General features: G+C 40.9%; 2 protein-coding genes across 3 annotated transcripts; one reads left to right on the forward strand and one right to left on the reverse strand.

Annotated features, from left to right (window-relative positions):
- Positions 1–4,325: 4,325 nt before the first annotated feature.
- Positions 4,326–12,467, reverse strand: LOC115041343 (adhesion G-protein coupled receptor G1-like). The gene is made up of 14 exons (XM_029498735.1): positions 12,421–12,467; positions 11,666–11,805; positions 11,505–11,580; positions 11,272–11,413; positions 10,023–10,142; positions 8,567–8,692; positions 8,400–8,445; positions 8,132–8,226; positions 6,778–6,893; positions 6,370–6,638; positions 6,196–6,292; positions 5,840–5,969; positions 5,383–5,530; positions 4,326–4,791 (listed from the first exon to the last, which is right to left on the reverse strand). The coding sequence occupies exons 2-14, from the start codon at positions 11,802–11,804 to the stop codon at positions 4,697–4,699; spliced, it is 1,599 nt and encodes a 532-aa protein (XP_029354595.1). The 5' UTR covers position 11,805; positions 12,421–12,467; the 3' UTR covers positions 4,326–4,696.
- Positions 12,468–15,771: 3,304 nt separating this feature from the next.
- mmp15b (matrix metallopeptidase 15b) lies at positions 15,772–45,600 on the forward strand. 2 transcript variants are annotated; one of them, XM_029498733.1, is made up of 10 exons: positions 15,772–15,913; positions 26,650–26,798; positions 27,275–27,397; positions 27,546–27,853; positions 31,631–31,792; positions 32,247–32,443; positions 35,425–35,563; positions 38,152–38,302; positions 38,990–39,108; positions 39,719–45,600. In XM_029498733.1, the coding sequence occupies exons 2-10, from the start codon at positions 26,662–26,664 to the stop codon at positions 40,219–40,221; spliced, it is 1,839 nt and encodes a 612-aa protein (XP_029354593.1). In that variant the 5' UTR covers positions 15,772–15,913; positions 26,650–26,661; the 3' UTR covers positions 40,222–45,600. The 2 variants fall into 2 exon arrangements, with proteins under 2 accessions (XP_029354593.1, XP_029354592.1); XM_029498732.1 differs by lacking the exon at positions 15,772–15,913 and adding an exon at positions 16,595–16,714.
- Positions 45,601–72,089: the final 26,489 nt, after the last annotated feature.

Consider the following 72,089-nt stretch of genomic DNA (forward strand, 5'->3'; position numbering starts at 1 on the left):
CATTGAAACATGATGGCATTCAGCAGCATACATGGAGTTTCCTTCAGACTGGATTTCATTGTGATATATGATTTATAAAAAAGAATCTTATGGAGAGATGTATTTAAAATGGGTGATTGATGGACTGAAACACCAGGGTATCATAACGGAGTTGTTGGGACAGAAAATGTACCTGGAACAGGTCGCCCTCCATGTAGCTTACTATGCCGATGATCCTTTCATTCTGCGGGATGGTCTGCAAGCCAGACACAGGCAGCCACATCTCAGGGACATATGATTTATTGTCAGGCAGAAGCTAACATAAGAAAGAAATAAGGAGACGATAATTAGTGCCATCATCATGCTTCCTTCTAAACCCATCAGCACCATCTTCATTGCAGCTGATGTACCTGTGGAGCTTCTATCGGGATCCTGGTCTGTGTTGAGTTGAGCTCAGCATCACTGATGTTAACCACATTCAACGCTAACATCTGCAGGCTGTATAGTACAGAGTTGCCACTCCCAAAGTGGGATTTTCTCATGATGCTGCAGATGATCTTTCTTTCCACTCTGTAGAAAGAACCAAGAACGACTCATCCAGTTGTGTGAACATACTGTCAGTCAAATCAAGTTTATATCAGAACTATGGGTGACATATAAAGCCATTATGACTTGGACTCAAGTGATGACTAGAGAGTTGACTTGGATGTAGGAAAATAACTTGAGATATGAGTTGAGATATGATGACTTGAAAGGAGCCATGGTTCATATTGACTGCTGATGTGAGCCAATCACAAGAACGATTTTTGTGATTTTCATCTGAAATCTGACCACAGAACAGCTAGTGAGCAATTAACTAATAATAACAATAACTGTCATCCGCCGGTCATCTCTCAAAGAAATCGCCTGTACGTGATCAAGTGCATGTGTGTCAGCCACAGAGGGACGTCGATTATTTTAGCATTTTCTTGAGGGAAATATGAATCGCTCATAGCTATAATAGAGCAGAAGAATTTAATTCATTTATTTATTTGTGACTTGGCTCAGCATCGTGACTGATTTGTGTCACCTCTGAGTGAAGCCGATGTTGAAGAACTGTAAACCTGCATTCTATCTGCTGACCATCAGGGAATGACTCCACTAGTTGTAAAAAGGAAATCCAATTATGTTCGAGTTTATATGAAAATGCGAACAATAAACCTCCCCTTGACTTTAACATGTTTATCATGCTGTTAACAGTTGCTCATTAGCATTAAATGCAAAGTATAGCAGAGGATGATGGGCATTAGCCTAGAAACACTGTGTACTGTAATTCTGACCTGATGATCATCTTGAGTACATCTGTGGTTATGTGGATATTGCATGATTCTGGGTATATTTTTTAATGACAGTCAATGCAGTTATTCTTGAGATGTTTCAAAAGCACAAATCTTCCCTCTTGGTATGACCATATAAAAAAAATAAAATAAAAAAAGTCCAGCCGATAAACTTTTTAGAATTCATCTTCTGGGAATCATGAATGTGGTGAGCCGAATTTTGTGTTTTGGGTTGTGGCCGAAACACAAAATTTTTGCAGACAACAATAGAATAACTAAATGCCTATACACAGCACACATACACTTACTTGCTAAACAATTTTTTGACTTGATGATTGTACTGAAAGAGCTGTGAGCATCCCCTTTTATGTAAACGAGTTGCATAATTTCCTCCCTGCCAGCAGTGTCAGTATCCAGAGAGGTAATCAGTGACATGATGGTTTTCTCCACGCAAAGGTATATGATGCAGGTGCTGTCTATGAAGTGTCAGAGGAGTCAGACGTGAGATGACAGTCACCCTGTAGGGGCCAGTGCCTGCCCAGTTCCAGAGGCCTGCATGTAAGCCAGTTACTCACATGTGGCATGTCGTGTGTGATCATGCCATCCATTGTTGTCCACATTTCCCTCTATGCAACCAGAGGATCCGTTGAACATGTGTAAATTGGCCTGAACGTGCTATTTTATGATGCAGGGCTGTCCATACACCTTACATTCCACATTTTTATACACATGATCGTGGACAGCAATGTTTCCTAGGTGACATTAATTTCACCATCTGAATGTTGAAACAAACTGAGAGACAGCAGAAATGTAAGAGAAAAAAAAATGTATTGTGATATCTTACTAAATCTCCGCCACCTTTTTTTTCTCTGTGTTAAATGGTTATAGGTAGCCTTTTTTAGGCAGTCCCAAATTTTTAGACTTACACGTTCTTCACTTGATTCACATGACTTTGAGTTAAAATTAGAACAATGTTCAAGATACTACCTGTAACATATTGTAAACTAATTACTCTCAGTGATCTGAAACAAAAGAAACCAGGTCATGACACAACACACCACTAGTTAAGTTTTAAAAGCCCTTAAGCAGAGACTTTGTTGCTGGCCACTTTCGTGTTGTGGTATGGAAAGGCAGAAATGAGGACCTTTAGAAAAAGCCATCATCACACACTGATTGGATCTTTCCAGTGAAAACATATTAGTGGATAAGGGCATTTAGCTGAGAGAGAACTCCACGGCACCAAGTCTCAGCCAGCTCTGTGTCCTGCCATACTAGATGCCCTCTTTGTATGCTCTGGTTTTGAATAACATTTTCAGGTGAAGTTGTCTTTTACAGCTCCTTTAATTTTTGATTGTCACTGCCAGTTGATATTGTACGGGACGAGAACATCTGATGCAAATGTTTCGTTGGGTACACCTTTCGGGAAGCCTTCGGCCACAGCTGAGGCAAAACTGAACACAACGCTTTCTGTGCACGACAAACTAATTCTGACAAAACAAATAAAACAAAATATCGGTCACCGAAAGTTAGCTAACAATATCTCTCTCCTGTAGCCAGTCACTCATGAACGGGCATGTATAATCGTGGAGCATCAACATGGAGACAAGGAGTCAAGCTAAAGCCATTTAGCAGCTTGAAGGGTTGTCCATCCGGTAAAGACATGCTTAACACTGGTTCCACTCTCAGAAGATGGCAAAGGCACCAGTAGAGTCAGTTGACATTAAATTCTTTCTGGATGTGTTGAAAGTTCATGTGGGTCCAAGTGGGATTTAAAATGTTGGTCCACTATTCCCGTCTGCATCGCTCTCCTCTATTCTGTTTCATTGTTTATCATCTTTTTTGATGAAAAATTGGGGTCTGCGTAAGTGCACATGCTCTAACGTGCACAAGTAACCAGATCGGCGACCACAATTACCAACCAAGTAACTTTACATTACTCTTATAACTCCCTAATTTCACAACCTGGAAAGTAGTTAAAATAATAATAATAATATATTAATAGTTTAGAATAGTGAATTAAACCAAAACTAAAAAACATTATCATACCTTGCTCAGCAAATATCCATGCGGCAGCAGCAGCAGCAATAAGGGAATCATTGCGCATCCTCTGAGTGTGTAACTGTTGTATAAAATAACAGTCACATTTTACCACAGACAGCTTCCGTTTATTTCAGAGGTGAGTCCCTTACACCCAAAAGAAATTCCACTAAGATTCAAAGAAGAATCGACATCAGTAACTCCTAATTAAAACATGAGCAACTGTTTGGAGAGTGATATGAAAGTAAAAATTCACAAAGATTAACAGAATCTGCAAGTGTACAGGAGGTCAAAGAAACAGCCTTCATCATTATTCTTTCTTCTGCACCCCAAAAATCTCTGTGTATATTAGTTTATCTAAAATTCGAAACACAAAAACATAATTTAAGTCTTGTTCTATCGTTGGCAAAATAAAGTAAACTCTTCTGTCCACCATTGAAAACCAGCATTTATTTTTTTCAATCTATGCCTATTAAACTGATTAAAATGATCATCATTTAGTTCGATCAAATCACAGTATAGTTTTGGAATTTGAATGACAATTTCATATCAAATAATCCCAATCAAAGAAATATATCATCACAAAGGTGAAAAATAAAATCACATTTCTCCTGTAGACATAGAGTAGTTCTATTCTTACCTCTGAAGTAAACGGGTTGAGGGATGAACACTCAATCAGCTGTACTAATGACTCCATGAATACCATGTGTTCAGCTCTTTATTTGTCTAATGCAAATCTTTTTAGGGGAGGGCAACACTGTTATAGCAGGTATAACAAACACTGTCAGTGTGACAAAATGATAAAAAGGCTTCATATCAATAGTGGAAAATAAAAGAAAACTGATCTACACAACACATTTTCTGTTGCGCCCTAGTCAGCCATCCTGGGATTTCACCAAAACTGCACCATCTCAAAATCCCACCAATGTTAAAGGTAACCAACCCGTTTAAGCTTCACTGTGTGTGCAGAGGAGTTATGGCACACGTACCTTCAAATGCAGATTCCACTGAGGAGGATGAATGGCGCAGTACTTAAAGGGCTCCTTCTTACGTTTACAATGCATAACCATGCATACTACGAAATTATAGAACAAGAGGAGATCCTTCTTTTTCTGTTGATTTCATTTCCAGACACAGTTTTGCTTTCAAGGTGGCTGCTAAATTTGTAACTATGGCAGCTCCTTTTTCGACAAGGAGCTTGGCCCGGGTTCAAACGTTGGAAATAAAATGGGCCATCACAACTTTTTCATAATCACATCCCAGTGTATTCACAACAGCAGTGTATACTGTACTTTAGTGAAACCTTCACCCAACACACACACACACACACACACACACACACACTGTAATGAGTTGACTCATGCTCAGCTGCTGGTGGTATTCATTTCTTTGCTTGACGTAGAAGCTGAATCGCGCTTCTTTATTGCAGACATCACAAACCACAGGAAGATGAAGAAACCTGTGTGAATAAGAAACGTTACGAAGTTTGAGACAGGGCAGGATAAAAACAGGATCCTAAAAATTATGCAAAAAGTCAAACCTGTGTTCTCTGCAATTTCAACAATGTGTTTTAAACCGTTCTTGACATTACACGTGTCTTATAAAAACAGGTTTTTTGTCCTGTTGTCATATGAGCCCTCAACCTGTCCTGAATAAAAATCCAGACACATTGACCTCTAATTTGTGACAAAGACAGCTGTCATTGCTTTGCTCTCAAAATTTGCATCCTCTCCATTACACATTTACAGACCAAAAGTCCCAGCTCCGCTGATCGAAAGTTGGACAAAAATTTGTATTCATACAAGACTTGCTGTGTTTAGCTTTTAATGGTTGTGGGAGTGATGGTAATTTCTTATTCAAATATTCAAATCTGATGATAAATTTATCAGTTTTGAGTGGAGATCGTTAGATAGACAGTTGTTGCAATGGCGTGAGTGTTTTAACCAGTAGGTGGCCAGAGTAAATAATATCTTATATATATATTTGGTTAATGTAAATTCTTCATATGACCTTTCCAACATTAACATCACAACACGAAGGTTGTTCAGACCTTGCAGTGAGTTCAGGATGCAGAAGGCATAGATGCCCGGAGTGGTCAGTTGGCCAAATGAGAAGAAGATCAGGCCCCATGGGAGGCCGAGCAGAGTGGTGATTCCCAGCAGGGTGCAGATGTCCTGCATGACTTGGGCGCTGTCTCTCTGGCAACGTTAGTATTTCAAAGGCAATCAGAGAGCAGCGGTTAGAGACCATGAAGTTAATGTAGTCAGGGAGAGAGAGCACTCAAATCTAGCCAGCAAAACACCTGAGAGGAAGTATATTTGTCCTCTTCAGTTATTTTAAACATCTGCTCTCCTGAACCCTACACACAGTATTATACTGCCACCTCTCTCAGTGTTTTCTTTGAGACAAAGTAGCTCAGTAATTTAAACATTGTGTGTGTCAGGGCAAATTTAAATGTATTAGTAGAGATGAAAGGCTATAGCAGAAGGCAAACAGGGCCTCTTCACCTTGCTGCTGTTGCGGAAAGTCAAAACACGTCGGACTGTCACCACAAGCATGATTACATTAAAGACGAACACCAGGCAGAATCCTCCAAGTGTAGTCACCATCTTTACTGTGTCATCCGTTATGTAGCATCTGTAAAAACAGTAGGAATAACTATGCTGAAAGCTCAAACAGAAAAAATCTAGCCCTTTTGTCATAACAATTGACATGATGACCAAAGTAACCAAAGGTTTTGCTATATGCAGTAAATGCCTAGCTGTAGCTTGTAGGATTTTAGTCTTCAGGATATTAGATGTTTTGTAATTTGGTAATTTATTAATCTAGCATATTTGCATATTTGCTAAATTTTCCTCCTCACATTTCAGTGCTGTTGGGGTTAGATAAGTCCAGAGGGACGCCACCATAAGCGTCTCTGTCTATAATGGCCACCAGGGACACAATGACTGCAGGTAATCCTGAAGGAAGCAAGCATTAAGTGTAAACACCCACATTTTGGCCAAAAGATACTGACTGATACTGGCCCTCTACTCACCCCATCCCACCACAGTCAGTTTGAGCAGGTATCTCTTCACATAGATATTGAAGACTCTGACTAAGAGAAGGTAGATGTGGAACCCCTCCAAAGCCATCCAGCTGAAGGTGGCCAGCAGGTAATAGTGAATGGAAAGAGCAAAGTAGTAGCAAAGGCTGCTGCAGGACACTACTGCCACTGTCCCACTAGGGAGGAAGTGTATGTTGAGTAGGATTAGAGCAACGACAAGGTTGATGTGGATCTTCATGCCGATGTCCGTTCTCATATTTCTGCCAAACAAAAAATTCATCTCCGTTGTGGGTTAAGTCAAATTGCGCAAAACACATAATGATGTCCTTTTTAACAAATTGATGAGGAGGAGATAAATGACAATGTCAGGTGTGGGAGTAGTCCAACAGAGAAGGGCACCTTTTGCAGATGAAGATAAAAACAGTGATGATGAGGGAAATGAGAGAGAGCGAACAGCCGGCCAGAGAGATGTATGTCAGAATTTCCACGTTGCTCGCTGAGGTATTGGCCGACACCTGTGGAGACACACACATTAATTTTACCTTGCAGCTGTATACTTGTTAAATTCCTGTTATTATATTTAGTCTGTTGCGAGGTATGAGATCAGAGATTTTGAAGTAATTTTTACAAAGTGGCTGAATAAGCCCACAATAAGTCCACTCTATGAAACTTTATATTAATATACTATACACTACCTTTTTACATTTTACCTATAGTTTGAAGTTGCATAGACGTTTGGGATTTAGATCAATAAATTGAAAGAGCTTTGTAGGTATGCCAGTTGTCTTTTCCTGAATTACATTGTACATAACATTTTTAAAAGCATCTCTACTGACATCTGGTCAGTACACCAGTATTGGTAATCACGTTAGAATAAATAGAATATCCAGTCAACACAGTTTAAAGAATCTATAAATGAATGTACATATTGGCTTATTCTACCTTCAGTGGCACAATAATTTCACATTTTGATCCTAAGGATACAATGTAAAATGCAAGAATGCACGACTGCTCTTAACTGATCTTCACCATGTGGTATTGATGCTTGCATGGAGATGCAAAGTTGCAAAGTAGAATTCGATTCTTTTTAATCTCTTGCACCATCTAGTGTTCGCATCAAGAATAGCACTGCAATGTCTGCCACCAAAAAGCATTGACGTTACAACGCACAGATGTTCTACATCATTATGTAGAGTGACCAGTGATAATAAGTAGATAATATACCGTTGTAGTCATGAATGTCCAAGTATACGCACATTATTTCACATATATTTGTTCTTACAAAGTAGTGGAGACTGCTAACCCTCGAGGCACTCCAACCCCAGGGAACTGGTGTTCACGGCTTTCTTAGGGTAAACACTTAGTTTAAGGTTTTGCATTTAAAATGTTTTCAGTTTGGTTGACAGGATTTAGGTTCTTCGTTGATCTGCATTTGGATAATATTAGGCCATGTCAGTGCATTGGGTCATTACATGTGCTGCATTAAATCATTATTTGTTATGTCTATACTGTATTTTTTAATGCACCACTGTAGTTAGTGTGGGTTACACTCAGTGTTGTGTCACATGTGCCACACAACACTGAAGGTAATTTTGTGATACTTTGTCATCTCCCAATCTCATCCTGTGCAATTGTTGCTCACGCTAATTCAATTGATGTTTTGGCAGTACATGTACATATTCATATATTTATATAAGATCTAAAATGTGGAAGACAGGTGCTTTTGTCTCATGGTGAAAAAGGTCATTCCTACCAAGAGCACACTGAAGTACGTGAGGTGGTCACAGGAGCAGGTGACGTCACTCTGACCACGTTTCCATATTGTAAGGCAGCCATATTCACTGTAGCCTGTGAAGTCAGATAAAGACACACCTATTATCCATGATGCTATCACAACTGACCAAGTTTGCTGCTCTTGAGGGAAACCTCAAAAACACAAAGAATCCAACTTGTTATTACGTTAATGCTCAAAAGAATGGTCTCATTTTTATGCAGGAGAGGTCTGCTGCTTTGTAACTCACTTTCTGTTGAAAAATCAAAGAACACACACCTAAGGTCTTGGGTGTCCTGCGTCAATGTAAACAAAAATACAAATGTATGCATTATTCAACAATAATACAAGGTTACACAATGTGAAATACCACGTGCAAATGATTGTAAATGATGTGTGGCATGAGCATGTAGTTACATTTACTCTTGTAGTGAGATTTATGGTGATGTTGACACGCTCCTTCAGTCCTGAAATATTCCTGTTGCTCACACTCAGGCCAATCAGTCTGTTCTCATACACTGTATCCGGGACTTCAAAGATGCTCTGCACATAGTACCATATTCATTCAATTAGTTTGAAGCTTGATACAAAATAACTATTGTATTTCATCAACCTCACTGTTTCAAACGTTATCTGGACTGCTTAATGTCATCTGTCATCTCCATTTTGATGAAGGTTTTTAGGTTTCACTGCAGTTCTTAAATTCCTGATTTTCTAATTTTATATTGAGTTACAATTAGTGTGTTACTGCACAAAGCAAAGGTAAAAACAAAAACAGCAGAAATAAAAACAAACAAGCAGACAAAAAAACTAACAAAAAAAACAGCTGTTGTTTAATTTGCTTGATGAATCCATGAGCCTTTAGCCAAAAGCCTTCCAAAATAAACTGAGGACTCAGGACCTCACTCATGAGCCACCTGAGCTGCAGTGAACACAGCAAGACAGACATATAATCAGCATTTTTAAATGAACTTACAATCGTCTGATCTGACCTTAATGATTGTCTGTCACGGTTTGTGATTTAAATGAGTATTGATCAGTTGTTGAATGTGATAATTCCAAGATCTATACACCTTAAAATATTGGGCCTTGTGCAGTTACGTTCTCTTAATTTTCTGATAAGAGAAAAAATAAGAGAAATCAAGGCCAGGCGTAACTAATGCTCCTAACCAATTCCAACGTGTGCCAACCCAGGAGTGCTGAATGAGGGATCCCACTTAATTCCAGTTTCTCTAGACGCTATAAGGGCAGCTGTGTTGTGTGCAGATTTTGATAACGAAAAAAGAAGAACTACACCAGCAGCGAGATTGAAGTGCTTTTCAATCAACTTATACAAAGTAAAGAGCGTGAGTACTGGTGCTACAGTTACATCACAAATGCAGCGGTCATGTCAGCTAACCATAACCCCTAACCCCTAACCCTAAATTGAGATCAATTGGCCAACCTCTTTAGCCCACAATTTCAACAATCAAATCATTGTACTTCCTAAAAAAAAACACATCTTTTTTTTTTATGTTTATGGTTTAAAACTTAAAGTACAGTACAGGCTAAAAGTTTGGACACACCTTCTCATTCAAAAGAATAGGAAAGTGTGTCCAAACATTTGGCCTGTACTGTATGTTTCCATGGATTGGACAAATATTTTGAATGTCCTGATGACAATAATGGAATACTGTCTCTGTCCCTGTACTGTAGTCAAACTAGTGAATGAAATTGTTTCAGTCATAAACAATGGTAAAAACAAATAATTGAATAAAAAACTGAAATTGGGGTGCAAGAGTGATTGCTTTGCTGCACAATATTAACGTACAGTTCTTCAAAATTCTAAGCTACTAGTTTCACATGAATTAGTTTACAAAAATGTATTCCTGACCGTATTTGTTTCCGAAGCGGTAATCATACAAAATACAATGGTCTTGTCTGATCCAACTTCCAGCTCTCTCGGTAGTTGAACACTCACTTTGCGGTTTTTGACAAACTGGTTTGACATTACCTAGAACAAATATACAAAGCACAATGAATGCTTTTATCATAATTATGCATATTACATAGAAACATTTACATAATTCAACAGTATCAAGTGGAAATTTGCATATACAGTACAGGACAAAAGTTTGGACAGACCTTCTCATATTCAAATGAATAGGAAAGTGCGCCCAAACTTTTGGCCTGTACCGTAAGACTGCCACAGTATAAATTTGAAAGAAACCTCAGCGCTTGAGGCTTATCTGATACAAGGTCATACTCTTTCAGATGGATAGTTAGGTACATTTGAAAAGGTCTTCATTATGGGTTTTTTTCTGACAACTAGCCACGGAAATTGTATTATCTATTTCTGGGTCATGGGGGATGCTGGAGCAAATCCCAGCTCACGTTGGGTGAGGGCGGGGTGCATCCTGGACAGGTCCCCAGTCCATCACAGACCAACAACCACTCACACTTACACTCAGACCTATGGACAATTTAGAGTCACCAGTTAACCCGAACACACACGCATGTCTTTGGATAGTGGGAGAAAACCAGAGTACCTGGAAGAAGCCCACGCAGGCACGGGGAGAACATGCAAACTCAGCAAAGAAAGGCCCAGCAACCGAAACCTTTTTAAACAGGTATAAAGCTCTCCTCATTTACCATGGCATATTAATATGCTAAAATAGCATGGCTTATGTGCAAGGATTTTGGTGGTGAGCAAAAGCACTTTGATGGAAATGAGTTGTGATGAGAAAGGACAATTCAGTCAAAATAACGTGCCAACCTTCTGGTGGTATAAAAGAAAAAGTCTGGAGAACTGCAGCATTAATGGGATGCATTGGTTAACAATAGAAATTTATATCAAATATCATGGATATCCACTCAGTGGCTATGAAGTAACTTAACTGAAAGCCACACATGCCAGTAATAGGCTAGGGATAGAATAAAGCAACAGGCTCAGAGGAGAATGAATCAACACTGAACCATGACTGTTTGTGCAGCTGAACTGCAGTTGCCAAGATATTTCCATCAGGGTGCAAACTAGTGGCATGGTCATCCCCTGATGGCTAAAAATCTACCATCAATTTTGAAAACATCATCATGATTCTGTGTTTGACTGTGTCACTTCTTCAAATAAAGCATATCCTTACCTCATTCTCACTGGCAGAAATTTCAAGGCCTTGGAAGGGGTATTTGGGTTTGTGCAGGAAAGCCACCAAATTATTAAAAGTCAGGCAAAAAGTGTCATTCACCTCTGTGTCCTCTAGAATTTGTTCTAGCTTCGCAACGGCTCTGGTGGAGAAAAACAAAAAAATATTATAAACATCCCTCACAATAAATGTTAATTCACTGTTTATTCTTTATATATAGACAAAATCTTTACTTGATAGAGTCACGATTCCGTCCATTTTTGAAAAGGGAGTTTACATGTTCCATTTGAAATTTGGCTTTAAAACCCCCTGCAAAAAAAGCAATTAAATTAATACAGGGATGTGAAAATGTGTGTGTGTGGGTGTGTCAAAACAATGTATCAAACCATCTTACGTTGTCTGGCTTCACTGGGACCATTCACCATACATTTATTCTTATGAGATGATTGATGATTGCATTTTTTCTTTTCTTGTTTACTCAAAGATAAGTCCAAAATCAGGAACAACCACCAGAGGCACCCCCACCACTTCATCCTACAAAGGGAAGATAGTTAAATGAGAATGAAAATGTTTTTTTCTGCTAATGTCATGTCATGAAATGACTGCACTGTACGCCCCTGGACCTTTCCACTATATCAAAATATCACTGTTGGTGCATTTCAGTATTAGACCTCTCTGTGACCATTTGAATGTTATGAAATAACAAAATGTATACACATGGCAATTGAGACAATAACCACATTCACAACAACATACTGGAAACCACACCGAAAAAGGGGAAAAACACTGTTATAGGGAGAAAGGCACATGCACGCACAGAACCGGTCATATGGATCCAATACAAGAATAGACTGGAGCAATATAAGAATATAGCTGTGTCTGGAATCAGAATTAAGGCATCACAAAATTTTGGATTTGTTGTCAAATGTATAGCACACAAAGTAGCATTAAATTTGATGGGCACAGAGGAGTACAAACTCAGCTCACCACCACATTCATTGACTTCAGTTTAAAATACAGCCGTAAATATGTTAACACAAATCATTGCCATACAGTTTGTTAAATGATCAGCAGATGTTCCTCAGGAATAATATTAATTACTTAAAATAAATGGCGCTGTGCCGACAATGAAATATGCCACTTTCCTACCTTTTTATGTTGCTGAGTTTGTGTGATTCTGGAGCGAACACAGAACAATGCTGACAACTGAAAAAAAAAAAAAAAAGTGAGGTAACGTGTTGAAACTGAAGATTTTAATAGGAGGAAGTGCACGAAAAAAAAGGTAAATGGTTTGCTAGAATGAAAAAGAGGAAGCAGCCACAGGCACAACACCAAAAAACAAAAGGTTTACCTTTCCCTTTACTTTTGTTGCTGCCACTGATTAAAGGGTATGTATCACATGTATTAAACTGCTAACATGTTTTTTAATAACTAAGACATATTTTTCATTAAAAGACCAGGAAGAAGTGCATTGCAGTAAGTAGTTTGACGTGTAATAAAAGCGTGTATCACTGTCTCTGTGTTGGCCCGAGAGAGAAACAGTTGTAACAGTTGTTGTTAAAATGGTAAAATCCAGTTTTAGTAACATGTCAGATGTTTTGTTCAAAGTTAAGATTCGCATCTAAAGCCATAGCTGCAAGGTTCTTTGCTATTGCTGACCAGGGATTTAATGCCACTGCCTGCATATTACACGGACACAATCACCAACAGGTAGGAAAAAGTCGATATCTGTTGAGAATGAGTTTACCTGTATAGATAAAGGTTGAATAAGAAAATAAAAAAAAAAAAAAAAAACAAGTTCAAAAGTTATTTTAACCTTAACTTTTAGCCTACTGCTTGGCCTCCTGCATTCTATCGGTCTATGGCTGCACGTCTCTACTCACACCAACAGAGGGGAGTAATGTATTAAGAAAATCAAGGTGTTATGAGTTGAACTAAATTCTCCAACCTTAGTATGTTCAGATTTTTTTTCTCTGTAGTACCAAGAAACAAACGAAAATTGTGTGGAGACTGCAGTTTAAAAGAAATAAAAAATCTAAATAAATAACTATCTATTGCTGGTATAGGCAAACATTTGAATTGTGTCACTCCTGGCTTCTCAACACATTTGCATTCCACATGAAAGCTGGTTGTGCAATGCTTCTTTCTTAATACAGCTGGGTTTTCTATTTGTCACTCATAACTTTCACAAACAAGACAAAACCAAAAAAGGCATTCATTGTTTTCATGTTTTCATCATTATTAAAAGGAGAAAAACAATGCCGGAGTCCTCCATCAGGCCCTTTTGACGGGATGTTCAACATTAGAACATGCCTTTTCAAACCACCTGTTTAATTACGACACAGATAAATATGTGTTTATGGGCACACCTGTAGTTTGTGAAACTAAATGCATTCCATTGCTGTGTGTGGGGCAGGGTGTCGGTGTGTTGCACATAATGCTTTGTCAGTCAGCAGGTTTAATGGCTGGACATGCAGGTGGGCCTTCTGCCAGGTGCCCATGAGGGCATGAAGACAAAAACCACAAATGAGACTTGTGAAAATAATGTTCAAATCTTACAAATGTATGCTTACTGAATATACATATAATATTTTTTTATTTTGTCGTACAGAAGACGTTCACTACAGCACTCTCATTATCTCTGGATCATTTCTGTATGTATCTGTTAGAATTAGATGGCAAAACATGATTTATATTATACTGGATTGTTTTTATAAAGAAAATGTACCAAATGAATAAAAACTGTTAAATATATAGAGCAATAGTGTCCCTTGTTGGAACTGCATGTCAATGTTACTCATTGGTTCGCCCAGTTCACCTCCTAAGAAAAACAATTAAAATCTCATTTTACAAAGTCCATCAGCAAGAGGTCTGTTAGAGGATTTTTGTGTGTTTGGTTGATTGAAGTCTAGATGGCTGAGCTCTTGATAAATATAGGGATTGGATTTTGCCTCCTTCACAAGACGAATTTCACCATAATGACTAGCCACATCATTCATAAAAAGGTAAATCTAAAACATTAAATTGTAGCCAGTAGGGTTTTAAACTTTCAGGTTTTGAAGGTTCTTCCAATACAACTTTTCAGTTTCAATACAGTGGACGCAAGAGACCATTGTTGTTTTTTTCTGACATCATTTTCATATTGATATTGATCAATTTGAAGCTGCTATGCTTCCAATTTCCCATCTTGAACCAGTAGGCAGTAACAACTGTTCTGTAAGTAGCTACTTCCTTTTGCCCAAGAGTGGATCCACTGAATGGGATCTAATTATATAGACGTGTCTGTCCACAGTCTCCAGAGTGGGAGCAAATGACAGGGACTGCCTGAGGAACTAGGATAAATCCCCTCTGTCCTGCCAATCCATCTGCAGACATGACAGGTGCTTCCTTTTAACTTAGGCAAAACCAGGCTATCTTCTTTCTTACAGGGAATTTAAAGTGACAAATTTATATTCTGACAGGCTATTAATCATTAAGAACTCCTGGTTTGCATGTCTGTGTGGGGTGAAGTTCCAGTTTAGCCTATTCTTTTCTATACAAACGGCCATAATAATCAAATTGCTCTTGAGTGTAATTTAGCGCAGTTCACCAGCACCACAAATGACATGAATAACCCTCGGCTTGCTGAATGAGACTACGTTAGTTATAACAAAGTTTTTGTCAAAGAATGGAAACACGTGAAAAAGGCATAGAAGAGATGTGCACTCCAAGTGTAAAAACATACAATTATATACTGTGTTTGTACACAAGTGAATGTCTGTCTGCCTCAACAAACGCTACTGTAGCAACATTGCCATGTTGCTCAGTGGACAACTGTTTTATATGCATATCTTATCAGTTGTTATCTGTTATATGCAGGGTGTGTGTTTGTGTTTGTGCGTGTGTGAGTCTACTGAGGTCCATTAGTCGTTGTCAGGGAGCAATAAAACAGGGGGGAGGGTCACGGCCGCCTCGGCTCTTCCCCGGCTCCTTCTCCACTTCCACCTCCGTCCTTCTGCTCGATAAGACCATTGTGGTGGTTGACTTCATCAAGTTGGCCAGAGAAGCACGAGGACATAGCGGAGATGGGCTCGACCTTCAAAATTAAAGGCAAATACAATAAACATTTATGCATCACGTTTTGAAATGCTGCCCTTTCAGCTAATGCGATGGCGCGCCATCTTTCCGTCACGTTATGTAAATTTGCATCTATGTAACGTGGCCAACATATTTATAAAATAAGCTCTCAAATAGGATGTGTGCAGTCTCATGAAAAAGCTCTTAAAATAAACTTCAGCGGAAAATATATGATCGGGGGAAAGGCCAAAGGTTTTGATATGACAAAATCATCTTCCCATTTTTGGGAGTCAATATATATCAAAGGAAAACTTTGTCGTTTTCACGAGACAGACAAGCCTGTCAAGAACCTACCGTTTTATTTTGAAAGTCTTAATCTAAAGGGGGTGGGGGCGGTGTGTGTGTGTGTGTTTGGGGGTCTCCGCCTTCGGGTCTGGACACACCAGGAGCGGCGGACCGCTAACGTCCTGCTGCAGCCGGGAAACAGCCAGCCGGAGCCGCCGAGCGAGGACTCACCAAGCACCGGGGAAGAGGGGCAGCTGGATATCAAGGGCGAAAACAACAAAAAACAACCTTTACACAAGAGGTCTCGATATATACAAAACTTAAAAAAAAAAAAAAAAAAAAAAAACAAGCAAAACAAAAACAAAAAACAACCAACTCGCTGTCGCGGTCGGTCATGTGCGGTGAACTTTGAGTTTATTATTCGGGTTGTTGTGTCGTTGTTTGCAACTTTCTCCCTCCATCAGACCTCGTCAGGTCGAGATGTGGTTGATCCGCTGCATTTTGAAATATGCCAGAAGTGGCTGATTTGTTCGAGCTTCGGTGCCGTAAAGCCATTTCACCGACGTTGAGCCTCTCCGGTGAGCCGCACGTTCAGGGCAACTGATCGGGCGGCGACTTCTGCGTTCGTTAAATGAGGCTCGTGCCCCGGAGCCACAGATAAGGGAGCGCGCGGCGCGTCGGGAAAGGTGAGGCGGCCTGTCATTGGCTGAAAACTTGAGCGTGGACTCCCAGGGTCATATCAGAGCAGGTAACACACTCATGGAGGGTCACTGAGGGATGCGGCTCCGACTCTGTAAGTGTGTAATGGAGACCTCCTCCGGGATACGAGTGCGCTGGTGAAGACAGTCGTAGCATTCCTGCTCGGGAACATTTTTGGCTTTTTTATTGTTATCTTATTTTTTTTTACAATAATAATAATAAAGTAGCGACACTCGAGTCGAAACCTCGACAAACGAAGGCTGACTTCCCCCGCGCCGGGACCATGGCCGCCACCTCACGAGACCGCTGCCTTTGGTCGCTGTGGAGACGGACCCTCCTCGCGCTGTGGCTGTGTGCGCTCGGGGCGCGTGGAGCAGAGGATGACAGCACCTTTAACGCAGAGGTAAAAAAAAAAAAAAAAAAACTAAACAAAACACTGCACATTTTTAAGTGTTTGGACTAAACGGGCTAGGGCAGAAGTTAGCAATGAAAATGACAGCATTGTATCAGAATCGACACATATTTATATATTCTTTGAAATGTTATTCTTCCGATGACAGTGTTCTGCAATTCTCTGTACATATGATTCACAGATGCTTCTCCAACAACCAGCTGAAGGAAAAAGACAATGTTAACTATGTGTAAAGTGCAATAGCTTAAGATCTGCCATTCAGTCGGAGTACAAACTACCCACTGCAAAACATCTGGTTTATATTTTATGGATAACCTTATTAAAATCTTCTAAAACTCCCCTATTTCACATGCGGTTCATTTGGTTTGCAGGGTTCAGGGCAGGTATACCACCTAACAAAACAATTACCTCATCAGTCACAACAGGACTTCATGTGAACTTAAGTGCTTTTTCATTGCATTTGTTTACAGTTAGAAAAGTCTCTCTCTCATGAACCACCTCCTGATCAACCCAAACTTTTAACACTCACATTTTCATGTGTACAGCTTCAATCTATTTACCCTGTCACATTGTTGTTTCTTGGCGCATTATCATTTTGGGGTTGAGTCCCCATCTTCCCAGGTGATTGTGCAAAAATACAGAGAAACAAAGAGTTAAGCTTATGGAGATCGACTCAGATACTGTTGTACACTTTTCGGGTCCCTGATTGGAATCTAACGACATTAGCTCATCATCACTGATTAGCAGAGCAGAATCATTTTGACATACAAAATGTATCTATTCAGATCTCTATTCACATATGAAGTGGTTGCAAGTCATTGCTCATTTTGCCTTTTACTCTTATCTCTCTACTCTTGTGCATGTACTTCATATTTATTAGGCGTGTCTCTGGACCCCAGTTTGACACAATTAAGTATCAGGTCAGAATCTGAACCTTCTTATGCCAAACCATCTGTGTTTCGGGAGACCATTTGCAATAAGAGCTGACTTTTAAGAGGTTGGATTAGTATTGGAGCTCTTGTTTCTGCATGTTTTTTGATTGACAGAGAAAGAGAGAGAAAGGAAGGGAGACAGACAGACTAAAAGAGATTTTCAGGTCATTAGAGGTGAGGTTGCATTCATAAAAACCCATTGACTGAGGATCTGGTTGTCAAGTCAGGTTACAACAAATTCTGATTGGGTATTAACATAGATAAAAGATTTAATGATTACACAACTAGTGAGGAATTCTAAGTAACTTGGGGAACTTGAAGTTTAAAGATGGCTGCTCTTTCAACTAAAGTAAATTTAAAATGCACAACTGAATAGTGAAAGACAGATTTCACAGCTTTCCAAATACGACTTGGCTGAGAGGGATTCAATGTCCATGCAAAAACCAGTGACATTATTGTTAAGCTTTCAGGTTTTAATTTGATCTATATTGATGTATTCAACATCACACATGTATCAGAAAGAATTTTCTCAGGAATGATAAAGAGGACACAACAGACTACTGTGTGATGTTACTTGTTATTATAATAAGTAGATACTCCAAATATTCTTGTGTTGAATAAAACATTCAGACCAGCTGTTTTAGCAAATTTACCTAAGGTTCATATGACATAACTCGGACAGATGTGTCCAAGGACTGTGATGTGTCAAGTTTTACAAATGTTGTGTTGTCACCCATGGAAAAGTTCACACCTTTTTTTTTTTTTTTTTTTTTTTTTTTAAGTGCTTTCCTTGATATCCTCGCTCAAAATAAATCAGCAGTGGCCCAGGAAATATGGTCAAAAGTGTAAGCTTATAGTTCTTGGATTTAACTAAAACTGGTAAAGTGTAAGTAGAGGATTTGTAAAGAACTTAAAAGTCATGCAGCCCGCTTTGGTGGTGGACCTGCTAATCTCAATGACCTGATTTTTATGGAAGGGGAGACCCAAGTTTTATGAAATCGCAGATAGCCAATCTTTCTAGCAGATGAATATTTCTCTGGAGAGAACAATTGTTTTCACTCACCCACCCATAACACGGATTATTGAGATTTTTTATACATGAACAGAAGTAGGCTTAAAATTTGGTGTTGATAAGGTGGTAAAGCACATCCTGTGTAGTCTATTTAATAAGATGAAAGGCAGGTTGAAAGGAAACTAAATGTATTCAACAATATGACCAACAAGAATGACGCAGTGTTTAGATTGTTTCAACATAGCCAGTATCTTTACAGCAAATCCAGTACTTTGATGTGTTGAAACTTTATAGGTAATTCATATATTGAAACACCAATCCAATCCTCAATGTTGAAATGCGGTTCAATCAAGTCTTTAGGATTTGGTCTGAGCACTCAACTCCTACTCAGTCTGGACTAAAAGGATGATGTGGGAGGTAAGAGGAATCAAGGAAATTCAGGGGGCTGTATCAAAATTCTGCATGACAAGAATCTGTAAAAAATTTTGATTTAACAAAAAGGGTATCACAAAAATCTTATGATTGGGCTATTTATGACAATGATTGAGAGAAAGTTGACAGACAAGGTAGTGGTCAGTCTCAGCTGTGCAGCATGTGATGTCTGAATGTGACAGCTGTTCTCTAACTGGGACACACAGAGACACACACACACACACACACACACACACACACACACACACACACACACACACACACACACACACACACACACACACACACTATGCACTGGCATGCTGGGCCTGGGACTCGAGGCATCTTAGGAAGTACAATGGACTCTGTTGTTTGAAGAGAGAAAGCTGTGAGAGGGAACTTGTGAATAGGAAAGAGGGAGAGAGGGGACGAGAGAGCACATAGGGAAACATGGACATGACACGACAGGCTGTGAGAGACTACAAAAAGTTTGCAACAGCAATATGTAGCTAAAGCTGAGTAATAGTATCAAAGGGAGGAGTAATTGGTGGCTTATTGGGGCACATAAGTATGACAACTATCCTATTCTACATCCCTTTTATATCCATGTAATCTGCAACATGCTGTCTCCCCCGTGCGATTGGCTCTGTCCAAAAAGACTTGCTTTTTCACAGTGTTAGAGCAGGGCAGGGGAATGCCATGAGATGGGAAGTCTCTGCGTGTAATAAGGAGTGTTTATTTTGATTTTCTCAGTTTGACTCATAATGTGTGCTTCAAGAAATCCTCTACATGAACAAATCAAGTTCTCTTTTTCCTCTCCGTCTGTCTCAATTTCTCTCTCACTGCTCAATTTACATATCCATCCTCTTGGTCCTACCAAGGGGGTAAGAAATGGCAGTAGACCAAGCCTCCAAATAAAAGCTCTGTTAGTATCTTGGCTGACATTGTCGTGGACACACACTCACTCACACACACACACACACACACACACACACACGCACACACACACACACACACACACCCCTGGCAGGTTTTACAACTCCTTGTATATAGCTGGGTCTGGTTTTGGCAGGTAAGCTCAAGGACTCTTTGAAAGCCCATTTAATAGAAAAGACCTAAAGTACACGAGCACACACGCACGCACACGCAGCACAAAACCCTATTCCTCCTGTTGTCTTATACTTCTTTTGCATTCAGCTCAGCTGATGACGGAAGGTGAGCAGCCAGATTGGAGTACTCTACCATTTTAGAAGATTGTGGGGGATAGTGTTTTCCATTGGAAAGGGGTTGCAACAGCAGAGCAGAATGAGGGCTAAAACATTTATCCAAATGCATGCATGCATTTTTTTAAGCATTGAAATGCTATCAATATCAGGTAAGCAGAAATTGAGATTTATATGCTTAATTCACTGCTGTTTGAGTTGACCTGGACATGAAGGGTAAAACAATATGAAGTTAGTTTCTTAAGAGATTAAACAAAAAAACTGCATTTTCCTTGCCTCTCCTCCCCTTCAAGCAGTAGTCATATTTCAGCTGCAGTGTAATGCTGCTGTTAGATGCATATGTGGGAAACACTGGTTGAGAGGTGACAGGGGGTTCATATTCATCCATACGTCTTCCCAACAGCTCTACAGCTCTGCCCTTGTAACCAATTAGAGCCTAGGAGGGACAGAGAAAGAGGGACAAGAGAAAACATCAAGATGCCAATGTATACACAAAAACACACAACACAAGAACACAAACGTGAGCAGATGTGAAGGTATTTCCCTTCTCCATCAAGTGCTATCACTGCAACAATGTCAACCAAGTGCTGATCACAGAGGAGCAGGGAGGAAATGGCTGGAATGTTAAAAGACACAGGACAAGAGATAAGTTAGGTTATGTTAACTTGGAATTGCAATTTTACTCCATTGGGTGTATTTTGGTTGCTTGACCAGTACTGGGTTCGTCACAGCATTGTAAAGAGTTCTGTTTTCATCTGCAGGCAGTGTGACAGCATTAGCTGACAAGAAGAAGCAATCACTACTGCTCATTGCTAATCAGTTCTTTAAAGATTTCCTGCCTTTTGTGGACATGTGTTTGTCATTGAGGAAATTCTTTTTTTTTTAATTAATCTAATGGAAGCTAAAGTATTTCCAGATTACAATGCTCTGAATTTCTCCTTATTCTAAAGTGTTTATGGTTTGCTTAAGTTAAAAGAGCTATTGGTAAATTGTACCAATGCTACATAGTAAGCATTAGTGCTGCAAGTTAGCATGCTAAGCAGCTAGCCCTGGCCCGTCACACCACCTTCTGACGACTCACTTTAGCCTCAACTTTGCCCTGTAAATAAAGCTCTTGTCAAGCACCAGTCACAACCGCCCACTCCAAGCATGAAACCACGTTTGATCACTTTTTTACATCACCTTCTATTTTTTGTTATGTGTGATGCCAAAAGGTGTAGTATGTCTTTTTAGCCAGGGGTGAAATATTCAACCAGGCTGACTAACTAGGGCTAATTGATGCAGGTAAAGAAATGGGGAGGGGCTTAGTTATAGGTTAGTTTGGTTGAATTATTGTTCACCCCAGAGGGTGAAGTTAGTGTCTTCTTTGATACTGTGTAACATTGAAAACATTATTTGTTTCAAGTCTTGTGAAGCCTGGCACTGTGTGATTGTCTTTATGATTTTTTTGTGTGTGTGTTAGAGAGAGAGAGAGACTGAGTGAGTAACAATCGTGTTTCAGGAAGTACATGTTTGTTTTTGAGTGGGTTTGTGTGTGTGTGTGTGTGTGTGTGTGTGTGTGTATATGCATGTGTACTTGTAGTTCAGTCTGTTTGAAGCTTCCTTATCTAAAGGCAGAGGTGGGTCAGGGTCCTGTCCTGTTCAAGCTTCTCTTCGGCTGCTCCTATTCCAGTGGGCATGTACGCGCGAGCACATACACACACGCACACACGCACGCACGCACGCACGCACACGCACACACACACACACACACACATTCCAAGAGTAAAGAAGAGCTGATATAGCCAGTGCATCCTCTGCCAAAGAGAGAAAGATAAAGATGGGAGGGAGTAATGGTAGAATAATATGCTGAACTCTTTTTACAGCTCTACACACAAGAGAAGGCAGTATAGCGGTGTAAATAATGCAATTAAATGAATACATGAATATAAACTAAAATCCATGTGAATTAACAAAGATGAAAAAAGAAACTTTCTTCCTATCAACCTGCCCTTATGATTGTGCTTAGTCAAATTACATGAAGATGTCAGTTTCGAATGTGTGAGCATAGTAAAGTTTATTTTTCTAGAGAAAATAGAAAATTTTCTATTTTCTGCTCTTTCTATCTATCAGGAAAAAAGACAAGGAAGTATTTCAGCAAAGGTCATGCATTAAGTGTCTGACAGTAGTCATCTACTATGAGTCATCACAAATGATGAGATGCTGTCAGGATCTGTCAGACTCAGCTCAGTGGCTGACGATTGATTGATTGATCACTCCATGATGTAATTGATCATAGCAGCACTATACTACTGATCTGATGGTGGAGGGAGGACACATGTAGGACAAAGTTGAGTTTTCTGCAGTCATGGATATTTTGGAAAAAAACAATTTTCAGGTTACATTGATGTGAAGAATGTGAAGAGCTGTGGAATACAAATCTAGTCATATTGTAAATGAATAGACAGTGCAGGACAGTCATACAGGTGGTACACATAGTAGATTAAGAATGTTCTGGGAGATCCTCTGTAATTTGTTTTGATTGGACTCTGCAGACACACAGTGAATTAAAGCTGTTGTTGAGCTGGTTTGGGGCCCAAGGAGGGGGAGGGGGTGTTTATTACACGTTTTATATTTATTCATAAAATGTAATGCATGGTTGTTGCCATACAACAAGAAGATTGCGGGCTCGGTTCCCGGCCTGGGTCTGCATGGGTTTCCCTCGCGCAGGGGTGGACAGTAACAAGGTAAATTTACTTGAACTGTACTTAAGAACAGTTTTTGTACTTTATTTGAGTATTATTTTTAGGGGATGCTTTTACTTTCACTTCAGTATATTTGAAGGACAAATATTGTACTTTTTACTCCATAACATTTCTATTGAGACTCTCCTTACTCATTACTTTTGCGCTAGTGTAACATTACTTTTTCATTGTTTTTAATTGTAATTTTTTTGTAACATGCACTCCTCAGTGCGTGTTCCGGGTAAGAATATGGCCATGATGTATAATCCTCATCCTACCTGGATTATTTCTCCATAACGATCGGCTCCTTCCTCATTATACATCGTGGCCGTATTATTACCTGGAACACACATTAGCCTGTAGACAGAGTTTGGATGTCTTCCTTGGACATCACTTACAACACGATCAAACTCTTCATCACTCACAGCTGAATACAGGTCTGTCTTTCTGTACACACACACACACACACACACAAAAACTTAAAACTTAAATACCCCCTCCCGTGTCTTTGTTACCTGACAGCAGCTGCAGCCCTCTCCTCTCTGTCTCTTCCTTTCTGATGGAGCTACCAAACTCAGCTGTTTCTGTCAAAGATAACGTTTTGTGTCGGGCTTTAATACAAGCTAGGCTAATGGACGTTAGCATTAGAGCTGGTCAGTTAGCTTACGTTACAAGCTAACTGCGCTGTTTCTTACCTTGCTCTACGTTTCTCGTTCCAGCTTCACCACGTTTTTTAAATATTTGTTTAGAAACTGTCTTAACATTTTATTTTCTTATTCTCTTTTATTTTCCTTTCTGGAAACCGGACTGATGCTGACCGGACATTTTCCGACCAAACTTCAGACAACAGAAAAGAGACTGGCATAGCAACAGTAACCAAGGGGGGCGGGGCTTAGAGAAGACTCGGTGGCCAAACCATTTGTGGGGTGGTGGGGGGGGGGGGGGGGGAGTTGACAATTAGGACGAAAACAAAGAAGCTCATGTTACTCAAATGTTACATAATCTTTTCCACAAATAGGCTTATTTTGAGAAATCCTACCCTGGGTCCGGGACAGCAGACCTGTTTGTTACCCCCTATCGGCGGGCCTGGCCCCGCCACTGACTTCGAATGGTGAGTTTGACAGATAAATGAATAATAAATAATAAATAAATACATTTATGAAGCACTGCCGTATCTTGCAGAGCTAACCACTGCGCCACCGTGCTGCTCAAGTTTAAACGACAGCATCCTCCATCTGTATTTTTCATTTACATCCTGAACTGGGAAACAGAAATATTATATATATATATATGTATATATATATATATATATTTTTTTTTTTTTTTTTTTTTTTTTTTTTACTGTAAATGTGATATATATCATAGAAATCTACTTTATTTGTCCTGAGGGAAGTTTACATGCATCACTCACACAACAGATGTACAGAGCACTTTTACACGGCAATGTGCTTTACTTCCAAACATGACAAACAGCTCGTTTTTGTAGAGATTAGATGATGAAATGTTTACAAACACAAAATAGGCTCAGCAATGTGGGACTATATAGAAATGTATGTTGATACTTGTGGCACATGAGATATTGTGCTAAAACAGCTGGTTAATGTCCACACAGCTCCACTTTAGGGGATCAGGTCTTCTGTCCTGAGTCTCTCGTTCACTTGTCTCATGGCCGCTGCTCAGTGTGACCGGCCTGAGCGTTCCCCTTTAAGCAGGTGGGCTTGTGGGTAATGTGTGACGTAGTCAGCACGTAGCCACGTTGTGTTGTGTGTTTGTCCCTCTCTCTGGTGAACGGTGTGAGAAGTAATGCCAGCTGTAGCCGCTGTAAGCTGTCAGTCTCCTAAAAGTCCTGTGTTGTGATGTTGAATAAAGTCGGTCCGTGTGTTCAACTACTCCGCCTCTCCTCTTAGCCCAGACTGCTAGTTACCATGGTTACCAGTGTCAACGGGCCAAGCTAAGGTGAAACAGACTTAGCTTTATAGCTAGCTACACTAGCATAAGCTGGGCTAGCTGAAGTGCAGAGCCGCGACTCTAAGTAACTAGTCACCTCCATTTTTGCCGTCATCCTGAATCAGTAGACATGGAGCACACAGGACAGTCTATTAATCAATGTGAATACCAGAGACAGCAACATGAGGTAACACACAACACAATCAGCAGAGACCGGACCCCCCACAGACTGTGTTTATTGTGTCCATATAAAATATGTTTTGTACAGACTAGAGACTAGACCTGAGGTCTCCAAATCCAGTCCTGGATGTTTCCTGATTTAAATGAGTGACTCCTGATTCGACTTCAGCAGAGCTTGATGATGAGCTGATCATTTGAATCAGATGTGTTGGAGCAGGAAACATTTAAAACCTGCAGGACGTTGGCCCTCCAGGACCGGAGCTGGAAACCTTTGGACTGGACCAAACCCCTCCAGAGATTTTTGAGCTATAAACATGTCTCGAGCAAAATCACATCAGTGTATTGTATCATGACAATAAAGCTACTCTTACTTGTATTGGAGTAATATTTGACAAGCAGTATCTGTACTTTTACTCAAGTAGTGAAGTTGTGCACTCAGTGCACCTCTGCCTCCGGCTACTTCAGTTTCCTCTCACTGTCCAAAGACAACATGTTTGGGTTAATTAGAGACTCTAAATTGTCCGTAGGTCTGAGTGTGAGTGGTCGTTCTTCTCTGTCTGTCTCTGTGTGTTGGCCCTGTGATGGACTGGCGTCCTGTCCAGGGTGTACCCCGCCCTTGCCCGGAACGTTTGCTGAGATTGCTTGCAGCACCCCAGTGACATGGAAACGGATAAAGCGGTAGAAGATGAATGAAAATGAATGAAAGATGGTCATAAGATTGAGACCTACACACATAGATGCTGATATAGCTACATGTGCAAACACACATGCACACTCAGACACACAGAACCTTATACATTCCTCCACACCACCAAGAAGAGTGTGTCTCTGTGTAGGGATATCTAATATCTCAGACTATCCAATATGCAAGTGCTTGAATGTGTGTGTGTGTGTGTGTGTTTGTGTGAGAGATATAAGGTTTCTGAAAAACAGGTGGGATAGACTTCGCGTCATTAGTGTTTGGGTCAAGTATCACGTTTTCTCCCTCATGTGTGTCATTAACCACCCCCACCCTCCAACCCTCCCAGTAACATACTCCAAGAATACCTCTCTGCCTTTTCCCTTTTATATAAGAATAAGTTCACAATGCACAAATGCATACAAATACAAAAAGGTCTGTTGCGTTATAATTTTATTTAAAAATAAAACCCAGCTAAACACCCAATTTCTCTCAGTGAAAATCAGATAACAAATGCAGGTACATTTCCCAAAAAACCCTTTCATGTCCCACAAGTTGAAGTTGAGGAGCTTGTTTTAAGGTCTTCAGGGTGATACATGATTGCTCTCCCATTCCCTTCTAAAACAGCTGTTGCTGTCTCCATAATTTAGTTTTTTGTTGTTAATTTTATAATTCACTTCTGAATCATATAAAAAGGTTTTTGTCATTGCTGCCAGCATAAGTAATGTAAACCTAATGAGGCTTTGATTCACGCATATCAGTGTCACAATATAAATGAATATGTTCATTTCCTCATGTTTTCTCCTTGTGTGTTTCCAGTCATGGCTGAGGATGTATGGTTACCTGCCCCAGGCCAGCAGACAGATGTCGACTATGCGATCAGCTCAGATCCTGTCTAATGCTATCAGTGATATGCAGCGTTTCTATGGCCTGGAGGTCACCGGACAGATGGACTCTCAAACTATCATGTTAGTAGGACTGAGTGAAATATTTCTGTATTTTCTACATTTTTAATACCCTAACCATGAAAATCAAATATAGCACCTATTTAATCCCTAACTTAAATTAATCGCCAGTTTGAGGTTTTGGAATGTGCATAAATGTATTAATTGCATGATTTGGACTTTTAAACAAGATTTGCTGGTCAAATCTTCAGTGGTTGTTGAACTACCCACACACAGGAAATGTGTATCTTCCCCCCTTTTCCTTGAGAGGAACTGTTCAGTAGCCTGTAATTTAATTTATATTGTGAGCAGGCAGCTCACTAAATTAAATAACAAACTATAAATTAAATAACAAAGATTAATGCAGACTTAAAGACAGAAGAGTAGGGGTTGAAGCCTCACACTATTAAGCTACATTTCAGCTCTTCTCTTTGGTACTTCCTTTAAACACACATGCATATCTTCTCTTGCTTGTCTCTGACTTCTTTCAACTCCTGCAGTGCCATGAAGAGACCCCGCTGTGGTGTACCAGACAAGTTTGGAGGCCAGATCAAAACTAATGTGCGGCGGAAACGCTACGCCCTCACTGGGCATAAATGGAACAAGAACCACCTCACATACAGGTATCAGAAGTATAAAAGTCCCAAATGTACATAATATGTGCCTTTCCTCTGAAATTACCCCCGTAGCCCCCAAATCAGTGTTTCTCCTTAATCTGATATGAGATATGCAATATGCTTATTCCAAGATTTTTTTTCTTTGTTCACATAGTATCCAGAACTACACCCCCAAAATTGGGGAATATAACTCATATGAGGCCATCCGACGTGCCTTTAAAGTCTGGGAGAGGGTCACCCCGTTGACCTTTGACGAAATCCCCTACCAGGAAATCAAATATGGGCGCCGCAAAGAGCCAGACATCATGATCTTCTTCGCTTCAGGCTTTCATGGAGACAGCTCCCCCTTTGATGGAGAGGGTGGCTTCCTAGCTCACGCCTACTTCCCTGGGCCTGGAATGGGCGGAGACACACACTTTGATTCAGATGAACCATGGACCATAGGAAACCAGAACATACAAGGTGATTGTCCTTATAATTTAAATGTTTATTGGATTTTAGGGACAGTGGTAATTTTCCTTAACTACAACCAAATGCTGCAGAGAAAAATAACGAAAAAAACCTAAAAACAGCAGAAAAAGAAATGTTCTCAGCAAAAACCTAAAAAGTTTTAGGATACTGTGGTTTCAGGTGGGAATATGTTTTGCTGTACTGCAAGTTGCGTTGGAGTGTAGTTGCTATGTCTGTGTCTATTCGTATATAGCCACACAGATAGCTCGCTGCATTAGGAAGCTTTTTTCTTGACAGCTTGGGTGAATTTGCATAACTTTCTTGTGGTATTGGAAGATTTTTAGGGGTTATTACGTTTTTGATAATTTCTGGGAGTGTAGTTTGTAATGGATCTATGTAACAGATTGCAAACAGCTGTCCCCATCACTTTCCTCCAAACCTAACTGGAGTTGGCATGTTTCAGCTCACTACACCATCTCTTATTTGTCAGACTCTGCCTCACTATTCATCTCTTTGGAAGTTCAAAGTCAAATCACACAGTGTTTGCCCAAACTGTCCCTCCTAACATCTACCATCTCCACCTCTATTATGTTTACTGACAACACACACACAATAACAATTATCATAAATTATTGCCTATATCTTACTTTACCCAAATCCAACTATGACTTATTACTATAAACTATATACTACACTCAACTAGAAGAAGATGACATCTTCATCTTTAGGAGTCTTTCAAGAGCATTCAGAGTTTGTGTTTCTACTGTGTACCCACTAATCCTGTAGAACAAAAAGGGATTTTTTGTGACAATAGGCTTTCCTGCCCTGTTATCTACATGCACACATCAAACACAGACAGCTGCACTTTGTGTGTTGGTGTGAGTGGATGTAAACTATGCATGTGTGTGGGTGTATCTATGTGATCAGCTCTTTGTGGGATGTGTTACAGGACAGATCACAGAGACAGTAAGTAGGAGTGTGTTCTCCACCCCTCCCAATCTCTAGGCCAGTCTGTTGAACCATGCTACTCACAACTTTAAAGAAAAAACAGCCAAATTACAATCCTGTGAGACTTCAGTTAGACACATGTCCAACTCTTCATTTAGCTATGGCTAACTGCCGTAGCTGGAGAATAATGCAACTGACTGCTGGTCAGTTGCATTATTCTCCCCTTTATGAAATCTTAAATTTGCCATCAAAATAAAGAGACAGGTAGATTCATCCAACCAGTGGCTGCTGGACAATTGGCACTGAACTGAACTGTAGCAATTTTCTCGCTGACTCAGTTAAAGTGAATACTAAAAAGAAGATGTGAAATACTTGCTACTTTATTTCATTGCAATTTAAGTACCTTTATTACATTCTTAATACAGTCAGTACAAACACATGAAACACATTGAACAGCTGAATTGAATGAATAAGACATTACACCTTTAGAGCCACACTCATCTGATCTTGAAGCAGCTTGAACATTAAGCTCTACCAGCCCTGACATCTGACCTCTTTTTGGATGAGATCAATCAAAAATACACTTAAGCTTAACAATCAATATTACACATAAAAAAAATGTGTTGGCGCATGACAGTGCAACACATAAGCATTTATTTATTTATTTTCTTCTCAAAACCTTGTAACAATTTGATGAAGCTAAAACAAATTTGGTTTCAATCTTGTGACACACAATGTGATTCCTTATGCAGTGGATGGACCTGACAAAAGCTGCTTTTAATCTTTATCCAAACAGTATAATAGCATGCATATTCAAACACACCTTACACAATTGAATCTCTGGAGGCCAGGAGCAGTAAAAGGTTACCGAGACATTGTGGTTCTTCGTCAGTGCGTCAGTTGAGAATAATGTGACTAAGTTACTGGCAAAAGGTAGAGCAACGAACTTGGAGAGTGCACTCGGGTTGTCAGGGTGCTGCTTTGTGTTGCGCTGGGACTCCCCTTAGCCACTGATGAATGAGGTGTGAGACACGTTAAACAACTGAAATAGTACTTGAATGACAGAATGTGTGTGTAGGGTGGTCAGAATGAATCGTTGGCTGAACTTCTAACTATGCTAAGATGTTTGAAGTTTAATCGAGCTTTTTTCTTTCAAATTGAATGGTAGTCGCATTTACCTCACAAAGGCCTCTTTATTCACCCTTCCCCTTTCTCTTTATTCATCCTAAGCTATCTGCAGCGCTTTTCTTGCCCTCTGCTGCTCTCTTTCTTTCAGGGTTATTCGTAGCTTAGCAAGCCATGAGGACATTCATGTGACTCTAAAATTATAAATGGTGGGGGAAGATGAACTGTGTGTATCCCTTTGTGTATGTGTGCATGTCTATGTTTATTGGAAAAAAGATATTAGGAGGTGCACAAGGACAGGCATCTTGAGTATGCCCCCATTCACTTGCATGCACATCACAATCCCCCAACAGTATGATGTCATTGGTACAGATCTGACCAATCAGCATGGACCACTGAGCCAGACAAAATGCCTTGCAAGTTCAAAGATCACAGGGAGCAGGTCCCTGGGTAACAAAGAGGGATTGACTGGTGGGAAGTACCCAACTGTGTGCTGGCTCCACTTCAGACAGCCATATAGGAATATGTTGGTGAAGTCTCAACCAGGTTTTCTTTGCTTTTACGATCTGTAAGAGGTCTTTTGTGTACAGGAGAAGTTGATGCAATGGTCAGTGGGACACAGCTGTGTTGTGGCCTTGTCAGTGTGTAATTTTTGCAGCGGCCATAGAGAACAGTCTCTCTTCAATGGATAGAAATTTTAAAAATGTACGCTGATTCGTATCAGCAACCATTAGCATGCCATTAGTGACTCACGTCAGATCTGTGGAGATTTTTATTGACATCTGGGAGAGAACATGAATTCTTATATTTTAGCAACACGGATGCAAACTGGACAAGCACTTCATTAGGAACATACCAAACACATGCCTTTTTATTCAGGTGTTCCATTGGCTAATGGTGTGACAGCAGAACAAACCATAAAATAATACAGACACAGGTCAACAGGCCAATTCATGTTGACCTCAAATATCAGAATTAAGAGATAATGTGATCCCAGCAACTTCACTGTGGGTTTACTGCTGCTGCCGAGGCTGGTTTCAGTATTTGTGAGACCACTAATCCAAGATTGTAACAACCGCTTTTAATCAGAATGCTTCACTCTGGTTGGAGGTGATAGAAAGACTACCGTTACTCAGATGACCACTCTTTACAACTGATGAGAAACACCTTTCAGAAACATTGAACCTGGAGGTGGATTGACTACAACAGCGAAAGACCACAAAGGGATCGTTTCCTGTCCGCCAAGATCAGAATTCTTTGGCTGCATCGAACACAGGCTCAACACTGGACAGCATAGTACTCGAAATCGAAGCCTGGTCTGATGAATCTATATTTCTCCTGAGGTCTGCAGATGGTTCGGTCAGATTGTAGCATCAACAACAAGAATCTATTGTCCTAAACCACCTTGTGTTGACAGTTCAGGCTGTTGGTTGCAGTGGTGTTATGCTGTGGGGAGACAGTTTTTTCTTGGCACACATTTGCCTCAGGGGATGGCCAGATCCGGTTTTAGCATGAGGGACTTTCCTCTATGTAGTTTGCTGCATATGGATTCCTATGTGCTTTTCATGTGGCAATGATTTATGAACGCAGGGAGACATGTACTTTCTCTTTCTTGTTCATATAATCTCTGTCTATTGTTTTAGTTTGAAATGCAGTGCATATTGCTTTTCTCTTTCCTACCCTGACTTGCGTTTTTGATCTCTCATTTCAACTCAGGCAATGACCTCTTCCTGGTTGCAGTCCATGAGCTGGGTCATGCCCTGGGGTTAGAGCACTCCAACAACCCTCTTGCCATCATGGCTCCATTTTACCAGTGGATGGAGACTGAGAATTTCCAGCTGCCTGAGGATGATTGGCGGGGCATTCAGCAAATCTATGGTAGGATGAAGACTTGTGATTGCCCTTGAGTCCAGCCACAAAGAAGTTTCTTTTGATCTTAGTTTTAAAACCCTGTTCCATCACATAGTACTTCATTTGATTTGGGATAGCTTTATTGCAAGACAGCCTGCAGAATGCACTATAACATGTTGAGTGAAATTTAGAGGTGCATACAAGTAGATTGTTATAAAGCACTGGATGGAGCCAAATTTGCTGGGCTAAGCTAACGCCAGACTAAATAAACTGTCTCCTGACTCTATATGTCTGTATTTATCAGACATATTGACTATGAGAGTGGATTCAGAGTTCTATTCTCAAAATAAGGACTTTTGACTCACTACTCATTACGCCATAAATTCATATTTGTAATGGCGTTGTATTCATTTTGATCAGTTACTTCTAAACTTGATGCTTGAGTGTGTTCTTAAACAATGAAGTTTGCCTTTCTCTTCAGGCAAACCAGACAGTGGCCCCACCCAGGCCCTACCCACTGTGACACCCCGTCGCCCAGAACCCAGGCCACCCCAGACACCCCCTCGACATCCTGACCGCCCACGGACCACAGACAAACCGGATCACTATGGACCCAATATCTGCGAAGGGAACTTCGACACAGTTGCAGTGCTGCGAGGGGAGATGTTTGTTTTCAAGGTAAAGGGGCACGAGAGCAGCTAACTTGATCTTGATGTGAAGTAATGAGCATGAAACAACAAAAGAATTATGCTTACCGTCGCAGTGCTTTATTGTATGTCCTTCAGCCGGCTTCCAGCAGAGGAGCTCTTCTGACAAGTTAACAGTGTCAATAAATTAGTGGTTTTCTGCAGAATCAGTTTTAAGACAAATGGCGTGTGCACGGCCAACAAGAGGTCTGGTTTCAATCAGGTCCCTGTGGATTGTAAACGAACAGGGCCGGTGTTTTTTATGAGTATGAACACTATTAAAGGGGTGGGTGTTTTCAGGTGTTTGCCTTAAAGAGGCTCTGGACCCACACAAAACATTCATAAGGACTGAAGCAGAAATGAGCTATCAGCTAGTTTTTAACTAAAAAAAATATGTGGCTTAATTTTGCTGTTGGCTGCAGTTGCTGTAAGATGGGTTTTTCATATAATGTTTATTTTGCTGTGGTATCATGCAGCCCATGCCTTAAACATTTGACACCTTATCACCAGCCGTGGAAGTGGTGGTTCCTGCTAATTCCAGTTAAATTCCAGTGAAATTAAGTGAAATTTCAACAGCAGAATACAACTGAATTTCTTCTATTGTGCGTTATTCTCTTTGGGATTAGTTCAGTGACAATCTATACATAGAATGGCTCTATAAAGAGAAGTGATGAGGTGCTTCACAGGGAGAAGTCAAAGGAAGTGTTGAGTTCTAGCAGTGCTGAACACTGAAGGGGTTTGCAGATATGAGAGAGTTGAACGGAAAAAGCAGCCTCAGATTCACTTTTCCTTTCATTGTCATATACTTTACATCTGGAATGATGATTTCCAGTGCCATTAATTTTCTTTCCTCTGGCTAATTTCCACCAAATGTTGTCAATATATATATATATATATATTTTTAGATTAGGTAGTGACCAATAGTAACAGTGTCACTGTATATTTTGGTGTGGGCCTTTTCGTTTACATTATTATTGTGATACAATAGAATATTTACCAATATTTATTTAGTAAATAAACATGGCCATTTAAGCCCCAAACATCACAGTTTCAAAAGTCCACTCTGTGCGAGAGCCCAAAAACACTAGAGAACAGTCTATGAATATCTCTTATCTTGGACTGTGAGTGTGTCTGACACTGACCACTAGTTATAAGACTTGGCCTCTAGCTGCCTGGGCATGTGCTGCGCACGGTCAGACATTGCTCTTAGATTTCATCTTAGCCAGTAATGTCCATGCTCTTATGTTTCATCCACAAAGTCACGAAGCTAGTCTGGACAGCTTTAATAAGTGTCCAAAATCAACTTTTTCATTGCTGAGCAGTGTTTCATCTGCTAATATGACTGATTTAATCAGGGGAAACACAGACCAAAAGCAACTGTTATACCTTAAGTGATCAAATAAGCTTTGTGAATTTAATTCTGTTATCACTGCACATCATCTCATGATCAAATCTTTGCAAAACATCCACATGGCATCCCCACCAGCCTTGGCTGTGTGTGTGTGATGAGTGCCAATTCGAAAATTAGCATGCTTCCAATCATGACAGACTAAGAACATAGTTAACATTGGATTGACATTGCCTTTTGTTTTGAAGCACCTCTTTGCAGCCTCACGCAGCTGCTAACACACTGCAGACAGTTTGCTGGCTGTGTATCGGCTTAGGTATTGGCATTATTTATTGGGTGATTAAACAGTAAGCATAGAAGAGAAAGACTGAAACACGCTTGGAAATGGAACAGCTTTGTGTCTTCTCTAATTTTTTATAATCAGACAGTGTGTGAGAAAGGTAAAACATGGACAAGAAGCCCATTTCAGATAGCATCTTCTCAAAATGTTATCATCCATCAGTGACTAATTACATTACATTAGGCATTAGTTCTCTGCTCTACTGTATGAGTGGGAGTAGACTAGCATGTCATTTCTACTTTATTTTCCCCCAAAGCCTCCTCAGTAAAAGGCAGAAAGGGGCTGTGATTGTGGAAGGAAATGGATTCTTACTTTTATTGACTTTTAATATTTATTCTCAGAAAAAGAGCTGGCGCTTCTGGCTGTTTCAATACATAGCTGCTCTATGTATTGAAACTCCCTTGCTGAAGTCTGGCCTCTTCTGCTGAGGACTAATATGGTCAATTCAGGCTTAATCTGGTCAACACGAGGAGCCTGTCAGACCACACAGATCGAAGAGCACACAGCCTGTTGGGTTCCGGCCCTGTTGATGTTTCTCCCAGCTCACGGCAACCCATCTCTATTCTGTTCCACTCCAAATCGTGCTGCGCCGTGCTGTCTGCCAGTGTGTCCTATGTGAAGGACAAAACTAGGTGTGCTTGCCAGAAAGAAGTAGCACTGAGCATTTTACCATTACATTATCCAGGACAGACAAGGCTACTGACTCACCACTTATGAATGATTCTGAGGGCTGCTGGTGTAAATCTGTCTGCTGGCCTGTGTGCACAGTATACACAGAGATGAGCGTTCACAAGTACAAGTTTCTCTACGTGGTTGGGTTAAAATATGCTACTTGGATTCTGATTAGACAGTGAAATTCAACAGTCCTTTATTGAAGTTATTTGCAGCAGGCTGTGATCAACAGAGAGAGTGGGATATGGAGACATAAAGCCAGCAGAGGAGAGACTTACTATTCTTAGCCTGCTACTGTTCCACTGTTGTTAGTTTTTTTGTACGTTCTGGTCTAGTTACCCAGCAGAGTGCAGTTTGACTGGCATAATGACCAACAAGCATTACAACGGACTGAATGGTCCTATATTTTAGACTCATCCAGTCCATTTAGAATCAAAGAATCTTCCTTTAGACTTTATGGGACCTTACCGAAGTTTTCCGCTCACCTGTTTACATACTGTTTATTCCTGTGTAAACACAAATGTTTTTAAAGTCTGGAGGGAGTGAGATGTGCTTGACTGATAATAGGAAATCACATGTACTCAAATACACCCCATCAAATTTATTTCCCCAGGGCCGTTGGTTCTGGAGGGTTCGGAGGAACAGGGTTCTGGATAACTACCCCATGCCCATCGGTCACTTCTGGAGGGGTCTGCCTGGAGACATAGATGCTGCCTATGAGAGACATGATGGCAGGTTCGTCTTCTTTAAAGGTAAGAAGCACAACGGACTCCACATTGATGGATGCATGCTTCAAGCCACACAACTCCAAAACAGGAAATGTAAACGTCCTCACTCACTGCTCATTATTTTCTTCATAAGTACCCACAGCTGACTGGTTATTTGTCATTTATCTCTCATTACTATAGGAACAAGTGCAGTAAATTGCAGATAACCACCTATGCTTTTGTCACATTACATAATCTAAAGTTTCAGTTATCATATTTTTGAATGATGATGAAACTTAAGTCATTTTCAATTAGGCCAATTATAAAACATTTCAAAATGATAGAGCGCTTTTGTGTTTTCAATATAATGAACTAATTTTTGGGTGAATAGCATCAGATTTTCGGAGGATAATGAAACTGGTTGACCACAGATCCACCTCTTAATCTCTGCCCCTTTTCCTCTTCTAAACAATAGCGATCTCTCCACCCTATCTCATTTAGCGCTTACATTCATCCATTTCTGGTTATTGTTGCTGTAAAAACAGGCCTGGGTCTGTTCTAAATAACATTTTTTCTGGTATTGTTAGCTGCCACTCTGAGAGAAAAATAGTAAAGCATGTTGTGGAGGCTTTTTCATCTCCTGCAGGTAATGTTGGATATATACAGCACATATCCCCACTTCCTCAAGAAAGCAGTGGTACATAATGTATTCTACATGCAGAGTATAAATCTCCTCTAGCACAGCTCGTTATTTATACTGTGAGTCCCTGGGAGCAGCTTGTGTTTTACAATGTTGGATAAAGTTGTTGAACCAAAAAGAAAGAACTCAGTCTTTAAACACGCTCAAACCGGGCAGCCACAGGCTTTGGGGCAGCTGTTGATGATGAGGAGGATGATGTCATAAGCAAGTGTATCAGTATGACACTTGGCCCCATGGCATGAAGCAAAGAAAGAATGAGAGACAGGAAGAAGAGGGAAAGAAAGAAAGAAAGACTGTGAAGCCCTGGGGCACAAGAAAAACAGAGACCAACACAGTCAAGGGAAGACCGTCACTGAGATTTAAATGGACCAGTCAGATCAGCAACATCTTGACTTAATGACACTGTGACCACAGTTAATAATTGGCATTTTGGTCTGAACATCTTAAAAATCATGAGTCATAACCAAAATGTATACTCACTTGGCATATTCAGCCAAGCAAAAGTATCTTTTCATGAAAATGTTTTGGTTGCTTGTGTGATTTCATGCTAGAAAAAAAAAAACCAACTACCAATGGAAAATTTAGGTGATCATCAAACGAATAACCATACGCACATTTCTTTTGTTATATCAAGACAAAATTGAGCTTGCTTTCCAATTAATTTTCTATTTTTTTTATATAATGTGAAACACATTTTCTTTTTCATAAGTGGGCTAGCTTTTAGGTTGCTATTTCTTTCTCTAACTCATAGTTTAACCTAACCACTCTCACCCCCATTTCATATCAGTTATTGGCAACATCACAGGGATTCAAAATATGACTGACTTTGGATAAGGTCATTCACCATTAGTTTGTATAGACACAATATAGTAGTGAGGACAGCAGGTACATTTGTTATGAAGTAAAGTCACCTGTTCAGGTGATGTCAAGCAGGACAATTCCTGTTTAAATTATTCTGATTTGGAAAGAATTATGGTGAATATATTTAATTGGAATAAATGACAAGATCCAGACTTGAAAAGCATGAGAAGCTTTCAGTACAGTAACATTCAACACTGTATTTATCCAATTGTCTCACACAGCTGTTGAATTACCCAGCGGTTTCACAGCTGTTCCTGAACAAGCCCAATTCTGATAGAAACCGCACTGTTTATCCCTGTAGAAAAACAACAGCCACATAGCAGGAAGGATTCGAATCCTTGGGTCACTGAAGCCCTCGGGCTTAGTAATGGAAACTCAAGGAATAAAGTCATGTGATTTCACCTCAGGTCTCTGCACTGCAGGCACCCTAGGAAGCATTGCGTCAACCTCTTGTCCTCTCCAGATGCTGAGTGTAGAGCTTTCATTTTAAACAAGGACCAAGGGGCTGGAGGTGGATGGGTGTGAGAGAGCGAGAAAGGGAGAGGTGATTAAAGCCAAGAGGACAAATGTAATGGTGCCAGGAGAAACAGAGTACCCCCATCTGACAAAGTGAAAAATAATAAAACCTTCCCTTCAGCTAGAGGTCTGCTTTACCCTGACATGAGACAAGCTGCTCATAATGGATAATTACAATCTATTCCCAAACTCCAGTCAATGATGTTGTACTCGGTTTTGCTGTGTTTTTGATCGCCTGCCAACAAATCATTATTACATTCATATAATTTGCAAGAGCGTGTAAATGCCGGTTTGGTTTCTCTCATATTGTTTGTATTCTTCTTGTTTCCCATTCAGCTTCAATTATTCAACATTTTCTTCACGAGCAAATGGATACTGTGTCTGTGCCTTTCAGAGTGTGTGTTTACATCTGTTTTTGTTTATCTGTGTGTGGAGTTATGTGTAACTAAATGCACAATTTCAGAGTCCATAAGGGTTACAACACAGAGCGGATTGCTTGTGATGTATGCATTAAAAAGGTTTATGAAGCCATTTTTCTCTTCTCTTCTCCCCTCAGGAAACAGATTCTGGCTTTTCAGGGAGGCTAATCTGGAACCTGGCTATCCACTGGAGCTGACTGATTACGGTCAAGATATTCCGTATGACAGAATAGACACAGCCATCTGGTGGGAGCCATCCGGCTACACTTACTTCTTTCAAGGAGACTGGTAACTTAGCCTTTATGACTCCACTTTGTTTTTCACTCACTTTGCGAGTCCATTCAGTGCATGAGTAGTTTTCAGAAAAACAAATGCACTACATGTACTGGCAAGCACTGTTGTCATTTACGGACGATGTCAGCCTGTTGGTCAGTCTCTCGGCCACTTCCATCCAGACTAAAACATCTCAGCACGATTGCAATGAAATATTGCCCCCAGACAATGAATACTGCTAACCTAGGGTGCTATCTCTTTTGTGCTAAAACAAACTCGACTTGAAATATTTCTGTATACTATTCTCAAATAAAATTACAGGGTTGAATTTGGTGTTTAGTTCAATTACAACCTTGCTCTACAACTATTAAGATAGACATCAGGAAGAGAGGCAGATGTATTCTTAACTCTTTATTTACAAAATTAGGGAGTCCGTAGCACAATAAAAAACATGAATGCAATGCACTGCTGTAGAGGAGAAAGAATACAAAGTAATGCAAGAGGAGCTTATTTATGAAAACACCAACGGGAAAGTAATTACACTGCAGGTTGTTTTATTTCTCCAGGGCAGTTACATGCAGCTTCGAATGTTCTCTAGAAAGTGAACTGATGTACACACAGTGTGTGCTGCAGACCTCCACTGTGCTGTGGTTCAGACAGTCAATGAGAGCTAACAGCCATCCTCTCTGCTGCTGTCTGCAGGTACTGGCGTTTCAATGAGCAGTCGCGCTCAGCTGACAGAGGATACCCAAAGCCAATCAGTGTGTGGGGATCATCAGTACCCTCTGCTCCCAAGGGGGCCTTTCTCAGTGATGATGGAGGTGAGCTAAGACAAGAGAGTGCTCCAAGGGCGTGTGTGCATATGTGTGTGAAAAATGGCCAGGAGGGGCCAGGGCAGATGGCATGCCTGAAACAAAGAATTAGGGCGTGGCCATACAATCATTATGACAGAGAGGGTTCTCTCATGTGGGCTTGCGTTTGTGTGTCTGTTGCTGAGTGAATTTGAACCTACATGTGGTCTGCTTTTTATTTTGCTGTGCTTAGCTGTAGTGGAAATAGCCAGCAGTTGCTTCTCTTAGTTTAGCATGAAGACTGGAAAGACCTAAGCAGCTGCCTGATAATGCCACCAGTAGGGTCTCCAGAAGAGAGCTAAGTAAGATGTCAGGCCGTTTCTAGTCACAAACCAGTTGCTTGATCCATCTTAACATCTAAGACACCCTCTAAATCCATATCCATTCATAATAAATCTTAACAAACCAAATTGTATTTTAGTAGTCATAATAAAAACATGCCTATATCTATATCCTATAAACACATGTATGTTATCGGTCTGAAAGAGAATTTTGGGAAAGATGCTTATTTAACAAAATGTCAAGCTGCTCCTTTAAATTGTTATGGCTGTGTTGGCTTACGTCTCCTCTTCTTCTCCAGCTTACACCTTCTTCTACAAAGGTTCCAAGTATTGGAAATTTGACAACCACCGCATGAAGAGCGAGCCAGGCTACCCTAAATCCATACTGAAAGACTTCATGGGATGCAGCGTGGACCTGGATCCGGATAGAGACACAGACACAGACACGGGACGCAAATTCCCAGATGTCAACCACCCACCATTCAACCCTGATGCCGGCCGCGACGGCGACAAAGGTAAAGAAAAGGATGGAGCAGACCGAGGCGGAACAGACAAAGATACAGGAAAGGGATCAGATGACAAAGACGAAGACTACCGCGAGGAAGACTCTAACGAGGTGGACGTGGTGCTGAAGGTGGATGACAGTGAAGAGCAGACCATGAACATCTTGATGGTGACCATCCCACTGGTCCTGGTGCTGTGCATCCTGGGATTGATCTACGCCATCATCAACACATTACAGAGCAAAGGGGCGCCTCGGCTGCTGGTGCATTGCAAGCGCTCATTACAGGACTGGGTCTGACCCTTGACACGAGGGGACATTGAACTTCAAACTGAAATTGGACGTTAGATACCCCCCTTCTCTAACCAAACCCCTCCCTAAGTGATCCATCTGTCTCAAGTCTCTGTGCTCAGTGGCTCCTGCAACCCATAGTATATGTGGTAGTAGATCCAGGCAAATACTGTACTGATCAAACACACATACACACTAGAAGCAAGCATAAATTATGTTGGACATACACACACGTGCACACAAACACATCCACACACCATCCTAACCTCCTCTTGCCTCCCATGGTGCTCTACAATGCCTTGACTGTAGTCTATTTATATGAGAGAAGTTTGCACATTGTGTATTTTTTTCTTGACGTTTTTGTTTTGGTTCATTTTGTGTGACTTTATGTTGTTATTATTATTATTTCTAAACCAGGAAGGCCACTCTATTCTGTCTCCCCAATCTGTTGTGCAACTCCTCCTTTAACCCTAATCTCAGTAGGGGCTTTCTCTTTTGCAGATAAACTCGACATCTGCTTTTGCTATCACAGCTGCCACTAAAGGAAGACATGCAGTGGGTCAGGACAGAAAAAACTACTACACTTTAAGTAGAGTTTCTCTGTTTTCCGTCCTCCTTTCGTTACCTTCGTCTTCACCTTGCTCCATCTCAAGCCTGGTCTGTGCAGTAGTTTGCCATGGCCTGAGATGAGTTTGAGAGAAAATGTACTTGATCACAACAGATATTTCACTGTAGTTGACAGTAAGAAGTAAGACCCAATGTGACACTTTCTGATGATGGTTGCTATGTTGAGATCTGAAAGTTGGATGCCTTTTTGTTGTTTCAACAAACTCAGCTTTGGTTCCACAGTGAAGGATAGTCCAGTTCAGTGAAGCTATTTCCCAAGTTTAATCATTGTTTCTGTGGTAGCATCGTCAACGTTACTTGCAGAGATGTGGGAATGTCTGATTGATTTCTTTTTTAGCAGGGGGGTTAATGTAAACCTAATTATCCTTAACATACACGTCACTTTTGCTTAGTTTTCCTTCTTTATCTTTCCTTATCTTACACACAGTTTCGAAAATAGGTGTGCTTTCTTCTTTCTTTTCTTTACCTAGAAACCATTTACAAACCTCTTTGGGTGAAAAGGTAAACAGACTTTAAAGTCTTCCTTTAACTCTCAATTATGCGGCTAATTTTCTGAGAGCCTCTTTTCTGTCAACAATAAGAGCTTTTATTTTTGTTACAGTGGAGACAGACTAATGGTGAATTTAAAGAGTCAGCTCACTGTGAAATAACACAGGAGAGGTAGCAGTCATTGTGTCTGTGTGTGTACGCCACATAAAACGAGAGAGAAACAAAGCAAAGCCGTGGCCTTTAACTTCAGAGCAGGATGTAACCCCTCAGACGCAGCACAGCAGTCAAAGGGAGCAGCTATACTGCACTGTAGTTCAAAGTGGACTTTTTACCGCTGGTGCTATTTCAAAAGCACAGTTTAGTCATGAAGAAATCAACGCTATGAGCACCAGGGTGGGCTCAGGCCATGCAGGCTTATGTGAACACACACTAATCCTCTTCATTAAAAAACAGCAGGTGTGTGCAAATGCTGTTAACCCCTCTGACCCCTAAACTAAACCTTGAACTCCCTGAATCAAAACAGTCTCTAACCCCATTTTATCTTGCAACACCAGAGATAGCATGAAGGGGAGTGCAGGAAAATGTCCATTTCAACTGCTCACCATGACTGCAAAGGATTAAAGGCCCGTACCAACGTTTTTGAACCTAAAGCTAGTTCACTACAAATTATTGCCAACCATTTTCAAAGGGAGCATGGAGTTTTCTGGATTTTTTTTTTTTTCACCATTGGTTTCCATTCATTTTCATAAAGTTTGAAAATCAAGTAATCACCAAAAATTGTTTGCAAGTTCAATTTGATGGATTATAACGGCGACGGTGCCATAGAACCGTGCATTTACGGACAGAATATTTTGTTTGAGTGCTTCATCTAAATGGGGTTTTAAGATTTTTAAATATTTGTAGATGCAAAATTAGTTTTGTTGCCCTATATATATATTTTTTTTTCATAGAAGAAGAAAAACAGTCATCAAAGACGAGATAATATAACTTTGTGAATTTGTGACATACAGCACACTTGTTCAGTGAACAGATTAAAAAAAATAATAATAACAATTGCAGCAACTGAAAACATTAAGTTTTCTCCCCCTTGTTTGTTTGTTTGTTTGTTTGTTTGTTGGTTTTGTTGAATTTGAACTTCAGGCAGAGGTGAGTGAGAGCGTAGGAGGGATAGAAGATTTGTGTGAGTGTGGCTTGAAATATGAATCGGAGGAAGGCTTATCTGAGGTAGCATGAAGTGAGCTGCCACACTGACCAGAGGGGGCTCAGCTGGCCCAGCTCAGGTTACACAGATGTGGATGGGGAGGGTGAGGAGACACCCAATTTCCTGCAGCTGAGACAAGGCAGGAGGGAAGGAGGAGGGACGCTGACCTTCTCTGCCTGAGTTTGCAAAGTTTAGATCTCAGGAATAAGGAGAGGTGGGAAGAGACGGAGAGGCGGTAGTGGGGGCGTTGGTGGCTCCCTCTGGCAATAGCCCATATGACCCAAATTCTCTTGCTAGCTCAACAACAGTGCTGGCCAAAGAGGAAACTTTAGCTTACAGTAGATGACAGACCTTTTGTGGGAATGCTCACTGCAAGTGCTGTGTTTGTAGTTGTTATGTCCAACTTTGAACCATTTTAAAATGCTTTGGCCCTGGTGGGTTTTGGTCCAAGCTGAAGTAAGACTTGATAAAGCTGATGAGTTGGATATTGTTTGAAAGGCGTATATCTCCTGCTTGTGTTTGCAAGAACTCTTATCACTGCATGAGCTGTTGATGTAGAATTTAAAGTTACCTCTCAAAATAGACCAGGATTACAAGTCATTTATTTTTTATTCCAAAAGACTGAAGAACATCGACCTTTTTGTTTTGTCTACATTATTTGTGGTAAATTTGTGGTAGTGTGTATACAGGCTGCATGTGGGCTCCAGTCTTTCTTTGGTGCCTGTCAGACTGTAGCTTGTGTGTTGACAAGAGTAAGCAGACACACAAACCCGCTCCTCTCCAGCAAGGTGAAAACAGGTTGAGCTGAGATACCCTAGCAAGCAGAGTTGAAGCTAACAGGACACTTATTGTGAATAGAAGAAAAAGGAAGAGCATAATCAGCCATCAGCAGAGATCTGCGGATTGATCCATGGGCCAGTCAGTAACAGTTGCCAGGAAACAGTGTCCTGTGTCCATCACTCGCTTCCTCATTGTCACGGTGTGAGGCGGGGGGAGGGGGGTGTAAGAGTGGAGGTTGGCAGATGCAGCTAATCAGTGTTAAAAGCACCTCCACCCCCCCACCCCCAACCTCCGGTTGCTCTTCCACCAATCTGACAGACACATCAATGTGTTCTTAGACAGGCGAGTGTCTGGGCAGGCTCAGAAAATGCAGACTCATTTCCACATCACATTGGAAGTTTTTTTTTTTTTTTTTAAATCAAGTCTCCTTTTCTCCTAAACAACCTCCAAACAGAGAGTCCAAGGGGAGTTAACCACTTCAAAGCTAAGAAACCTGAGAGAAGGCCAGAGTTTGCTTTACTTGAATTTACAGCATTTTGGCCGACGAAGCGGTTTTGAGAGATGCTCCGTACGGTCACGCTGACTGGGACTGAAGTAAGCCCAGTTCATTGCCTCAGGACACTGAGCAGAACATAACCGTCGTAGGGTTAGAGGAGAAATCCGTCCAGACGGATTGATGTGTGCAAGTGTGTGCGTGCCTTGAAGTGTTCACCTACTCAGCTCTACACCCCGAGCCTTGTTTTCTGACTGAATTTCCCACACTATCTCTATCCCCACCCCTCTGTGAACACAGCCCAGCCCTTTGAGCCCAAGGGGATCATAACAACAACAATGGCCTTCTCTCTCTCTCGCTCTCTTTCTCCTCCCCCGATTTCGCTCTCCTTAATACACACACACACGCACACGCACACGCACACACACACACACACACACACACACAAATACGTTATTGTCTTACCAAACCTTACCTTCCTCCCCTCCTTCCCTGAGGAAACTAGTCCAGGCCAAGGTCCAGGCTCACAGAGCAGAGCCTGTTTTTAGATCCTCCTCCTTGTTCAGCAACATTTAATACCGTGGAAGGCTTCACTTACGCTTACACACTGTACCTGCCGGGTTCTTAGTATGTTGAACAAAGACCTGGCGACTGGGCGTCACATTTTAATATGAAGTTGCAAAGGCTTAAGTTCTTTTTATGTTAATGCTTTGTGTTTTGAAGTTCAAAGTCTAAGTGAGGTTAGAACATTGCTGAGTTTGTTTGAAGCTTTCGTCTCTCCCAGGATGTGTTTCTGTACTGCACGTGAAACTTTTCTGATTCATCTCAGAGCGCAGGCTTTGTTCCTTTCTGTTTTTGGATTATCTTTAAGAACATCCTTATTAACAACCGCCACAATCATCCAGCAGGCAGGTATTCTTCCATCTGCCTTTCCTCTCCACTCTGGATTTCTGTATTTCAGCTTCCTGCTGTCCCAGTGTATCATTACACTGCCTAATCACCACATGCTTCAAAAAAGGTCATTGCATCAGCCCTGTGTAAAGGCCTCAGTGTTGCAGGAAAAAACACATCGATGAAAGGAAAGACTGAAAAAATCAAATCAAAAGAGGACTGAGTTTCAGTTTTACTCTTGTCAGCTTCGTGGCTTATAATGGCTCAACCCTAAAGGACTGTGGTTCATCCAGTGGATTCTTTCTTCCCCTGTAGCTCATCCACTCTGAAACCACTCATTTGAAATGATAACTTGGATCAACTCATTCTCTCTACCATGGGTATGAAGTGGAAAACCATGGTTTACAAATGACTGTCAGCATCCTGCTTGCCATCGTGCCTTCACACAGGCACTAAAACCGCCACAGAAAACTGTTTTCATACACTAACTGCAGTAGGAAGTAGATTTTGTTGTCACATTCTGCACTGACCATTGATACTTGGTATCTTACACTAGGCCCTTGTGAAGTTCTTTCTTTCTTTATTACTACTTTAGTAATGGTCTAGTGACTGTACCGTCATCTCTGATTGGAATGAGATGGGGAGATCAGCAGATGATGAAAGCAGAAGAGGCTGTTATTTGTCCTTGGAAATTTGTCTTATTTTGATTTTAATTAGTTTTTTTGTTTGTTTGTTTTTACTTTTGTTAAAAACATTCCAATTAGGATTTTTTTTTTATCAATTGTTAGTTGGTTGTTTTTTGTTTGTTTGTTTGTTTTTTTTTTCTCCTGTAGAAAATGTAAGATTTTATACATTTGTGTTGTTGTGTGTTCACCTCTAGTTGAGTGTGTTAACAAGCCATGCTGGACATGTACACATTAAAAATTGCTCTGAAAAATATTCCTGAGCGCTCTTTATCAAAAGCACTGCACAGTACGTCTTTTCGGAGCTATCTGAAGAGAACGGGGAAATGCAATTCTGCTCACACACGCACTTTACTCTCTTCCTGCAGTGAGGTCACTGTCCATAGGGCCTTGCTTCCTGTCTCACATGGGACAGGCAGTCGAGCAGAGAAGGGAGAGAGGGTCTGGATGACTGCCAGGAAGCCACATGAGTTGGAAAGAAGTCAGCAAGCAGCGTGCAGAGTCTATAGGAAACCAAATGGGGGATGGTGTCATCACACTGAAAGGAAATTCATTGTTCACAGCACGACAGTGGTTTTTATTTTATTTATTTATTTTTTGGTGATGGATTTTAACCCATCATCAAAATGACAGAACAGCGATGGATGGCAGACTTTAATGAGATGTTTTTGTGTCTCAGATTAAGTTGTCTCCAAGACTGAAAATGAAGGGACACCCACTGACACCTCACTGTGGGTGTAATTGGCCACAATTGACACCAAATGGTAATTACTTTGTCTTGTGATGAGTAAATGGAGCAGCCTCGCTGAGGGCAGGAAGCTTTCAGTAGAAACAGAATCTGTTTAACAGTGAAATTAGTAAAATAGAGAAGCATCTCAAGCAGTGACACCATATGATGCATTAGTCCACAGTGTAAAATCCATTCCAAGTACTGGATGAAGGGCTGAAATATAACAGTTCTAATAATGGCCCCCATAAAATGAATCCTAACTTAAAGGATTTGCAAGTTGCCAACAGATCTCATATAAATACCAAACATCCACTCATTCATCACACAGTACTTTCCCTTCCTGATGGTACTCCGTTCCCATTAGTACTCATTCCTCGACAATGTTATTCTAAAACAATATATATATATTTACATTTATTATACAGCATTTACTGCGGACAATCTTTAACAAGGCAAGTATTTAGTGAAGCAGAAATGTGTGTGATCTGTCGATAAAGAAATAAAAGTCATCAGCTATCAGGTCGTTAATGGCTGGTGTCGCCAACAGCTCAAATGTCCCAACAGTCCCAACACATTACAGATGAAACAGTATTTTACATCTTTCCCACGTGCAGACGTATAAGATGGCTCAAAACATGTTCAACATTCGCATGTTCATAAACAACTGATTCCAACATTGATCGAGTCTCACAGATCACTGGATACTTCTCAAATCTCTCCTACAATCAACTGATGTGGTCCATGAGTCCCAGTAAATGATCCAAACGCTCACGTTTTTTTCATAATATGCTAAAGTGAAAAAAAAAAAAAAAGCAGTGAACATAACAATGACGTGCGAGCAGATGGAGGCTTTTATATGGTCAATTAAGTGTAAGTTCAAGTTGAGCATGTCCACTCTCCTTTTTTGTTAAATTTTGATCTCCACCACCTTCCCTGGGACATTTCTGACTCCCTAGCTGTTAAATGAACCAACATGTTCGCCAAGTAGGTGCTACTGAGTTTTTTTATTTTACAACATGGAACAGAAACAGAAAATATGTTGAGCACGGTCAAAACAAAATACAAATGGAAGGATGCTAAAATTATCGCTGAGGTGAGAACTGTTTTTATCTTTTATCTTTTATCTTTTTTTTTTTTTTACAAACTGGCAATATAGTCGCCTGATGTACAGTCATTTCTGCCCGTTGTATTAGACAATACTTATTAGATCGGCTTTAATTAGACTTTATTGCTGTCTAATGCTGCAACAGACAGATTAGAAAACTTTGTTGCTCCCATGATCACTAATTTGGACCTGTTACAGTGTTGGAGGAGGAGCACTGCACACATTTCTCAGCCCTTTGGCCTACTTTTAGAAAAGCTGTCAGCCATTAAAACCCTTTTTTTAATCAGACATACCTCTGTGCACTTCATAAACAAACAACTTAAATGGTTCATGTCATGTGTGTCCATGGTATTCGAGTGTGTTTGCCTGGTTTGCTCTCTGTTTACGTGAGTTTAATGCTTTTCTGCTGTGCGTGCATGTGTGTGTGTCTGTGTGTGTGAAGTCTGACTCTAGCCAGGGTCGCTGCTTGTTAAATCTATCTGCTACAGTTATCACCACGTACACCCTGTGGAGTACCGTAATGGATTGCAGCCATCTCTTTCCTCTGGATGGAAAATTAACTCACTTTCCGTCCCACAGCACCGCACATGCACGCAGAGAGTTAAACACCAGCAGCTATAGCTCAGCGCTCTGCAGCAAATGCCTGAACGACTGAAGTGGAACCACCTGCTCAAGAACACATTTACAGCGGTGCACCTGTTGGTGCTTCCCAAATACACGCAGGCAGGGACCTCAATTTAAAGCACTGGATGCTAGGATTTTAAAGGTCACATATTTTATCAAGACAGACGTCCACATCCTTGATGATAGATCAGTTCAGTTCTATATTAATAATGTGAAAGTATCAACGTGCTTCAGTCCTCAGGGAAATCCTTGCAGTTTCGTCATCGTCAAAGGAAATCCTGAAAAAGTGTAAAATATTTAGAGTTTCTATGAAAACAAGGTTTTGGAGAATATTAAAAGAAATCTGGACATTTTTATGGTGACGTAAAGTGCTGCCAGAGCTAGGGCTAATGTGTCAGTCATGTTAATCTACCACCTTAGACTAAAATCAAACAACTCTACAACAAATTCATCCAACATGCACAGAAGATGAAGCCAAATGACCGTTTTTCCTCAGGCCTAAAAATGTTTGACTTTAGTTGGATTTTAGTCAAAGTATCTAGTATTCAAACTGTAACCATGTAATTTAGACTTTCTTCTGCTAACGGATTAAGATGTTGACATTTGATTTCACCCAGTGCCACCACCAAATTATTCAGTTAGACAATTGAGTTTTTTAAGTTCATGTTTTAACGCACCCAGATGAAAGTGGCCTTGTTCGCTTGTTTTCACATTTTTTTAAATAATGAAAGGAAAAAGCATAAATAACCCGAATGTTATTACATCAGTAGCTTAAAGTTATTTGGAAAAAATGTAAAATAGAGCTAGACAAAAGTCAATTTAACAGAAATACAGGGGACTCCAGTGTTCTTTTACTTAACTTTGATGTGGATGTAACATAACTTATTTAGATTAGCTGTTTGGATTCTATGAAACTTTAATGAGTACTGTGGGTGATCTGAGGCTGCAGATAATAGGATACAGCAAAGAAAGGGGGAATTGAGCAAATGAGGGTTTACCAGTTCAATAAAACCATTTAAGCACTGAGGGGGAACAAAACGCCTCAGATGTATAGACATACAGCATCTTGACTTAGAAAACACATCTGACAGACAGGATGAAACCACGGCCTTACGGGTAGATTGAAGATGAAAGGAGAGAAAAATGCGTCGAACACCGCACAAATAAGAAAACAAATTATATCACAGTGCAGATGTTGCCATGCGCTCACAATGTTTGCCTTCATGTGTGTTGTAACATAAATTCCTCACCATAAAAACACAGTTCCCACTCTCTTTCCTCTTTACACGTGCTACACCCTCTCCTCTTTACGCCCTCAGCCTTATTGTTACGCAGTGAGGTAATTTTGAGGCAACATCTGGAGCTGTAATATGAGTTTACTGGTGTGACAGCCAGTGTTTCACTCAGTGCTCCAATGCATTTGAAATGCTGCTGTGTGCCAGTATACAGGTCACAGTTACATTGCTATGAAAAAGTTTGCACGAAATATAATTATGAAGAAAAAACCTTTTTTGGTACATTTTCTGTAGGTGCCTCCATATTTCCTTTGTTTTCTCCCCCTGTGCTGTTACAACGTACCCAGTTTATCACATCTCCTACAGCAAAAGCCCAGCCAGTGTTGAAAGTCTCCACCACTAAATCAGTTGTCATGCTTCTTACACACTTGACGCATTTCCTAGAAATCAAAGCTATGGTCTTACAAGGGGACAGTGAAGTAACCAAACAAAAAAAGTGAAACTTTTTAAAGATGTCATAAAGTGTTTATGACATCTTTCATGATGGAAGCCCTAGGTGGTTAAAGTTTCATATTGCTACATCATGGATGCAAAATGATCAAATTGATCAAATATTTCTGTTATTGGTCTTCTGTAGAATCTGAAGAAGCAGCTACGGAAGTCCAGACAAACAATGCTTGGATTTGCCCCCAAACTCCATCTGGACACACAAATATACCAAGACAGCATAAATGAACACGTACAGATGCAGGTACTAAAGCAGGGCCATGTTGTACTGATAGGCAGATTGGAAGGAGAGATGTGTGTGCCATAAGTGTGTTTGTTCAGACTAACTCCGTTTTAAAGTGGCTGAAACATGATTTCTGTTCAGCTTCTGCGCTGCTGTTCCTCTAAACTCAGGGCTTGATGAGATGACTCTCACTGTAGGCAGGTAAGACACTCACTCCAGCATTACATACTGAAACATTACGTGTTCCTTTGTTTGTGGCAAATTTTTCTAATATTGCGGCACACTTTTTGTTTAGGCTCGTTTTCATGATCTAACTCGTCAATTTGCAGCTCATCTGAATTCCTCCTACGTTTCTGCTCGAGCTTCCCTCATTTTGTGAGGACACACTAGTGTCTTCTTCCAACTCTGGATATGCAAATATTTCTGGAAACAACAGACAGCGGGTCTTAAAGACACTGTAGATCCGCTTGTGGATTTCGGTGGTTGCGTTCCTTTGAAAAAATCATTGCAAAACTTTGTCATCTTTTCCTTAGAGAAAGTTCTGACCTCATCTCCTCAGTGGTTGAAGCTGACAGATGAAAATGCTCTTCACTTCCCACAGCCCCTTGTGTTACGAACCTTGGCCCTCCACGGACTCAGGAGAGATGAGACGCACGCTGTGAAGTCTTCAGGATGAAGGGAAGTAAGAAATATTGCTAAACTTATAATTTGGTAAGAGATCCCTTTTACAGTAAATGACTCATTTCATGATAACTGCAAGAATAAACATCTAATTTGTTCTATTCAAACAGCAGTGGAAAAATCTATTTCCTCTCCCAAAGAGGAGCCTTTTCAGTCACTGTGCATGAACAACTCATGTGAACTGAAATATATCGAACATCCTTCAGCTCATGCATTAAATCCACAGGGAAATCACACAGCAGTCATAGGAAGACTTACCTGGTCATCGTGTTCCCATGACTTTATATTAGCGTATTACATCCTCCATCAGTTCTTAATATATGTAGCGCCGTGCACTACAAATGGAACGGATGTGGTGGCGAAATGAATGCAAACCTGCTGCTGCCGCATGTTTTCAGGTGATAAATAGTTCCCTCATCTGTACAGTGAAGGCTGTATCTCAGTGAACATGTGCTGTGTTTACACTCAGACAGCATGTCTACGGGATAAAAGCGCCTCCGCACTGATGTTAAACCTATCATCATAAAAACCAGCCAGAAAGCCTATAAAATTATGAGCCGTAATAAAGGTAATGAGCAAAACATCCCAAGGGACACATGGTTTGTGCCTTTATGTGTGTGTTTGTGTGTGTGTGTGTGTGTTGTGTGAGTTTGTTGCCAGGAGGCAAAGAAGATGTGCTTTGTGTCTGCCGGAGTCAAAACCCAGTGAGCCGAACATGAGCAGGTATGCATATCTTTGTAACTCATTGACAAGACTGTGGCCTCACAGGTCTGCAGCCTTTTCGCTGTATTATTTCCCAGTAACATCAAAGTGTGAGGAAATTTACAAACTACACGATAAATAAAAACATATTCAATTACAACTCAGAAAACTTAACTGGAATGAAAAAGGGCAACATTTGGAACCAGCTCCTTAACAACAGCATTTAAACTTTGAATCGCTCTATTTTAAAAAGGGAACTCGCTACTCAAGGAAATGTTTTGCCTGTTTGTTGTGTGTTTGCTCTTGGTCCGTGGGTGTGGGAGTTTGTTGCGAGGGTGACAAGTGTGTTTCTGCAGGTTATACTGTGTTGTAGGAAACTGACACAGACATGGTGAGGTGAGCATCTGGATTCAAAATTAGTGAAACAGTCTCTACCCATGATGTCTGGCAGCTCTAACAGCTGCTAGGGTGGCACACAAACACACACACACACACACACACACACACACACACACACACACACACACACACACACACACACACATAACACACATTCATCTAGGGACATGTGGAGCTGTTGGAGTCCAATGAAAGGCAGCAGTTGTGAGCCACACGGCAGGAGGGGAGCCCCTGGTCCTGATCCTAGTCCTGGTCCTGGCTCTGAAGCTAGAAATGCTGTCATGTTTTCCAAGGCAGCTGGGGCCGAAATGGTGCAGCAGGTTACTAACTAACAAAAAACAAACAGATGCCAAGTGGAGGAAGGAATGAAAGGCAGACGCAACCATCTGTGTGTGTGTGTGTGTGTGTGTGTGTGTGTGTGTGTCTGTTTGAGGAAATGAACATTTTTATGAACCAGGTGGATTCCTGCGTCCCATTGCTCTTTTAAACCTTCACACTGAAATAAAACACTATTCATGTTGAGATTTGCAACTACTATTGCAAATCATTTCTATCCAAAGAAAATGAAATTATATTTGAGGACATATTTAAAGGCCCCTGGGGCCCGACTCTGGATAAGCAGATGAAGATGGATGGATGGATGGACATATTTAAAGGTCAGAAAACTGTGTAATGTTTGTTTTCCCCGCTCAGAGTCAAATGAACAGATCAAACGAGAGGAAAAAAAAAGAGGACGCGCTAACTCACGCTGATGGCCGAGGACACTGTTTTAGCACGAGTGATGCTGCCTGCCACGACTTATTACTCTGACTACGGTCTTATTTGACTTTAACGCAATGTGGAAGAAGTGAAATATTGCTGCTTTTCAAATTTTTTTCTTTGGAGCTTGTAACAGAATGGCTCCTTTGTTCTTCTCATGCAGAAGTTGGGGGTAAGCTTTAGGCTTCTACATCTCAGCTTCCATTCTCTCCCATTTTCATCTTGTTCATGGCAGAGTCACTTCCCAGCTTGCTTCATCTCCCTTCATCACTGCAGCTCACTCACTGTTCTGTCGAGTGAGTCTGTTTTGTCTGTGTTTCTGCTCCTCCATCGGATCCCGCCTGGTGCCACAAGGAATCCTGGGAAAGCATCGTCAAAGTTAAGATATGCCTGCACACTGGCACACATGAAAGAGAGCAGGAGAGGCAGCAAGTCAGCAAGAGAGAGCGAGAGTTTGACTCGGAGACTTCGAGTCTCTCTTTTCATTTTCAATTTGCCTGATTTAAAATGTGAACTGGAACTGCAAAACACAACTTAATTAACAGTTCTCATTTTGCAATATTTTTATAAATTGGAATCGAAAATGGGCAAATGTAAATGTGCTCTACCTTTTGAATTTCCATTTACTGAATTTTAATTTGATACAAAACATACTGAGCTTAACCCTGCTTCAGAGACGCCCTCGCTGTTTTTGATGTTTGCAACTTCCCTAATTTTCTCGAGACGGCTGGTTATCAGTCTCCTCTCACCCCAACCTCCCAATGGTCTAATAACTACCGTGCGTGTCTCTCATGTGTGCCTCAGAAAAAAGGAGTTGGTGCAGAGTGAAGGCAGCCTGGCTGTACGCTCGCCTCTACGTGAATTCCAGCCTCTGTCATATCTAAGCCCAGGGCTGAGTGCATCAAGACAATGGCTTCAGTCTTGATCCACTCCCGACCGGCTGAGTGGACTGAGTAGGTGGCTGCTTGTCTATCTGCAGCCGGCTTGCGAGACTTTGTAGCAGGCTGACAGGACTGATAACCAGCGTGGGTGGCATGTAGAGTTCAGTTTTCCCTTGTAGACTGACTGACAATATCCCAATTTTACAAAGACAGTCAATTTTTACATGTGTAGAACTCAAGTTTGAGTTCAGCCTTCAGCTGAAAATCCAATTTTTATTTTATATAGGACGATGACTTCAGTGATGCAATGATAGTCTCGTGAAACTGTAATACCAGATTGAGATTCAGTCAGGGATTCACACGTGTCATAATGAACAAGAAGGCGGTTAACCCAGAAGCTGGGTCAGCACAGTGAGCCAGAGTTTGCGTTTGTGCCAGCCACTGCCAGCTACAAGCCACCAAACGACATATATGAATAAAAGATGTTAACTAAGGTACTACATCTGCGCCGTCTCTCCATCTTAGTCTGAGTCTGACTGAGGTTCAAACATGAGGCTGAGTCTTTTTGCTGTTTCCTCCAACGCTAACCACCTTTATATTTGCTACTCCACAATTGATGTGAAAAACCCACACAATAAATATTGACATGTAGTATTTCTTCTTAGTTTTTAAAATGGAGGGGAATTTAAAAGCATTTTGTTTGTGATCATTTGACAAAAAATAATGTCCATTTGCAGTTTTGTTAAACCCATGATGTCACATGTAGTTAATGGATGGATGGCTCTAACTAATGTCAATACTGGACTAACACACGGTAAATACACAATGACCCTGCTTTTCGCTCACCCTGAAGGACAAAACAGTTTTCAAGTTAATGTTTATTAATCAAATAGATTTTGGGAGGAGTGCCGCTTTACACTTAGAGCTATTCTGATGTTCCAGATGGACGGGTCTTTTGTTTGGAAAGAAACTGAAATGAAAACACAAAAGGAGGCTTCAACGAAAAAAGTTAACTTATCCAATAAGAAATCCAACGCCCAAATACAAATCAGCTAGCCAAATATCCACAAACTACCAACAGCAATGTGAATAGACGAGCCCACACTGGGGACTGGGGTGATCATAGGGAACGGTGCAGCCGTGTCAGGTGTTCAAAGGTCATGTGTTTTTACGTACCAACAATGATTCACTGAGAATGGGAATCACACTGGGTTTCCAGTGACTGAGTAATGCTGTTGGAGGGGGGAAGCAACACTGGAGCCGGTTTCAAAATTCTGGGTTCACACAGTCGTCCAGAAATGTTTCCTTACCGGGATGAATAATTTCCCGTATAACTACAAAGGCTCAATCAACCCACAAATCTAAAATTGGCACCTCACAGTTCACACAGCGTGCACACGTGTTTGTCCATTCTGAATTGGGCCATTGCCTGCCTGTTGACCTGCCTGGTGTGCGTCAGGCCTACAGACAGCTGTAGGAAAGTATCATTTCCATATGAGATGTGGTGAATGAGAAGCACCCGAGGCAGAGCCATGAAGCTTAGATCTGACAGAGTGGGTGTATCTTCAGAAGTAAATGGCATTCAAATACTGATAGGTCCTTTAGTTTGCTGGATATCACACTCATTTGTTCACACAATTCTTCTTTGTTCAAATTCAAAATTTCAGATAATATAAAAACTACATTCAGAACAAAGAGCTAGAGTCCCTTCATCTCAGTGTCAAACTATCAGCTGACCTCACACAGCTGCTCAGCAGACCTAACATATACTCCCATAAAGAAGGGTGAGGGTTAAACACATTTAAACAAATATTTCATCATTGTGTGCAGAGAGTAGGTGTGTGTGATATTTAATAATCTCCTAACCTGCAAATGGGTGAAGAAAAAAAGGGATCATTACATTTTCCCTCCAAGGTTTTCTTGCTAGGAATGGCACAAATCATGGCGCAGTGATTGGAGGGCTGACTGGAGCACAAAGATCAAGATATGATGGGTTCATTTGGCAGTATTGGTCTCTGATTACTTCATGATTCATTCCCGTCTCATAGCAGAGAAATGTAACAATCATCAAAGTACCTGCACCTTCCCACCTGTACTTGGGCCAAATCAGGGTTGCCAGGTGTACGATAAATATCATATTTGCACGATGTACGATCAATAGTGTACGATAATTTGACCATTGCGTGAAGTCTGTCAGAGTTATATCTCAACCCTGAAAGCATCCGCTCACGTGTGAACTGTTTCCATCCAATCATGCTTTGTTGGGCGTAAGACAAGTGAATGTTGTCTCTGAACAACAAGCACAACTAATGGGGGACGCATTAGTGCTAACCAGCAGGGCAGCTGTGGTGCTGTGAATCCATTCCAGACTGACGTCACAAAGCCGCGAGTGCCCGTTGGACGTAATTCACCAGATTTGCTGATATTAGCGCAGCAGCAGTCTCACTGTTTTGGTTTAGATGTGTGTACCCAACTGCCAACGCTGGGCCAAACGCTTCAGCTTACTCTGTAGTCCCACGACCCGAGTCTGGCCCGTATACGGCACGTTTGTGAAAAGCAACTTCCACATCTGGATCATTTTTGGTGTACGCACAGAAAATCTTCCACATGTCTGTCAATGCTGGACAGTTAACGGTTCCGCAGATGTGGAAGTTTCTGGGCGTATAGCGGGCAAGAGTTTTGATTTTGCCATCTCCAAACAAACTCTTTCTCTGGTACCTCAGGTTGCAGTGCACAACACTGTGTAATCATGCTGACTTAACTGGCAACTGATTAAAGCTCGCACAGTCATTGTTATTCAAACTAACGGAGGTTTGTAAGTGAAAAATAATGAAGTTACACCTCCGCACCAGAGAAGTGAGAGAGGGATGTTTGCAGCAGAGATTTTTTAGAAACAAGGAGGAGCAAGTAGGAGTGTACAAATTTAGAAATGAAGCATGAGACTACTGCAGAGCTGAAAATTATTTTTTCGCTTACAAATGAAGCTGTTGTTGTTTTTTTTTTTTGTTTTTTTGTCTTTTTTTTTCCAGGCAAAAACTAATTCAAGGGTATAAAATGGGCTGCATGTAGTAGAGAATATAAGATGGTCGACATTCAAGTGGAACACCACTTTGTTCACCACCCCGGGTTTTCTCTGTGGCGTTGGACGTGTTTGCATTGTGCCGTCTTGTCTCCATCCAGCGAAGGAATGCTGACTGATAGTAATAAAGCAACTATGTCTGTTTTCACCACTAACTTGCATGCCGGGGGTGATGCACACACACACACACACACACATGCACGGTCACACACAATTGCATGCAGACAATAGGAGGCAACCCATTAGATTTATTGGGCTATTTACTGTGTCAGTCAGCCCTCTGTCTCCTGTCAGGAAGCTGCGCAGGTGTGGATTAAAGCTCTCCTTAGATCATGCACAGCACAAGCACCAATCACGCCATCACAATAGGTGCTGTTCAGATGTTGCGTGGCTAGACGCGGCCGGAAATATGAGGCATTGGGGGGTTGCGTTCTTCGTTGTGCAACCGCGGCTGCTGCTGAAGCAACCGGAGACAGCTGATGGGAAATTGGTTTCCTGGTTTCCCAGAGGGCACAGCGGGCTATAAGAGGCATATCGCACTGTCTGGTTCACGGCCTCTGTTGCATCTCATCTTCTTTGACGCTCTTCTTCTTTGTCTTTTCATCCCTTCCTGTTTATGATCCAGCACAGCGAAGCACAAATCACCTAGAAATAGTCTTTTTTCTAAGCTGAGGGGAGCGGAGCAGGTGCCACGGATGGCGATAGAAGTGACAAGTAGCTTCAGAGCAGCCCCCACCTCCTACCCTCCCCCCCCCTCACACACCCCAAAAAAAGCATAAGCGGCACATGAGGTTTGTTGTTTGAAAATAACTGCATCATAACAACATAAAGGACAAAATGAGAAGGCAAGTTAGGAATGTGGAGAATGAGCCTTAGGATGCAATGAAGTAAGACCTCAACCATGACCAGACAAGACGTAAGGGGGTCTGGTGGGGGTGGGTGCTTCATGGCCTCAGCAGGGGATTTACAGTAAACCCAGATCCCTCAGGACAGGAGATATTGTGTTATTTACAAAGGCTGATGTTTGTGGCTCCTTTTGTTGGTGTTTGCATGCTTGTATTGCTTTGGGTTCAGCGGATGTTTTCCGTGGTGTTATAGTATATAGTATATAGTTATAGTGGTGTACCAGAAATTACTGGTACAGCATTTTGCCACTCAACTGCAAAAAAGCACACTTGAAGTTTCCGAGAGACTATTTTTTTGGGCGGTTCTCACAGTAAGATATCTCCACCCTGACAAACATCTGGCCGCAGACAGTATCAGTGAGCCACAGCCGCAGAGGCCTCTCTGATGTCACGCTGATGTAATGTGCAGGTGCAAGTTTTAAATACTCCTTCTCTTTGGTCACATTTGTTCATTCGTCGTGATTCGGATCCTGGTGAAAAATAATGAAATGAGCATTCCAGTTTCAAATAAAAGCAGAAGGAAACAATATCAGTTCAAAGTATTTGCTTGCATTTTTTTCTTTATCAAAGTGCATCTTCATGTTTCTTATGTTGCACTTCCGACCTGAAGGCCACCTTAGCCACATATTATATGTTAAAATATGTATTACTATTGAACCACAGCTAATTTTTGGAGGTATTTGTTCCAGGCAGATGGCTGTGGGTATGTCCACGTGGTTGTTGTAACCAGATGCTCCACAGGATGCATCAGGAGGCAGAGCCACGCCACCAGGAAGGACCATCTGATCCGAACACCTTCTGTGGCTGCAGACAACCATCTGGACAACTTTTAAAAAACCCTGTAACTCCATTATAAAGATTCTGTCCAGACCACCTCATGGCCACACACACACACACCTATTCACATTCCTGTCCCATTCCTGACATTATTAAACAGCTTTCCTTGTTTGTTATTTTCTTCTTTTCCTGTTTTTAGTCCAGCTAGTGTGAATAAGAACTAAGAAGAAAAATATATTTTTAATCACAACTCTTGAGGGTGAAACTTGGTCATCTTCCATGAGAAGGTTAATATTAGCCCTGCTCATGTGGATTAATACCACTTTAGATTGGCTACTGGCTGAGATCTCCAGGGCGTGTTTCTGTGTGACAGAGAAAGACTAAGCAGGACAAGCCATGCGATCAGCCCGGCGATTGCCTCTGTTCCCTGGAAGGGAACGATATCAAAGACGAGCCAGAATATCGTCCTTCGTGGTCAGCAGATAGATATTTGGATGGTAAATGTGAAAAATTTGTTACCCTTTAAATGTGGTAACTGTTATCTACTCCTGCAAAGTGCTCATCATTATTGTAACCCTTGTATAGAATGTGACCTCATCAGGGAAGTGTTGCTCTGCAATCTATCATGGCCTTTTACAGCAGGTATCTGCAGATAGTAACCCTCTTTGGATGTTGTATTTATATATATCTGCTGAGCGTTTTAGGAAGGGGTCACTCCTCACTCCCTGCTGCAGAGGTCTGAGTGTCCCCTGCTGCAAGAGATGTAATAAACAAGGACCAAGACGGCAAAGTCTCATAGTGTTATTCTCACCAGAAGAGTTTTGTGGTTTTGCCTCCACCACATAGTCCTTGCTGTTTTTTCTCCAATAGAAATAAACAGAGAGAAAAATGGGAGATGATTTCTGAAGAAACAGGCAAATTAAGTTTGACCTGTTTCTCACTGTAGCTTTCTGTTTCCAAATATGAAACAACTGCAGTCAGTTTTCATCTGTCTGAGTTCTAATCATGGCAGACACAGGCTCTCACCACGTTAGACATGGATCCATTTTCGTCATTTAGAGCTGGAAAAACTATGAAAGGATTTTAACATTATCAGTCAAGGAGTTTCCATAATTTACTTTTCATAAAAGTGGAATTAATGTTCACACAAATTACAGAGTTGTCATTTTGATATGACTTTTACTCATGTATATTGAAGGACTTAACCATAGCCTGGAGCAAATGCATTTTTTAAAGTGAACTGTGATCTACAGGTAGAGTAGCTATGAGTCCGCTCATTCAATATTTACACACAGATTAAAAAAAAAAAAAAAAAAACATGAATAAATTATTCAATTTAAGGGGGGAATCTAAAAAAAACACCAATAATAGAAATCAGTTGAAAAGCAGAGTGCATGAAATTAATTTGGAAAGCTGAGGATTTTTGTGTTAACCCTTTATTGTGTAATGTCAGCACAAAGCATGTGACTTGTTGAAAAGTGAGGATGTGTGTCCGCTTATAAAATGCATAATGAAGAGTAAGAGTGAGTAAGTTATCAAACTATTTCATAACTTATTGATTTATAATTGATACTTATTTCTGCTGTATTACTTGGGTCAATTAATTATTCATATCATAATGTTTATATGATTTAATTATTTAATATCAGCAATTTCCTCATTCCCTGTAGTGCCAGACAGCGTTCATTATGAAGAACCCATAGGGAACATTTGGTGGGCTCACATCATCCAATGATGCTGTCCAGGAAATGAGTCACTGTCATCGAGGAGACCGGTTGCCATGGCCACCGATAAGTAGAGGACACAGAGGAGTCTTCTGACGCATTCACGTAAAGAGTGATACAGCTATTGGCAGGACAAAAGGCCGAGGTGCTTTCACGCTTATAAACATGATACTGCTACTATTAATAATAATACCATTAATAATAACGATTCATTTTTTCAGTTCATCTTCTGCCGCTTCTCCTGCTGCAGCCAATCCCAGCTCACACTGGGCGGGGTGCGCCACAGACAGGTCGCCAGTCCATCGCAGGGCCAACACACAGAGACCAACAACCACTCACACTCACACTCAGACCTACGGACATTTTAGAGTCACCAGTTAACCCAAACATGATGTCTTTGGACTGTGGGAGGAAACCCATGCAGACATGCCGAGAACATGCAAACTCTGCACAGAAAGGCCTGAGGCCGGGAACCAAACCAGCGACTTTCTTTTTGTGGGGTGACAGCGCTAACCACTACACCAAATTTAAACTAAAAAGACATCAAACCTTGAAATAATTTTATAAGAATGCTGTTCAGGAAGTGAAATGAACTGAATTCACTGATTTTGCATTTCTGATTTCTCCTGGCAGGTTGTTTCAAAGTTTGTTTCACCCTTTGGTCTTGATGTGACCAGCAAAGAACCACCAGAGGATCTGAGACTGCAGCTTATCAGGAGGGTAAAAACTCTCTCTCTCTCAAATTTAGCCTTCGGAGTAATTAGAAGAATCTTAAGATTCATCCTAAAATAAAGTGTGAATATGCTCAGACTGGTGGGGAGGAAGGTACCTAGAGACTTGCAAGGTGGAAGCAGGAAGCAGGTGGAAGGAAATAAAAGCATGTATGAGTTTCCTCTATGTGGTTGAGATAAAAACTTCACTTCAGCTTTATTTCTTTGGTGATAAAAAGTACGAAGCAACTCTTTTGACTTGAGGTTCAAAAGGCAAATCAAAATACAATTAGCTCAGATTTTTCAGATTTAATCTTGAGAAATCATCGAAAATGCAGTACTTTGGTAAGATAATAAGTTGTGCAGGATTAATATAATGCACTGACTGGGATTGGTAAATATAGTTGCGCATCTATCAGCCTGTCAGTGGAATTTAAAGTGCGAGACTATAGGTGGGTTTTACAAAACATAAATAAATGAGTTCTGCTGAAAATTGGTGCACATGAAATAAATTTCTAAACCTGAGGATTTTTGTGTGAACCCTTTATTTGTCCAGCACACAGCTGTTTGGTGGGCTTTCATCACAGTGCTCCATGTAAAGATGGTTCAACTTTGTTGTTGTGGGAGTGACACGAACTGGCTCAGAGTTCAGACAAAACAAAAGGCGAAACAAAAATCACACAAAAACACTTTATACAGTTAACTTTATATGGCTAAACAAAACCAGAACGTGTAGAATCACTAAGGTCATCGGTGTGTGGGAAGGTACGGTTGGATGAGAAGAAATGTTGGGTGCTAGTATTACACAGAAAAACGCAAAGAAACCAACAGAGCAGGGATGTCGTTGGTGGTAGAGAGCTTTTAAAGGGTGACCCAGCCCACAGTCCAGGTTAAATGCTTCTGCCTCCGTGAGCAGGAGGAGAGAGAGAGAGAGATTAGGGCAAAAACCAGGCTGGGCAGATTTTAGGGTTAACTTCTGAAAGCTGAAGCCCATTAAAGGATTATTACAGCTGTCTATCTTATTGTTACCCCTCATAATTCATACACCACACTCATTGTTTGCTCTCCTATTCATCCATCTATCTCTGTCTCTATCTCTCGTGTAGGCTGGTGTCCCTGTAATTACTGCCTCATACTCTATCTCCTACTCATACACACAAGTTCACAGAGACACACAAAATCAGACAATAAATACGGCTTTTTACATTTCATTTTGTTTTTTCATGTCTCTCAGTTCCCTTTATGTAAATTACAGGGCTTCATCAGATTGCGACTGCCTACCCTGCTTGACTGTGGCAATTCTGTTGGGTTTCAGAGGATTTCCATATGAGTAGGGTAATTATGTCAAGTTATTTTGCCTACGCTTGGGGACGCTACCATGGGTGGCAGACAGACTGCAGTTCACCAAAAGGTCAATAAGTAAACAAGCGTATCGTCTTTCATACATTTCTGCTGCGTGCCCTGCTCGTGGGTGTGTCTGTAACTGTACCGTGTGTGTGCGGTCGTGACATGTTGAGCTTTGTGCAGAGCCACTTTTAAAAGGATTGATCAGTTCCCAAGGGTCCAGTTATGGGTGAAAGTCCACCATCGCTGTAACTGGCTTTACAGCTGAATTACAGCGGCCACCTCCTGTGGAGAGATCGATGGTTATTTGTCACTTGCGAGTGGACTACAGGCAAAAACCTGTGTCTGTTTGTGTGTGCATGTTTATGTGTAATTTGATACTCCATAAAAATCCTTTCACCCTTCATCTGTCACTCACTTCGGTGACCATTTACCATGAACTACAATACAGAAATGCACTTGGCAACCCTTATAGTCACACTTTAAAACAGTGTCTCGCTTTGACTCCTCATCACAGGTATGACAACTTCAAAGTGTTCGCAAAGAACGATGTGCCATTTTCTAACCATTTCAATTTAATAGATTTTACACTCCTGAGATGTAAAACTATCCAGTATTTCACAGGGGAAAGTCTGAACACTGTCTTTATTGCTTTATCAGTCATTATGAGGCCCTTTGGGACTCTTTTCTTAAATCTGTCATGATAGCTTTGCAATAGTACGAATATATTTTCTTGCTGAAACTGTTTCAGAGAAGAATCACCTCTATCAACATGTATGTAGTGCATTGCACTAAGCTTGACTGAAGTAACAATCCCAGTCTCTACATTCTCTAAAACGATGTACTGGCCTGTTAAGTGAGCACCAAAGAGTCAGGTGGTTGTGTTTATACCAAATAAGCATGGAATGGTATTTTTAAAGTCGGTTTTATACAGGGATCAATCTTGGCAGAGCTTGTATGTTTGGAACAGAAGCACAAAAAAGTCAGCAATTACACTGGCAGCTGCCATGAAGTAAAAAAGGTTACACAGAAACCCAGAAAAATGAACCAACCACTAACAAGAATGCATTTAGCATTGTCATTGGTTCAAGCTCCTCCCTACACCTCAAGAGTTCGAGTCCTCAGTGCTTGAGCCTCAGTCCAAGACAGAGTTGCCAGCAAAAACTCAGAGTCAAGACTGAGCCAGGTACCCATCATCAGTCCCAGATGGAGTCCAGGCCATCCCCGTTGCTTCTGGACATCTTAATGCTGCCTGAACACATCAGTCTAATGTTGTAGTATTATTATAGCTCTCCATCATTAATGGTAACTCACGCTGGCATATTACAACATAAACAAACACCCATGAAGTGAAGTTGGAAAGTTGTGAGCCCAAAACCTTATGTCTGTGTCCAAGTCCGAGTCATATATATGCTCACGCTCCATTGAGTCAGGAGTGTTGAAAATCTGGACTGCAGTTTTCTGAGTCAGTGTTGTAGCGCTTGAGCTCAGGGAGTGAAAGGCACGGAGCAGCAGTTTGTACGCCTTTACCCAGACTGGCATGAAGTTAGCAGTGACAGGGCTGATAGCACAAGGACAAGCAGTTATTTGAAATCAGAAGAAACCGCCGCCAAAAAAGAGCTGTGGTACATTATTTGATGGGCAGGTAGTCTCTGGAGGTGCAGCATGGGGAGGATTTATTCTTACTTGGGTTCCTCTGCCTCTTTCTAGGCCTGTTAACTCACCTGGTAGCAATGCACAGTTGTGACACTGTTCACAAATATCTTTCTTTCTCTTGCTTTGGATGAACAGAGTTTTAAATTGCTGGATATCTAAGATTCAGGACAACAAATATTCTCAGTGAAGAGCAATATGCATCTGCTCTCCAGAGATATCTGGATGTATAAATCAGCAGCTTCATTGATTTACTTATTGACTTATTTTACTTTACACTCGACATAATAATCCGTTTTGCTTTAGCTGTTTCTCTTGCTGTCATTGCTAATGGATACTGTAATTGGCATGTTTGATTCATTTTTATTTATTTTTTTTTATGTGAATTTTAATGCAGCACAGAGAAGCACGGTTCACTCACCACAATGACCATTCCTCCCCCACCGACAGCCACAAGGGCAAAGAGCAAAACTGTGATGGATTGAATGGTTAGAAAGAAAAGCAGGGCCTTGAGGACAAAAGGAGAGGCAGACGCAAGAAAAGGAGAAGACGCTGAAGCGGAAACAGTGGTTTATTATCTGACCACTCTGGTTACAGACCAGTGGCTCTCGAAGTGGAGTTCCTCAAGCAATTCACTATAATGATCCCTATTAGGCAATGTGCTCTGACAGCGACCTTTGGAACGGTTTGGATTCTGTTCTTGACTCCTTTCTTCACCTTCGCAGCAATTATATGCAAATTACAACTGCCTTCTTCTTGCATGCAGTCCCCATGTCAGTGTAATCTGGATCAGCACCCTGATGCGTTTCTAAGTGAATGCATGACTTGAAAACATTTGGGGTCAGCACATGTTCAGAAAATAGATTTGATGAATTCAACAGCTCTGCACGAAAGTAAAAACATTGTGTGAAATGTATCAGGTTGTTACCGGAGGAGGGATAAAGTGTCACCCTCCACCTAAAATGAGCTACTTTACACCACCCAAACACATGAAGATCAGTTTACTCATTACCAGGAGCTTCATTCAGCCCGTGAACACAGTTGCATATTGTTTTCTGTGGCTCTGGAGGATCTTTGTCAAGTCTAAGAAAATAAGGCCTGGGGCGTTCACTGGCTGTACGGTGTGTGCGTGGTGGCTGTGGAACATTTGGTGGCGTTCCCAACGTGACCCTGATGATGTTATTAGGGTCATGCTGGATTGAGCTTGAGACTGCAGCAGAAAGTCTGCTTTATGCACTGGTGACGTAGAGTCTTAGAAATAAGTGTAAATTGCAAATTTAGAAGTTTAGTTTCCTGAGTTCCTGGAGCTTAAAACAAGATTATGTAAATTCTGATGGACTGAGGCCACACATGAGAATTAGGAATAATGGTAAATCCTAAAACAACGGTGGAGAAGTTGTAAAGTTGATAGTCAGTCAGTTATGTAGAATCTATCTAGTTTGCTAATTTGAACCATTATACAGTACTGCTCATGCCCAGTGGACCAAGTAAGCAACAAATCCCCTGAGTCTAATAAAACATGCAATGATAATTTTAAAAATTAGAGTAAGAATTTGTTACTTCATGTTTCCAGTCGTATGGTCTATTATTTGAAATGATATATCTCAGTGTCTGCTGCTTTCACTTCAACCTGCGATAAAATGTTCCCCTTTCCTTCCCCCACTCTCAGAAAAGTATGATACAAAATGGATTTTGTATTTTGTTTTTTGCACCACTGCATAGTAAACACTGGCGTGATGTTTTGTCCGGCAGTTACTCCAGCCAAATCTTTTAGTTGTCAGTGATACCCACAGGCATAACTCACTGCCCGCTGTTTTAATGGAGGGGTCACAGGTCATACCAATTCATCACAGCCAGCTGGAGTGCAGTAGATGATGGAGCAACACACACACACACACAATATATGCAAAATACACACTAAGGCAAACACACAAAGTGGCAGCTCTTTAATGTCAGAATTTCTTGCTCAGTAAAGAAAAAATATAGTAAATGCTAACTCACAGCAGTGTGTGAGTTAACACCGAGGCAGATAGTCAACTTTATAATAGCTGAACTGGCCTATCATGTAGTCACTGTTGGGTTTAGTCTTTTCTTATGTGAATCGCTCATTTAACACAAACTTAATTCCTTCCCTCCTTTCCCCCTCACTTCCCTTTTCCATTATCTGGTTTACTGCTCTCAAGTGGGGGTTGTGTTTTTCTCAGTGATTTTCCTTTACACAGCTACTGACGTTTAGGTCGGAAGATGGACAGAAGAGGTGGAAGTGGAGGGGTGGAGCGCAGGAGAGGAGGAAGAGATTCAGGTGACATCACTCCCTTCCTCTTCCAGCAGAGTTAGCGACTACGTGCTGCTCCTGAAGGAAGCGGTGCTCGCGTAGGGTTGTGTGTGTGTGTGTGTGTGTGTGTGAGAGAGAGTGTGTGAATATTGAGGATGGGCTGTGGAGAAACAGGATGGTATGTAGCAACGTTAGTCACGACCCTGCCCATCATTTCTCACACGCCTATGATGTACAATGCTGGAAAATAATCAAACCATATTGCAATGTCCAGTAAATCTGCCTCCCATCCCCTCCATCCTCCCCAAAAATTCAACTTTACCAGGAAGGACACTCGGTTAAATGTCCTGTGAAGATAAGAAAAAGTTTAAAAGGTTTGAATAATCATTGAGTTTTAGGACAAAATGGACACCCCTATCATGTCTGTTGGGTAATTATGAGTTCATCTTAGCTTAGTTTAGTTTAGATAATCCACCTCAGTACATAAAGAGTATAGAGACGGATACGTACGTGATGCCAGCAGGTGGATCTTTTTTGTGCTAGGACCAAATTAGTTCTGCTGACAGCTCTTCCTTCCGCCTCTTTATGCTAAGATAAATTAATACTTTCCGGCTGCAGCTTAGCTTTAAATTACTCTAACCCGCATAATGAACATTGTAAATGCTGCGACCAAAGTGCTGAACATTTCCTCTGTAGGGTGCTGACCTTTCGTCCCTCCAGATGGATATCAGTTAAACTATCATTTAAGCTAGTTCCCGAAAAACCCTGCGAGCAAACTTGATAAGATTTAACTAATATTGCAGGAACTGCTGGGGGACACACTACCAGCCATCTGTCTCTTTTATCAAAGTGCACAATGGAGATAATGACTTCCAATATAAGTGTTTTGTCATCTGGATGCCCTTGAAACTTACAATCACCGAAGTGTTTGCAAATCATGACCAGAAATCTGCTGTGTGTTTGTGACGAAGCTCGTCATCAGCGCACAACCATGTCGCCTACAACAGAACTGCAACAGCAGATTTGTCCATACTGAAGCAAAATATCCACAAAACATAACATTTCGTTTACGGCCAAAATATTGACATTCAAATTCATTTATTTGTTGCACAGTGGGCATATTTCCAAAACATCTCAAAATACAGTATATGGCAACTTTTCGTGCTTACCTTTGACTAATCATATCACCTGTGTTACACCCTGCTCTAGTTTTATAGAGAAAAAGATTACAATGGTTTCTGACAATGTGTTTGTTCCAGCTTCACCAAACTCTCCCAGAGTGCTTTTGTTGAGTAAACTCTTCATAATTAAATGAACCACTTAGATCTGAACGTAATCCAGCCAGTAATAACATGTCCGACAAAAATTATATACTGTTGCAATTTAGTTGTAGAGAAACATAAATGATCGGAGACATTTCTGTATCATTTTAATTGCTGTCTCCTTTTTTATATATATATATATATTTTTTTTTCCTTTTTTTGGGGGGCGGGGTTAGCTCAGCTCATCCAGATGGTTAACACATATTTAATGCTGTTTTGACATGTGAACTGAAGAAAAGGCAGAGAGTGGGCAGCCACTTTTATGTGAAGCCAATATCTATGACCTGTGACAGAGTGTAATGGAGGGACATCCATCAGGCAGACAGTGTCAGTCAAACACATCAGCTTCACAGACCCTGCAGAGATAAATTCATCTTAAGCACTTGCTGCTGCTTAACCTTTAGCTCCAAAGGCAATGTGTGGCAACACAGACCTACACGACTCCATTCCTCAGGCCATATATAAAGCTGTTGGAATCCTCTTAAATGGTTTTTTGGTAAACTCAGAACTGTCCCGTGAGCAGGTTGGGTTTATCTTAGCTTCTGAAAACCTTAGCTTTATGCATCACTTGTAGTTCAAAGCAAACATGTAGGTGTGGTTATTACATATCCAAATCTATTCTAGGAATAATGAGCTACAGCCAGCAGGTGTTTACCTTAATTTAGAATAAGGATAGGAAAACATGGTGGAACAGCTAGCTGGGCTCAGTAAAATGATGACAAAATTAACCTTCTGGCACATCTAAAGGTCAATAATAAACAAATTTCTGGTGAAATAAGCGAATAATGAATAATAAACAAGCAAGTGTATTTCTGTAAAATGATTAACTGTTCCTTTGAATGTCAATCGACTCCTCCTGTCTTATTTTAGTGCCTTGACAGAACAATAATCACGCCTTACCCAACTTGGAAATAATGTTCTTCCATTCTGTTTATAAAAATGTGACTAGGGCAACAATATATTTTTCTCTGAATGTGTTTACTGCTGCAAATAAGTCACCCATGAATGCAATTATCAAAGAGAGAGAGAGAGAGGGAGAGCAACCCTCTGTCGATCATTACAGTTAAATTAAAAAAAAAAAAACATATTATGTTGAGGCTTCACTGGCAACCTGTCCAGGCTGAACCATGCCCCCGCCCAGAGCGTTAGCTGGGTTTCGATTCAGCAAACCCCCCCCCGTCACGTGACCCTGACAGATAAGCGGATGTGAATGAAACAAAACTGAAAAACATTTTGTTTTGTTTTGGAAGGCACCAAAACTCGATGAGTATCTGAATTTTCTTTATCATGGATGGCTGACATTTGAATTCTTTAAAACAGTGCTGTGGGTGAAGCACCCCCATACTACTGTTTTCTGCCCCAATCACGCTCTGAAGTGGCTTGAATGAACTGACCGTGACCAAATAAAACCTATACATCCCCTCTCCCACATGACCCCAGCTGTGTTTACTGTCTGCAACCAGTGTTTGATTCCCATGACCTAGAGACAGGAGATCCTGGGAGAAACAACACACACGTCCAAACACATCATAGTCTGGATGGACGGATGACAGAGAAGGCCAATTGATCTGTACAGCGGTAACGATAAGAATTTCTTTGTATTTGAGCTCCTTGGAACTGTACAGTGGATTATTTAGCAACATTTGGGCAGCAGCTTGTTCCAAAAACAGTTCCAATTGGTCTGCATACAAATGAAAACAGAGATCCTGGGACATGCTTTTGGCTGTTTTTTTTGTGTTTCATTTTTTAAAATCTTAATCAAGAGAGTCCCTATTAATGTGCGCTGACATTTTGAGATATTTCTAAAGCTGCAAACTCCCGGGGTAGTATTTTTTTTCTCCCCAGCATCAATTTCCCAAAGTATCTCTTACAGCACAAACATTACAGGTTAGATTAGATTACTTCTTAATAATCCTCCGAAAGTTACATCGGTGCAGCACAAACTTCACAGGATATTCAGACGGAGATAAGAATGGAATATAAACACACAAAGAGACTAGAAAATGGTACATGGAAGCACAATTTGGTGCCACAGAAAACAGAGGGAAAAGAACACAAGCTTCACAAGATTATACAAAATTACAACAAAAACACAACCTAAAACAAAAACCCCAGATCAAACAAAAAGTGATTCAACAAAGTCAACAATATCAAAGATTGGCATATATGATATACATTACATTCCTGTATATGTATATGCAAAATGACTGTTAATGTAATGAGCGTTAATGAACTGTTAACGTTGGTGCAGTGTAAAGCCAGAGAAGAGAACAGTGATGCAAAACGGACTGGCGGAGAAAACCAGTGGTGGATGATGGTAAGCACATTAGTGATAGCGGAACAACGCTGAGCCTTTGCTGCAAACTGAAGTTAATATCAATATTAATAACCACTGTAGAAAGAGACGTCGCGGTAACATCTTCTGAAGACGAGTCAAAATGCCTCAAGGTAAAGGAAAGGGAAAGCGAAGGAAAAAGTCGAAAAGGCTTCAGTGAAGACAGAATGAAACCATTTGAACTAATGGATAGCACGTTATATGAGCTCCGATACTCATTACCCCACTGCGACTGAAGTCGTTTTAGCGTTTGACGAATTCTCTGCTCTGCAATAGATGACATTTGAATGTAATAACAGGAGGAAACAATCAAAAACAGCTGTCAAGAAAGAAAGGCTGAAAAAGATGCACAGTCTGAAACAGCAATGAAAGCAGAGGAGAGAACAAAGGGAGTAGGTTAATTATTGAGGCAGATGGGAGAAAATGGCACACATTAACCATTATCCAATCACAGAGGCTTAACGGATGAGGTCAGTGGTGAGGTCAGTACCTGCAACCACTTCAGCTTTACATTCAGTCTGTAGTCGAGTGATTTAGACGTGTGGGACTATTCCCTGAAACCACGTGGAGGGCATGTAGTTGCTTATGTATGTTTGCACAGTTTCCAGCAAGTGAGGTGCACATTCTTGTGCACATAAATATATAAATATATGATAACTCATGTTGGTAAAGAGGCACGAGTTGAATGAGGAACCATTTATTCAGAAATATAAAAATTCTTCTTTGAAGGTAACGTGTAATTACACACACAAACACACACACACAAAAGAGTTGGCAGACATTTTTAAATGGGCTCATGTTATTGTTGTGACAGTTGCTGTTTCACCTGGATGTGTGTGTGTGTGTGTGTGTGTGTGTGTGTGTGTGTGCTTGTCCTTGACAACAGAGAAACATTATCACATCCAGATGTGCATTAAGGGATGTCTTCACATATAACGAGCATCACGGTGGACAATTTCAGAGGTATGTCTTTACTCAGCTATTTTGGCGCACACACACACACACACACACACACACACAGTAGGACATAGCAGACGCCAAGGGTACATTAGTTTGTCTGTCACCAAGCCGGTCATTATTAGGATGGTTACTGTTGATGCAGACCTTCACTTAAACCTGGCTAATGGCTCACTGTCGCCTGAACACACACACACACACACACACACACACACTGATAATTATACATTCCATGGACTCGTTGTCTCAGCATGGCGGCCCTCCATGTAGGTCTGTCTCCATGAAGCCATCCCTCAACTCCCATCACACTCATCTCATGTTAAGTCTCCACAAAGTCATCACTTCTATCATCACAAACACACACAGACACACATGTGCCTATCGAACACACTATACCTTTGGATTGATTACATCCGTTGGCTGAACCCTAACCCTGTCCTTACACTGACCTTATAGGATATAAATCATAAACCATGTTTTCAAGAGATTGTGTTTCTGCTCACGCTCAAGTTTCCTTATGCAGAAAAAGAGAGAGTGGCACTCACTGGCACTTGGTCAAAATGAACAATGAAAACATCAACAACTCCTCAAACACGAACAACAATACAAGTCGTTTTTCTAAACTCTAATTGATGCCACCCACGGGAGTGCCTCCAGAACGACCTTGTTTGGCATGGTTACGTTAATGAACATGTTGTACCAGGAGAAACGTACTTTGGCTGTCAGCAGTAGACACTCCTAATGCATATCCTGTTATACTCTATTTTTATTCTAAATGGGACTGTCATTTAAAAAAATAAACATCATGTTGAATTGAGCAAGACTTGAAATTAGAGGCCAAGACCATGAATGACAAATAAACTAGCTCACATCAACTTAAATACAATTTGACCTTTTCTTTTCTTTTCAAAACCGTCGGAGGCATTTAAGGCACTTCAGTATTTGCTTCGTCAACAGTCAACAGTGCCTATTTAAAAAAAACACAAAATAATGATCCTGTAACTCTGAAGCTCATTAAAATGTTATGTCTTTATTTTGATTTTCACACAAACCTCAATGATAAGTGGGTTTATCATGTGGTCTGTACTGGAGTTATTTCTTGCCAAACAAATCTTGCCCAGAGCAACGACTTCCTGGTGAAGGACCGGCGACAGCTCACGGCACCCTCGGAAACCACAAATTGTTGTTTTTACATTTCCCTTTGCAAACAGATTGAACAAATGAAATGTAATGTGTTAATTAGGGTTTGCTGTTTATCTCTATGCCAACAGAGGCTAACCACCTCTGGCATTGTAATTACTGGACAGACATGAGGGCGGGATTTCCCTTAACTTGGTGCAAACTAATGCTTTATTTTATCTTGATCCTAACTAATCCAATTCTAATCTCACTCCCAAACTAAGGTCCCAAAATTGCAACAGCAAGAACAATGCACAGTCTATATTGTGTACCCGCACTGGCTTTTTTAGAATGACTGTCACGGGCACAAACATTTTGAGATATTGATAGTCCAATTTCATTTCAAGCTTCCCTGCCAATTGATAAATTCATTACACACATGAATCCATATGTACCAAACATACACACACAGGCAGCACGGCAGCATAATGGTCTGCATGTTCTCCTGGTGTTTGTGTGGGTTTCCTCCCTCTGTCCAAAGCTGGCATGTTTGGACTCTAAATTGTGCGTAGGTATGAGTGTGAGTGTGAGTGGTTGTTGGTTTCTGTGTGTCTCTGTGTGTCGGCCCTGCGATGGACTGGCCACCTGTCCAGGGTGTACCCCGCCC

Source organism: Echeneis naucrates, chromosome 3 (assembly GCF_900963305.1).
Source record: "Echeneis naucrates chromosome 3, fEcheNa1.1, whole genome shotgun sequence".
In the NCBI taxonomy this organism is placed as follows: domain Eukaryota; kingdom Metazoa; phylum Chordata; class Actinopteri; order Carangiformes; family Echeneidae; genus Echeneis; species Echeneis naucrates.

What these genes read in the sequence shown, in the direction of transcription:
- LOC115041343 (XM_029498735.1), bottom strand. Translation starts at nt 11,804, where the DNA reads ATGAAGTGGTGGGGGTGCCTCTGGTGGTTGTTCCTGATTTTGGACTTA. An exon ending in CCGCTTCGGAAACAAATACG is followed by an intron (nt 8,693 to 10,022) that starts GTCAGGAATACA and finishes TACTATGTGCAG; the next exon opens with AGCATCTTTGAAGTCCCGGA. An exon ending in CATCCTGAACTCACTGCAAG is followed by an intron (nt 4,792 to 5,382) that starts GTCTGAACAACC and finishes TTATTCACACAG; the next exon opens with GTTTCTTCATCTTCCTGTGG.
- mmp15b (XM_029498732.1), top strand. Translation starts at nt 16,595, where the DNA reads ATGGCCGCCACCTCACGAGACCGCTGCCTTTGGTCGCTGTGGAGACGG. An exon ending in ATGGACTCTCAAACTATCAT is followed by an intron (nt 26,799 to 27,274) that starts GTTAGTAGGACT and finishes CAACTCCTGCAG; the next exon opens with TGCCATGAAGAGACCCCGCT. An exon ending in GGGAGATGTTTGTTTTCAAG is followed by an intron (nt 32,444 to 35,424) that starts GTAAAGGGGCAC and finishes TTATTTCCCCAG; the next exon opens with GGCCGTTGGTTCTGGAGGGT.